Source organism: Gopherus evgoodei, chromosome 2, assembly GCF_007399415.2.
Source record: "Gopherus evgoodei ecotype Sinaloan lineage chromosome 2, rGopEvg1_v1.p, whole genome shotgun sequence".
NCBI lineage: Eukaryota > Metazoa > Chordata > Testudines > Testudinidae > Gopherus > Gopherus evgoodei.
In genome coordinates, this window is record NC_044323.1 from 201846902 (window position 1) to 201918990 (window position 72089).

The window sequence follows — 72089 nt, forward strand, 5'->3', positions numbered from 1 at the left end:
AAAAAGAGAATTGGGCCAGGTTCTCCAGTCTGCTAAGTTCACTTTGTACTGCAAACCACATGAAGAATTTCTCCTGTACAGGAGGAATTTCAAGTCAGTGTAAAACTGCCAGAAGCAGTTCTGTTGCTTCTTCTACTAATTCTGCCACTAACTGTCTCCTCTGCTAGAGCTGCCCAGTGTAAGTTATGGGGGTTAGGCAAGACACAGGTCAGGGGCAGTGAGAAGAGAAAGGAGATGAGGGGGGTGAAGGGAGAAAAGGGGCCGTGATGGAGCAAAATTCTACTAAGACTGATTCTCTGATGGTGGAAAGTCTTCTCCAGGAGTGAGACTTAAAGATGTTCCCCAGTAAAGTATAAGTTACACTAGGGCTGTACAGAGTAGAATTAAGGAGTCACAGTAAGGTCATTGTCAGCCTCCTTCCCTTCCACTGAACCCAAATTCTGCTCAATGCATAGTGAAGAACTGATCATAGAATGTCAGGGTTGGAAGAGACCTCAGGAGGTCATCTAGTCCAACCTCCTGCTCAAAGCAGGACCAACCCCAACTAAATCATCCCAGCCAGGATGTCTTAAACCGGGTCTTAAAACCCTCTCAGGATGGAAATACCATCCCCTCCCTAGGTAACCCATTCCAGTGCTTCACCACCCTCCAAGTGAAATAGTTTTCCTAATATCCAACCTATACCTCTGCCACTGCAAATTGAGACTATTGCTCCTTGTTCTGTCATCTGCCCCCATTGAGAACAACCGAGCTGTATCCTCTTTGGAATCCCCTTTCGGGTAGTTGAAGGCTGCTTTCAAATCCCCCCTCACTCCTCTCCTCTGCAGACTAATAATTTATCACGTGGAACTGTATCAAATGCCTTACTGACATCCGGGTAGATTAGATCTACTGCATTTCCTTTGTTGAAATAAATCAGTTATCTTCTAAAAAAAGATATTAGTAATGGTGTTACTACCTCTTGAATCCAACAATTGAAACAATTGTAGAAAAATCTGCAATTACTTTCTATCACTTAGGCTACTCACTTTTGCAATTCACCAAGGATGGAAGAGATCATTTAACTTTAGGAAACATCCTAACAGCCCTCTCTTACCTTAATCACCTGTTAATCACCTGTTTATAATCAAAATTCTGACTCCCTGCCTCAGGGGCCCAAGCTGGGAGAACTCTTCTGTCTTCTCTGAAGAACTCATTACATTGTACACTCAGGCTGCCTGCAATTTTGCAAGGCTTGCAATTCTGGGGGGTTTGGGGTGATGCAATACCCTTCCCAACCCCCGCCCCAAACTATGCCCATGTCCCTGCTGGTGGAGTAGCTTTCAAATCTGTGTGAATCTGTAAACATCAGTATTTATTTTACACAGACCTAAAAGGACAAAGTTAATATAAAAACAGGAGGAACACAGGCTCACTTCCCAAGAAATTGATGTTTTATTGAAACTTTTCCCTTGGAATGAACTCTTACCAAGGGGGATATTTTTGCTGGCAGGAAGGAGGAGATATAAATTGCATTTTACCCTTTTTGACAGCCAAGCTTTCTCTCTCTTTTTAATATCCTCCATAACAATCATCCCTTCAGATCTGGTAAAAAAGACTGATTCTTTGCCATTTAAGGCCCTTTTCCTTGATATGAGTCATAATTCTGACTGCCTAAAATGAATTTTAGGGAGAACTACTAGCTACAGACCATGCATGTGGATGTGAATGTTCCTAAGAATTACCTGGAGTGGAACAATGAGTTGCCTCCTGCTAATGACTGGACAGGAAAATAAGTGCTTTCTACAGTAAACTTCCTTCTAAAGCTCATGAAAAAGGGATACTGAATTCATATGGTTTTTTTCCCCCCTGTCAAGAGCAGTTTGTAAAGTAATTCCCATAGTAGTGGCTCTTATTATTTTGGCTTCAAATTTATACCATAATTGTAATTTTCCACATAACTGTGGGAAAAAAAATATTGTTCTATGGGTCTGATATGCTGAAATCCATTAAATGTTAATCTCTGCTTCTGATACAGTTTACAGATCTCCATAATGAAACTGTGTCTAAAAGTTGATCAAATTGTTTTCAAAGAGAAAAAAATGAAACTCCTAACTGTACTATTAAAGTTACAGAAAAAAATAGAAATGAATGAAACTGCAAGGAAATGGAATTTTGGTGGTTGTTAATGGGTATTTTGAGCATTGCCCTTCTCTAATAATTTCTACTTTAAATATTTTCCTTTGTGACTGACCCTTGGATTCCTTTCATTTTGTCAATTAGGCACCCATAATTCCAAGATTAGCACCAGCAACTGTCTGTGAAATATGCCAGCACCACAGAACACAACAGAAGAACAAACAGAAGAACAAACTAATTTTATTTATTCAGTTATAACCACAAGAGGATCCCTGAGCTCATGCCCCATGCCCAGCCAAACAAGGGCTGAGTTAAATCATTAAACACAGCTAAGCAAACAACAAAACATTCTTATTCTTGCTAAAAACACAGAAATAAGACCTTGAAAAATGTCTGACACCACCACCTACATGTTTCCTCCTCGTCAAGCTCAGTTATCCAGGAACAACACACAAATATCCACCACTACCCCCCACTGCACACTTCCATTAAAATTACAGGGTAAATGCCATTTCAAACCTGCCTCTCATTTTGCTCATACAGGACCAGGTTGTGCCACCCTTACACATACTGAACAGTACTTTACTCTTTGAGTGGCCACACTGAAATCATTCAATAGATGTCTATGGCCAAATCCAAATTTGGCAAACTGTTGGGCAGATTCCTTGCAAGCCACAGAAGATGAAGATGCTATTATCAGATTTAGCTAGTTAGTACCTGATAAAAGTGAGGAGTGTACTCAGGCTGCTCATCATCTTGACAATCAGAAGGTTAGAGTCCTCCATGAAGGAGGATGTTCTATCAGTGAGGAGTTCTTCATAGTGCTTCCCTCTACCCACCAGTAACACCTTCATGGTGCCTAGGTTTAGATTCAGCTATCCTTTGTCCAGGTGCGGATCTTTCCCAGGCATGGAGATAGCTGGGAGATGGCAGGATATCTTTTTAGAGAACAATAATATTTTCTGTTAAACATAACACAATACAGCTTTTTAAAGCATATTGCCTTCTCTTTGCTATATTTCCTCCAAAGTGCCTTACTGGACAAATTTTCTAGAAACCATAACTGAAGAAAGGACTTCTTAAAACCTTATTATCTTCAAAGAGACCTAAGGGTGAAGGAGGAACTTATCATTGCAATGGAAATGTTGTAACTTTTATTGCCTTTATTGTCCTTTAGCGTATTAAATTATCATGAGTATACTGAGATGTCATTTTTTGCTTATAGTACTCGGTCCTAAAGCAATTACACAGCTAGGAAGATATTGCTTCCATTATCATTAGGTGGAATTGCTAGATTTCAATGAGGCCAAATGAGGATGAGATATGGCTAGGGCACCTGGGTTGTCTGTGATGATTTGGTCAGCTAGCCTTCTTGTCCTCAAAGCAGGGCTTTTCGGACTGTAAAATGGATCTCCTGTAGTTGAAACTCCAAAGGAGTGCTGTAAAAGTAGCCTTCATCTGCCTTCACCCAAGGTAAATCTCCCATCTGGTGCAGATACTTCTCTGGAGGCAAGGAAGTGCAATTCATTTCCCTGGTACTTGCATGGGTAAATCTGGCCCAAGGCATGTTGTTTAATAAAAAGAACAAGAAGAAAAAAGTGTGCAAATATTTTGGTATACAAGAGGAAACTGACCTTTCCAATTAGCCATAGAAAGTCTAATTCTACCATATAAGAGACCAGTCCTGAAGTTAAAGATATAGCTGCACATACCTGAAACTCCAAAGACCTTCTGGGTCAGTAATTTTTCTCTCGTTGTTGCTGAAGTACTTTATCTAGCTATATATATATATATATATACACACACACATACACACAAACAAACAAACGTGTGGTGTGGCAACACCTTGATGGCTATTCTGGCATGTCTAATATGGCTTGCCAGCAGAAATGAGTCTATCGTTGCAATTTCTGCCTGAAGAAAGCCATCAGTCCTCCCACTTTTCCTTAGCCACTTGCCTGAAGTGTTCAGTGCTGTCATTTCAATATGAAAACCATTAAATTTGATCACTATACAATACGAAAAAGTCACTTTTGTCCCAGATACATTTGTATGAATATGCTCTTTTCACAGTATTTGAGTGATTGCTACATCAAATCTCTATTATTGTCCAAACGCACATCACCAGTAGGATGCTACTCTAATATAAGTCCAAGATGCAAGAGTCTGAAGTGTCGATACTTTTTTGAAAATGGGGAGAAGGGAATACATTAACCTGCCTCAAAATAAAGGGCTTGTCTACATAGGAAGTTATTGTACAGCAAGCAAAGATGTGAATTTACAGTGCACTAACAACTCCACATTAATATTAGTGTGTTACTGCACACTAAAAATGCCTTTGTGTGCTTTAGCTTAATACACTTTAAAATGTACTGTGCTACACCACTCAACGACACTTATAGTGCACAGTAAGAGTGGCCACATGCGGAGTTAATGTGGAGTAGTTAGTGCACTGTAAATTCATTCGCTTGCTTGCTGTTCACTAAATTCCCCATGCAGACAAGCCTAAAGTTCTAGCCTTTATCATAAAACATATGCAGACTGATATATGCCCCTCCACTATATGCAGCTGCTATGATGAAAATGAACACAAATATTTCAAATTGTGCTTATCAGTGGAGATCAGTCAAAGTCAGATCCATGAATTGGAACCCCTTTAGCTGGCAAAGATGACAAACATGAACACATAAATAAACAAATAGAGTGCGTGCTAGCTCCACAGTATCAGAGACTGTGGAGGAAAACAGAGAAAGAACAATCCAGAAGACGAACTGACATAAGCAATAACGTTTGTAATGTTGTAACCATGTTGGTCCTAGGATATTAGCAATGTCATACTGCCTGGTATAGGTCACCACTGATCATGCCAAATTCAGGACAGACTGTAAGAAACAGGGTAAACATCCCCCCAAAACAAACTAAACAAACAAACAAACTGATGGATTATTATGTAATTAGATTGCACCAGACCAGTAATAAAAGTGAGCTCCTGTATCACCATGCTGGTTAGCAAGAAGCCAAAACATAGCCCCCTTAGGTATTCCAGCCCCTAGCTTACCACTCAGACAACTGGACTTTTGTGATAAATTATTAAAACCAGAAATCACATATAATAGGTTCTTCCAACTCCAAGGAACTGGCCACTCACATTAGGTCAATATATGGTTTAGATCTTACCCCCCACTGCCCCCCTTCCCAAAAACCACACTATGCTGCAGCCAATTCCTTTAGTAACTAAAGATTTATTAATAAAAAAATAAAAGAAAGTTATTAAATCAATAAAGGAATCATATTAATTATAGCAGATTTCAGAATCTGTTGGTCAGGATAATAGCAATGATGGTGAGTCTGCTAGCTTGCAATAAGTTTCTTTGGATCAACCAAAAGATTGGGGGCCCTCAGTCCTTTGTTCAAAGCTTCCTTGTTTTTAGAAAACGGAGTCCAGAGAAGTGGAGCTACACTAATGACAAATCAGTGATGTCACAGTCTTGTCTTTTATACTTTAAGTCCATGTGCCTGGAAAGTTACTGAAAAAAAGATGGAGTCTTAGATCACATGTCCTCACATGCCTTGCTGAATCATGGGGCATCCATTGCCTCAGTGCTCTCTGAAACGTCTCCAGGAGGGCTCACTGAGTGAGCTGATTGTCCTTAAACGGCCATCAAACAGGCTGGCTATCAGGGATGCAAATCTTTCATGGGGTATTGTGGCGCTGTATGATTGGAACATGTCCATTTATAAAATGAATATTGCCACTGTTAGACAATTGCAACAAATCTCGTACAATGTATGTCATGTAAGGTATCAATGGAAAAGTTACAGTCTATCAAATAAGATTATCCTGTTTGTATGCATGCATCATCTTTGTCTCTAAAGTTATGAATATTGACTGTGTACCTGTATTTCAAATGTGTTTGCTCTTGGGCTAACATCTACAAGGTAATTTACATCCAGTCTGGCCAGCACATTGTAAATGAGCTATTCAAGTTGATGGCCCATTAAAGAACACTTAGCTCATATAATGGGTCATAGAAAAAACTTGTCCCCACCCTATGAGCCTTCCTGTGGATGCTTTAGCCAAAATAGAGGTAATGGCTACTCCCATGAGTCATCAAGCCCATGTTAAGGCATGTGACTTGCTCATGTGACCGTGGACTCCATCTTGTGCTTATAATTTTTCACAAACTAAGACTGAGAACATTCCCGCAACACAAAAGACTCTGGAAGCATCTCCACTTTGCCTCTTTCCTGCTCTGATCTCTGGACAATGGATTTGTACCAAGAGGAGCATTCCAAACTATGCACCCAGGACTTTCCAGTCTTTTGGAAGTTACCAGAGACTTTACAAGCCAGCAGTTTATTCCATCATTGCTTCAAACCTGAAATAAGAAATTTGCAATGATGATATGTCTATGATTTCTTTGATTATTTTAACTCTCTTTTCTCTTATTTATACACAATTCATACACAAGTTTCTTCTATAAACCTTTATATATTAGATACTAAAGAATTGGCAACAACATGATTATTGGGTAAGATTTGAGTTATATATTGACCTGGCTATGTTTATGATCTCTTGGGATTAGAAGAACCCTTTGTTTGATGGCATTGGTTTTAAATAACCACTCATCATAAAGTCTAGTGTTTGGGTGGTGAAATAAGTGCTCGAATGCCTAAGCAGACTGCACTTCTGACTTCTTGTTAATCAGTGTGGTGTGACAAAAGTTTACTTTTGTTATTGGCTTGGTATATCTTATGTAACAATAACCACTGGGGTGGGTCTGCCCATTTCTCAGGAGTTTGTCCTGAATCTGATATTCTCAGCTCTGATCCAGTCAGGCACAGTGACAGGTGTCACCCAAGAAAACATGTTTGAATTACAAACACAGAGAAAATATTCATAACTTCATCTACAAAGATGAGACATGGATTTAAACAGGGAAAAAACTAGCAGTCTTCCATTAATACCTCACAGGACATACTTTGCACAAGATTTCTTGCAATTTTGTAACAGTGGTGATTGTATTAGTGTAACTAGTTATCTATCTTTTTTTTATACAACATCACAAGCGAGACAAGGTGGGCAAGCAGATAGCTTTTATTGGAAAATTTCTGTTGATGAAAGAGAAGCTTTTGAGCTTGTGATGGGGTGTCTGCCCCACACTAGCCTATAAGGGATTAATGGAGCCCTAGGGAGGTTGTGCAAAAAGCAGCAATATGAGAGGAGCTGCAAGGAGCAGTCAATCAGGGCCTGGCAGACCCATATAAGAAGAGCTGCAGGGCAGAGTAGGATTAATTGCTCCCTGGAGTTCAATGAGGGAGGACTGGCTGCCTTGCAGGCAAAAGGAAGTTAGCACCCTGGACAGAGCGGTGCTGGGCAAGAACAGGGGAGTGAGGGAGAGCTCCTGGTTGGCTGCTAAGACTGGCATGATGAGGCTCTGAGGTAAAGCTGACGAAAGTGCTGGGGCCATGGGGAAGTGGCCCAGGAAAATTTACTGAGAGGTTGGAGGGGATGCAGTAGGTGGCTGCCTTCTACAGGATCCCTGGACTGAGATCCAGAGTAGTGGGCGGGTCCGGGTCACCCCTCCCCCCCACTTGCTCCTGAGGAAGTGGCTGAACAGTTGGACCATGGTACTGGCCTTTGGAAGGGGGGAGCACAGAATGTGACATGGCCAGAGTGCCATGTCAGGAAGAGGCCTCACAGTCCTTAGAATAATGTGCATCAAGGAGCAGAAGTGATGGCAGATTAGACAGCACAGGGAGTGGGTGTACCAACCTGCAGAGCTGATTTCTGAGATGGCCAGCAGGAGAGGCTAATGTGGTGAGTGGAGTCCCATCGCAGGGCTACACAGTGCCTTGAAGAAGAATTACCTCATCCACCCTGTCTTTTTACGCAATAATGAGAGAGAAAAAGTTCAGCATAAAATAACATCTGTATTTTTGGCATGCTCAACAGAGATAAAGGAATCAGAATTCTGCTCTGCTTTTGAATAGACAGTTCTGATATAGGTCAAATTGGATACTCAAGGAAATCCTATAAACCTGTACACTGATAGGGGTTACAGGACTACTGGCTAGGGCTTTGATAACTATCCAAGAAATGAAAATCACAAAGGTCAGATATTCTTGGAATAGCCAGTCTAAAAATGATGAGTCAGGTAGTATAAATTGGCACTGATGATAATCTGGTGATCTGGCCTCATTTTGTGGCAGCCACACAGAAAAAAGCATCATTATATATGATGGACCTAAAATCTCACTTTCTTCCAATCTGCAATCTACTACCAAACTAAGATACGAGTGCTGTTTCTTCTGACACAGTTTATACATGAGAAAGAAGAATTTTAAATAGTTTACTGCATTTCCAAAAAAAAAAACTGCAGGGGATTTATGATGCAAAAGTATACTTTTTGGGGAACATTAAGTCTGCTGAAGAACTATTTTGAGCTATAGACTGAAATAACTCAGGGGATAAGATTTAAATCAGCTCAATCTGTAAAGAGGAGTGTTCTTTGCTCCTCTTAATCACTAGAGTTGTAATTCTCAGGCTGCACATCACTTGGCGGCCTATAGACAACTGGAAGGTGACAAGATACTGACTCCTCCTTTTTCCTAGAACATGCAAGGGAAGAGGAGGACCAGGAAATCAGGTGGCAGAGGAACATTACAGGGGAGTGGGATGTGTCAAAAGAACAGAACAGATGGGAGTGGGAAATGAAATGAACAGCAAAAAATAACAGCACAATCACTGCATTATAGATAACTAAAATACTTAAATATTTTCCTTGTATGAATTTCCTTTGTTTAGCAGGGAGATGTTGCACAATCAGTCGTGGAAGGGTATATGGTGTATGCGATTATGGTCCTCCTGCCCACTCGTTCTCACTCTATCCATTGATGTATGCTACATGGTACTGTAAACCCCTGGGGCAAGGGCCAATGTTTTGTTCTGTGCCTGGTCAGCACTTAATACCATGAAGTCCTGGTCCATGTCTAGGGCTCTGAGGTGCCACGGCAATATCAACAAACAAACAAAGTTATGAAAAGAGTTGGAGAACATATGGATTTAGCTATTTCCACAGCTGATGATCTCTCAATTAGAACACCAGCTCCTTTATAATTAAACGCGTGAGGATGTTAGCTCAAGTGCCTGGGATAATTTCATCTGTTCTCGTAATGGACACAAGAAGAAAGATGGTCTCTGAGACATCCAAGATACAAGCCATACTATACTTTAGTACATCTCTGTTAACTCTAGCATCAAAGATTATTTGAACAATAACATGACTAGATTCACCCCTGATTGCGCAAAGTGGAATTATTACACTTGCTTGTCTTAGCTAGTTGCCTGGGCACCTCAGGAGGATTCACACAGAGGGGACCTGTAAGGGGCAGGTAGCATACCACTTTAGTTTATAGCTGGGGCTCCGTAGAGCTCCACAGCTGAAAACTGGTAAAGAGATGTGCTAAACTTCCCCAGCTGATGATAACCATTCTTTTTGCTGTGTTGCTGCTGTACAACCTGTCTGCAACTGAGGCTGTGGCTGCTTTGCCAATCAGGGCACCAGACCAATGTACCAGCCCCGAGACAAATATTTGGCCTCTCTCTCCCTTTCTTTATAAGGAGAAAGTTATTGGAATTAGTAGAAATGGTGATGGTCTCAATATAAATTTTACCCAATTGCATACACATTATTTGTGGTAAAAAACTGAATAAAATTAAGAAAATTTGATTTTAACAATGGAAATATCTCAATTCTATTTTCAAAAACAGAGCAGCTAATCTACAGGTTTTGGTGCACCAAGAGGAACAATTCATTATCTAGACGACAATGAGATGTGATGGTTGTTGCTTACACTATATTTACTTGAATTTTGATTTTACATTTCATTTCGTCAGTTCAAGCTTCTATTATTAACTCTGACACACTGAACCTGCTCTCAGCCATATTTCTGCAACACTATTGATTGACTTCCATGAAATCAGTGCATAATTTTATACTCTTGAACTGTACAGTAACATGGACCTTTACGTTTATGGTCTTCCTAATAAATAACTGAGTTTGTACTTCCTCATATAGGCACATGCTGGCCATATTTTCAGTGGATAGAGGCCCAAGTGTGTGCATCAAAATGCACATGCAGTTACTGCAATTACACTGCAAATGAACCTGGGGACATCTCAATACATATTAACAAATTTACACCAGAACCTCCAACCCACCCTGAATACAAAGAATGATCAAATAAATAAAAATAAATTAAATATTAAACTAGGAATTATCACATTTAGCTGTAACTCCATCTTTCCAGTAGTTCCACCATATAATTTGATACTAAATTAAAGGTAATGTTAAGTGTTGTAAACTTATAAGGGCTAAATTCAGCCTCAGTCAATGTAGTTGCTCAGAGATAACTGAAGGCAGAATTTGGCTAGCAGTAGTGTAAGTTTAACCTCTTCATTACCACCAAGTATATATCACAGCCAGACCCTTTCTGCACTGCTGCACGGATATATTTTGACATGATGATTATATGAATGTGTTTTTCAAATAATAGAATAGTCCAGAATGCTTGGGTTTAATGTTATTGAGGATTAGAGACAACAAACCACCTTCCAGTCATTAAAGACTTCCTCCCAAGTGACTCAAATGTTCTGATAGTACAAGTTAGAAATAGAAATAGCTAATTAGTCCATAGCCCTCCCTATGCAGGATTCGCTAGTGCTTTGTTCAGTCTACCTTTAAACATGTAGGAGCCTCCCACAGCTAACATCTTCTTTAGGACATCTCACAATTGAAGATTTTTCCTGGTGTGCAACCTAAATATAACTTTTTTTCTGATGTTTACATAGTCAGTTCCCTTTCTCACTCTTTAATACTGTCTTAGGGGGATATATACATTTTGCATACTTTATTTTTTTGTATTAAGATCATAAACACAATGTACTAGGCACAATCAAAATAGGACAGTCTCTGATCTTAAGAGACAGCAAGCAGCAAATGATGGATTAAAACATCAAATATTATTTTTGTGTTTCCCTAAAATTATCAGCTATCCCCAGCTCAGTTAATTTCTGGTAGGCACCATGACAGAAATGGGTCGTGTAAAGGACGAGAGGCTAGTAATTGCTTTGGATGTGCAATTTGGCATGGATAGAGTTTGAGTCTAACTCTAGACCCAAACTCTAAGATCAATAACGTTTTCAGTATTGTTTACCACAAAGGGATGTGTGTGAAATGTGGATGTGCATTAGTTGAAATAAATGACAAGCAACTAACATGGGATGATAAGAACTATAGTCTGAGCTCCAGCTACACATATAAAATGTTAGAACAACAAGTTGATTTTGTAAAATGTTGTGGTGTTTTACATGGGCAGTATCCCAAGGTACCCCTTGCTCTAATGATTCCAAAATATGCATCACTAACCCTATTCAGAATCTCAATGAGGCACAGAAAAAGTTAAGACAATTGAATCACCATTTTAAAGCAGTTATAACAGTCCACCTATCAAACAGAAAGTAATGCTCAACTCACTCACTCATGAGCTCTGCTGAAATAAGCTTTTTGAAGGGTTACTGGATCAAAAACTAAATAAGGTCTTCAGTGAGCCAAGAGCAATGGTAGCAGCCAAACATAAATGTCCCAAAGCCTTAAAGATGACAGCCTGATAGATGGATTGGTATACATGAAAGCAGAAAGGTCGTTCTGAAACTCTGAGCTGCTTGCATTTGAATTGCTGGGAAGGTTTTACAGAAGTTTAATAATTCAAGACAGTATTTATTTAGAAAGAAAGATAAGTTGTTTAGAGGGAATCAGATTTTCATGGACAAAAAAACAGGCACTTGTCCTGGGCAAGGAGGGATCTTTGAGTATGATTTTGGTTGGCTTCAGGAAGATGTGCCTGTCCTCTCCAAGTCTGGCTCAGTAGGCAACTGCATATGGTGATGGATGGTGCAGCCCTGCTGCCTGTAGGATCACCACTCACAGCAATGTTCACAGACTCCACAAGGGTTGGTTTATGTGTTGGGGAGGGATGGTTTGAGTAGGGTGCTCACAGAAGAGCTTCAAGCAGGGCAGAAGAACAGAAATATTGTATAACAGTTCTTAGGGAGGTCCCTGAGCTGAATATCTATGAATCAATATGTGCTCACCCAGCAGGCTCTCATTTTCATCAGGGACTACAAAAATCAGGACACGATACTGGTTTATGACAGACAAGGATGAAAGGAGAAGCCTCTAACCAATTTCTAATGTACAGGGACATATGGATATTCTCTTATCTGTTATGAAACCAAGACTGTAGAATTCATTCACATTAACACACAGACGGATGTGATCATGGTGAATAACTGTGTGTGTGTGTGTGTGTGTGTGTGTGTGTGTGTGTGTGTGTGTGTGTGTGTGTGTGTGTGTGTGTGTGTGAGAGAGAGAGAGAGAGAGAGAGAGAGAGAGAGAGATGGATGAAAATTTGGGACAGGATTCTGTAATGTTACTTTTGGCAGGAGAGGAGGTGCACATGATATTGATGGCACAATGTTTTACAGCCCCAGCAAAAAAGTGCTGTTAAATGTCAAGGAATTTTCATTACCAAAGCTTTTATTAGGAAATGTCAAAGCAAATATCTAAGCACAGAATGGCTCATAGCTACCTGACGTGCATCCATATTGATAGATTCTTGGCTGTGTCTTTTGTTAAGTAATGGAGAATAGTGTCTTGCACAAATTGGGGTTACATGTGCACATGCAAGAGCTGCCCACACAAAAACTGTTGAAACTTTCCAAGCTGACATGGTCAATAGAAGTGAGATGTTCTGTTTCAAAATAAGGAATCAGGACATCTGTTTCAGATTCCGTTTTTGCGGGAGGGGAAGCAGGGGGATATGGAGTAGCGGGGACACTATCACATTAGAAGAATGACATCAATCAGTGTTATTTCCATCTCCACATATATGGTCAAGGTATAAAATGACAGTATATATGCCTACAAAGGTGCAGATATTAAAATACTCGCCATTCTTATTGGTATGCAAAAATGCGTGTGTATTAAACTCCCTCCTGCCCCACAACTACTATCTACCAGCCTGATGTAGTAATACAAACTGGAACCCAGGGGACAAGCAAATGAATACTTTTTCTTAAAGGAGATCCCCAGGAGGCGCGCTAATTCTGATGATGCTCCCACAATTACAGTTTGAGTGGCCTTTCTGCAGTGATACAATTCAAAACAGTGATGTGTCCCAGTCTATAGCTTGATTAGATTGCTTAACCCTGTGTTTCTAAGCATCAGAGTATTTGTGAATCCCAGTTTCCATTTGACTCATCTTTGCCACCAAATGAAAGAACAGTGATATTCTCAGCAGCAATGTCACTGAAAGGTCATTCTCCCAGGAATAAGATTGCAGGGCCAATTAATCAACATTTCAGATACCGTGTTGCCATGTGTCTAATTACCATACTCCAGAGTATGTTTTAGGAAGGGCTTCAAAGGAGATAGCAGAATATTGAAAACAGAGATATCTTAGAGTCATAAACAGATAGCTAAGGGTTAATGTCTCTTTCACCTGAAGCACCTGACCAGAGGACCAATCAGGAAACCGGATTTTTTTCAACTCTGGGTGGAGGGAAGTTTGTGTCTGAGGTCTTTGTCTGTCTGCCTGCTTTCTCTGAGCTTTGGAGAAGTAGTTTCTGCTTTCTAATCTTCTGTTTCTAAGTGTAAGGACAAAGAGATCAGATAATAAGTTATATGGTTTCTTTTCTTTGGTATTTGCATGAATATAAGTGCTGGAGTGCTTTGATTTGTATTCTTTTTGAATAAGGCTGTTTATTCAATATTCTTTTAAGCAATTGACCCTGTATGTGTCACCTTAATACAGAGAGACCATTTGTATGTATTTTTTCTTTCTTTTTTATATAAAGCTTTCTTTTTGAGACCTGTTGGAGTTTTCTTTTCTGGGAAATTTCAGGGAAATTGAGTCTGTACTCACCAGGGAATTGGTGGGAGGAAGAAATCAGGGGGAGATCTGTGTGTGTTGGATTTGCTAGCCTGATTTTGCATTCCCTCTGGGTGAAGAGAAAAGTGCTTTTGTTTCCAGAACTGGGAACGGAGAGGGGGAGTCACTCTGTTTGGATTCACAGAGCTTGTGTCTGTGTATCTCTCCAGGAGCACCTGGAGGGGGGAAGGGAAAAAGGATTATTTCCCTTTGTTGTGAGACTCAAGGGATTTGGGTCTTGGGGTCCCCAGGGAAGGTTTTTCAGGGGGACCAGAGTGCCCCAAAACACTCTAATTTTTTGGGTGGTGGCAGCAAGTACCAGGTCCAAGCTGGTAACTAAGCTTGGAGGTTTTCATGCTAACCCCCATATTTTGGACGCTAAGGTCCAAATCTGGGACTAGAGTTATGACACTTAGAGGAGAGTTTTCAAAAGGTAAAGGCCACATGCAAAAATGGCTTTGCCCACTATGTTGGCCTCTTGTATTCACAAGGTAGAGGCACTTCTGCGTGAGAACTTTTTGCCCTATTTTAAGAATTTGGTGTTAAAGGCCTGATTCTGAGTTCAGTGAGAATTGGGGGACACTGAACAGCGCATAAGGAATGTTCAGCGTCTTACTGGATAGGGCTCTAAACATCAACTATATCCTGGGTGTCTTTCATTACCAGCTAAAGAGGAATTTACATTATATGGAGAAACATCTCTCTGTTTGATCTCACAGGCAGCATGAGTAGTGATGGCTATAGTTAAAGTTGCCTGACACTTGAAGACTAATTTTCTGTTACTTGTAACGGGCAAATTTTAACCATTTTGAAAAATTTCACTGCTGAGTGTCTGCTGCAGGCTGATTTTTTTTTTTTTAAATTTCAGCAAACGTGGTTCATCCATTCAGCAGGACAAGAGTAAGAAAAAATTGTTTTGCTCATGTTAAAAATGTCTTTAAACCATTTCACTGAGAAGCTCTAGTACCTTCATGCTCTGGAGCAAGGAGCTAGTGTCAGGGACATGTCTTTTGCCATGCTCATGAAAAATAGTCTTTGGGTGGCATACAGTAATATGGCATAAGATCACACAATGCGTATAAAAAGAAATATTTAATACCTCTCCCTTCAGTGGTCACTTTCTATCATGTGTGCTAAATGAGACAGGGGATACTTTAGAAAAAAATAACTTGTGATCATGTAATTAAAGACTATTATAATGCATATGCACAAAGGAGCTGAATTAAAATTGCACAGCCAACTATAAATGTCATTTCCTAACTTTAGAGTACTTGATTCTGCAACCTTAACTTACAGTGTATTTTTTTTTTGTATGTAATATATATAAAATGGGATTTTTCAAAAGTACCTAGGTGCCTTAGGAGCAGAAGTCTCATTGAAAAAAATCACACCTTTTAAATCTTTATGTAGAAACATCTGTTTATGGTATAATACACCTAACAACATCAGGGAAGCTTAATTTTCAAAGAAAATATGTTTTGAAAGACAAATTATGCAATCGATGAACCTATGATTCTAATTAAAGCCACCTAGAAAGTTATTTATAACTATGTTCTGTCAGTACATTCCAAAACATGGCCTCTTCCTCCTTTCCCCCCCACCCCAGCTTGAGTTTAAGTTCTAGATGGTTTTAGAAAGATTGTTTATTATGGCTGCACAAGCTGGAGAAACCCATATGCTGAGCAACCTCACTTTTATTTTCTGAAATGTCTCCAATAATACTGGGCTCATACATCATCCAGGTGAGTTTAATTAAAGTCAAACAACAATAGCCAGAAAACAATAAGCTTTATGAAATACTTTGGGGTATAATATACTGTTTGTGGACTCTGTTAATGCTCTTTCACTATAATAACTTTTGGTGAGGGTTCCTTTGTTTTTACACCTAGGAGCTCCCCACCCCTCCCAATTTCAGCATTTGTTTAGGCCTTTACAAGAATGGCGGTAATACCTGTTAGCTCTTTAAATGAAAGTTGGCAGATTGAATACCCTAGAGTCTGAAGTTCTTCAGTTATCCTCAAAAAAGTTTAGCCTGCACAACAATAGCGTAAGCTTTTTACCACATCCTGTTAATGTGTCTCTGTTCCTCAGAGTGCGTGAGGGGTGAGAGAGCCATTCTGTCTTCACGTCCATTCATCTTTGTCCTGTCTACTGGCACCCAACAGAGGTGTCAACTAGTGTTAGTTCTGATGGTGATTCTTATGGTGTGTACACTAACTTGACTCAGACCTACTCATTTCACAAGTCACTAAACATTTCACTAGTGACCTAGGCTGAATATGCAGTTATAGAAGCCTTCTATCCTGTTACTAAATTGTCTGAGTCTCTTAATCTGAAAAAATGTTGAGTTGAAGGTGGGGCATGTTTTTCCTGCAGAACTGTTCTCCTTGGCAATGTTATGCTACTTATCTTGTGGTGTCTTGGAAGTTAATTCCTGAAGGGAGGTAAATTTAGGGTGCTTGTCTAATTTCCTTCTTCCTTGGAGCCTATTCAGAAAGAATTAAAAAGAAAAGAAGCAAGCTTTAATATCAACTGAGAATGGACCATTTCCCTTGTCATTTTGTCTCTCACTGAAGGAGCTTTACTTGGGAAAAGTCATTAGGAGGTCAGGAGTACTTGTGGCACCTTAGAGCAGTGGTCCTCAACTTTTTTGGCTGGCAGGCGCCAGCTGAAGGACCACTGCGGCGGTTAAGCACCCGCCGAAATGCCACTGAATTTCAGTGGCGACGCCTCTCGATGACGCTGCTTGCCGTCGACAAGCGACGTCATCAAAAGGCATCCACGCTGAAATGCCGGTGGGTGCTCTTCCGGGGGCCAGGACGCAGGCGTGTTAAGATGCCCCTGTGGGCGCCATGGCACCTGCGGGCACCGCGTTGGGGACCACTGCCTTAAAGACTAACAAATTTATTTGAGCATAAGGTTTTGTGGGCTAGAGCCCACTTCATCAGATACATAGAATGGAACATATAGTAAGAAGATATATATACATACAGAGAATATTATCAAGAGGAGACAAACCCTTTTGTAGTGATAATTAAGATGGCCCATTTTAGACAGTTGACAAGAAGGTGTGAAGATACTTATTTTTTTTCTCCTGCTGATGATAGCTCATCTTAATTAAATACTCTCTTGCAATTGGTATGGCTACTTCCACTTTTTCACGTTCTCTATATGTATCTATATCTTCTCATTATATGTTCCATTCTATGCATCTGATGAAGTGGGCTGTAGCCCACGAAAGCATATGCTCAAATAAATTTGTTAGTCTCTATAGGTATGTCTACACTACGAAATTAGGTCAATTTAATAGAAGTCGATTTTTTAGAAATTGATTTGATACAGTCGATTGTGTGTCCCCACTAAGTGCATTAAGTTGGTGGTGTGCATCCATAGTACCAAGGCTAGCATCAACTTTCGGAGTGTTGCACTATGGGTAGCTATCCCACAGTTCCCGCAGTCTCTGCCGACATTGGAATTCTGGGTGGAGCTCCCAATGCCTGATGGGGCAAAAACATTGTTGCAGGTGGTTCTGGGTATATGTCATCACATGTGGGAATGGTTTCAAACAGCAGCACCCGTATTTCCCATACCAAGCAGCTGTTGGGGTGGCCATTTAAAATGGGTTGGCAATTTAAAAGGAGGGACTGAGGTTTTCAGGAGAACGTGCAGCACAAACCCAACTAACTCCCACCCCACCCCCAATTCTCTGGGATGATTGCTTTACCTCTCCCCCCACCATGTGGCTAAGAGCGGGGAACATTTCTGTTCGGCCACAGGCAAACAGCCCAGCAGGACTGGCCACCTCTGAATGTCCCCTTAATAAAATTCCCCTATTTCTGCCTGGTGATTATGAATGATATCACTTCCCTGAGGATAACACAGAGAGATAAAGAACAGATATTCTTTGAATGCCAGCAAATACCAGGACCATACACTGCCATGCTTTGTTATGCAATGATTCCAGACTACATGCTACTGGCCTGACGTGGTAAAGTGGACACCATGGAGAATGGAATAAGGTTGCCCTCCCCAGAAATCTTTAGCAAAGGCTTTGGGAATACATCCAGGAGAGCTTCACTGATAAATCCCTGGAGGATTTACACTCTATCCCCATACACATTAACAGACTTTTCCAGTAGCTGTACTGGCCACGAGTGCATCCCAATTCTTCAGGGCAAATTAATCATTAAACAAGCTTAGTTTTAAACCGTGTAAAATATTTACAAAAGGTACACTCATCAGAGATCCCTTTTCTTTCTACATGGTCCATGAGCCCTCCTTGGGTGGGTTGGGAAAGTACTGGCTCCAGGGTGATAAACAGTTCCTGGCTGTAGGGGAAAACATTTTCTCCACTTGCATGCTGTGCGCTATCTTCCTTGTCCCCCAAATCCGCATTCCTGTTGCATGAGAATCCATTGACAGAGACCATGCACAGGGCTGGGGTAGTTGTAGAGGCATCCCCTAGCATGGCACGCAGCTCATCATAGAAGCGGCATATCTGGGGCTCTGATGCAGAGCGTCCATTTGCTTCTCTGGTTCTTTTGTAAGCTTGCCTTAGCTCCTAAAGTTTCACACGGCACTGCTGCGGGTCCCCATTATAGCCTCTGTCCTTCATACCCTGGGAGATTTTTTCAAATGTTTGGGCATTTTGTTTTTTGGAATGGAGTTCTGATAGCATAGATTCATCTCCCCATACAGCGATCAGATCCTGTACCTCCTGTTCAGTCCATGCTGGAGCTCTTTTGCGATTCTGGGACTGCATGGTCACCTGTGTTGATGATCTTCATGGTTACCTCTGAGCTTGCCTTGCTGGCCGAACAGGAAATGAAATTCAAAACTTTGCAGGGCTTTTCCTGTCTACCTGGCCAGTGCATCTGAGTTGAAAGTGCTGTCCAGAGCGGCCACAGTGGAGTACTCTGGGATAGCTCCTGGAGGCCAATACCATGGACTTGCATGCACACTACCCCAAATTCGACACCGCAAGGTCAATTTCGTGCTAATCCCCTCATTGGGGAGGAGTATCAAAATCAATTTAAAGAGCCCTTTAAGTTGACAAAAGTGGCTTCATCGTGTGGATGGGTGCAGGGTTAAATCGATCTAGCACTGCTAACTTTGACCTAAACGCATAGTGTAGACCAGGGCTAAGGTGCCACAAGTACTTCTGTTCTTTTTGTGGATACAGACTAACACGGCTGATACTCTGAAACCTGTTAAGAAGTCAAGAGATTTTAAATTACCCCCTCACTCTGTATTATATCTTCAGAAGAGTTTCCAGTAACTTAGGATTACTGCGGTGAAAGTCCTCCAGCAGGTGTCTTTCCATCATGAAAAACTTTGTTGTAAAGTTTTACGGTTGTATTTTATAAATGTACAGTAGGTGAGAAATTCAAATATGCTTTTAATAGAATCCTTTCAACAACTAGTGTCAAAATTCCATTTCCAATATTCATAGCTTATGGAGAGAGTTTTGCATTTTAATATTACATTTATTTAGTTTTGACCTGTCACATGACTAACTCTCACACATATGCAAATCTTAGTCACAGGATGCAAAATATAGCTGTCATGCATATATTACCCATTGTTCCTGAACTACTTCTGTCTGAAATGCATTAGCTAAGCAATAGGGCAAGCTTTAGTACAATGATGTTGATCAAGTTGCAATTTCTACTTAAAAATGAAAATTTGACACTATACACTATTTGATTTGAAATGACTCTGGATATTTTAAAAATAGTTAAATCAGTACAATGCAATACAAATAAAAGCAAAATATGTTTGAAGAAGGCTTTTATTAATCCATTATCATTTGCTAGGATGTTTTCATCCATGGGAGAGATAAATACTGCTATGGTGTGCAAAGTTTTGCCCACAAAGTGAAATTCACTGCTATGTAGAGTGGTAGTACAAGGGCAGTACAGCATTTTAGTTCAATTTAGGCTCTAAAAATAGGGCTTACGTGGGCCTTAAGTAGTGCATAGGCCTTCTACATGGAGTTGAATTTATCCATGGAGTAAAGGCTGTCATATGTTCCCTTTCTGCCACATCATAAAAAAAGAGCTGAAGTTAAAAAGTTTTTTTCTTTCTTTGATACAGTTTCTAAGGGCTTGTCTGCACTTAAAATGCTATAGAGGCACAGCTGCACTACTGCAGGAGCATCTCTGTAGAAGTTCAGTGTAGATACTACCTACATAGGTGGAGGGGTTGTCCCATTGGTGTAAGTAATCCACCTCCCTGAGAGCAACAGCTAGGTTGATGGAAGATTAGACTGGTTTAACTGTACCATTCAAGGGGTATGGATTTTTCACACTTGTGAATGACAAAGTTAAGCCGACTTAATTTTCTATGATAGATCAGTCCTAACTCTTTCTTTGTGCACCACACTGAGCTGTTACATCACCTCAAAGCTTTCTTTTACATAATGGCTATCATAGGTTTTATTTTTAGATTTTAAAATATGTTTTTGTTTTTTGAGAGTTTGAATGGAAGAGAAATAGCAAGTGATGAAATGGAAAGTGTTAACACATAGTACTGTCTTTTAAATCACGTGTTTCAGTGGGTAAAGACTTGAACCATAGAAAAATGGAAGAGGGCAAAGGGCAACTTTGAGGAAAAGACTGAGGGGGATTTCCCAACTTCATTTAATCTCTGGTCACTCACTCCCTTTCTCCCCTCTCATGCCCAATTTCATCATTGGTCAGTTACTCTCTTTCAAGAGGGTGAGCACACAGTTTGCCTCTCTATGTGCTATGGCTCATCCTTCTAAAAGCTGTTTCTGCTTTGTATGACAGTTCTCCCTGTTTCCCCTTCAAGATCATATTCTGCACTCAGCCTTCAGGGAAAACATACAGGGAAGTTAGTGGAACAAAGGTAGAATATGCTGTGGAGATTTAACAGGTTAAACCTTCTGAACACCAGCGACTTTATGGATAAAATTCCAAGAATGAGGCTTTCCTTTTTGCTCTCAAAAGGGAGACAGTACATTTTGAAATCCTTCACCTGGTCACTAAACTAAAAACAGGAAAATGTTATCTCTTATCTAGTTTACCACAGGTGTAAAGGATGAACGAATCTTGGGAGTGGCATACAGCATTGTCTGGATGATGTGGGATAGTATTTTATAAAAGATAAAAGCAGCAAAGAATCCTGTGGCACCTTATAGACTAACAGACGTTTTGGAGCATGAGCTTTCGTGGGTGAATACCCACTTCGTCAGATGCATGTAGTGGAAATTTCCAGGGGCAGGTGTGTGTGTGTATGTATATATATATCTAGGCAAGCTAGAGATAATGAGGTAGTTCAATCAGGGAGGATGAGGCCCTGTTCTAGCAGTTGAGGTGTGAAAACCAAGGGAGGACAAACTGGTTTTGTAATTGGCAAGCCATTCACAGTCTTTGTTTAATCCTGAGCTGATGGTGTCAAATTTGCAGATGAACTGAAGCTCAGCAGTTTCTCTTTGAAGTCTGGTCCTGCAGTTTTTTTGCTGCAGGATGGCCACCTTAAGGTCTGCTATAGTGTGGCCAGGGAGGCTGAAGTGTTCTCCTACAGGTTTTTGTATATTGCCATTCCTAATATCTAATTTGTATCCCCTCAGACAGAGACCAACATCTACAAAATCTCCACCAAGCATTCTCAAAACTACAATACCCGCATGAGGAAATAAGGAAACAGATCAACAGAGCCAGATGTGTACCCAGAAGCCTCCTACTGCAAGACAAACCCAAGAAAGAAACCAACAGGACTCCACTGGCCATCACATACAGTCCCTAGCTAAAACCTCTCCAACGCATCATCAGGGATCTACAACCCGTCCTGGACAATGATCTCACTCTTTCACAGGCCTTGAGTGGCAGGCCAGTCCTCGCCCACAGGCAACCTGCCAACCTGAAACATTCTCACCAGTAACTGCACGCCGCACCATAGTAACTCTAGCTCAGAAACCAATCCATGCAACAAACCTCGATGCCAGCTCTGCCCACATATCTACACCAGCGACACCATCACAGGACTTAACCAGATCAGCCACACCATCACCGGTTCATTCACCTGCATGTCCACCAATGTAATATACGCCATCATATGCCAGCAATGCCCCTCTGCTATGTACATCGGTCAAACTGGACAGTCGCTAAGGAAAGGGATAAATGGACACAAATCAAATATTAGGAATGGCAATTATCTCTACCTTGCCTGCATATATATACCTGCCCCTGGAAATTTCCACTACATGCATCTGACAAAGTGGGTATTCACCCACGAAAGCTCATGCTCCAAAACGTCTGTTAGTCTATAAGGTGCCACAGGATTCTCTGCTGCTTTTACAGATCCAGACTAACACGGCTTCCCCTCTGATACTTTATAAAAGATAAGATATTTAGTGTTCTCACAGTATTTCTGGAAGGAAGAAGCTTTAGAATCGAATAGTTGAAGGCACTGGAAACCAAGTTGAATTGTAACACAACATAACTAGTGTTTAGGAAGACAAATCAATTCTTTTCAAATGAGTATAAGATCAGGCATGACTCTATCCCATCTGTAGAGACAGGGAAGATTTATTTTTCTGTTAATGTTCATCTACAGGTGTCAAGTTATCTTTCCCACTTTGAACTTTAGCGTCCAGAAAGTGGGGACCTGCATGTACCCTTCTAAGCTTAATTCCTATCTTAGATCTGATAGCACTGCCACAACCAGAAATTCCAGTGTCTGGTGCACTCCCTGTCCCCCAAAACCTTTCCTGTGGGACCCAAGACCCAAACCCCTTGGGTCTTAAAAGAAGGGGAAATAAACCATTCTCCCTCCCAGACTTTCCCCTCCCTGGGTTATCCTGAAAGTTACACTGATCCAAACTCCTTAGATCTTAAAACAGAGAAATTAACCTTTCCCCCCACCAATCGCCTGATGCGTTCAGACCCAATCCCCTTGGGTCTTAAATAAGGGAAAAAAATCAATCAGGTTCTTAAAAAAGAAAGCTTTTAATTAAAGAAAGAAAAAGTAAAAATTATCTCTGTAAAATTAGGATGGAAAATGTTTACAGGGTCTTCAGCTTATATAGACTAGAGGGACTCCCTCCCCCCTAGCCTAGGATACAAGTTACAGCAAATAGAGGTAAAATATCCATCCAGCAAAATACACATTTGCAAGGTAAGAAAAACAAACATAAAACTAATCCACCTTTTCTAGCTAGTACTTACTATTTTGAACATGAGAGACTGTTTCAGAAAGATTGGAGAAAGACCTGGTTGCATGTCCGGCCCCTCTTAGCCCCAAGAGAGAACAACGAACAAAAAAAAAAAACAGCACAAACAAAGACTTCCCTCCACCAAGATTTGAAAGTATCTTGTCTCCCGATTGGTTCTCTGGTCAGGTGTCCGCCAGGTTCACTGAGCTTCTTAACCCTTTACAGGTAAAAGAGACATTAACTCTTAACTATCTGTTTATGACAACAGGTCAGCCATTTCAGCTAGTTATGTCCCACTGGGAGGATAAACATTCTTTGATTTGCAGAATTACACAGAATATCAATTGGTTTGGCTGCTAAGTTTTCGTTTTCTAGGAATGTGGATAGTTTACTCTATCCCTTACTCAAAGCCTATGATAAGAACTATTGTTTCAAGATCAATATTCGTCTACTTGAAAAATTAGCACTTCTTCTACATGCAGTATTAATCCAATCCCTATCAAGCCTGTGTCACCATGGGTCAGATTTGTCAAAGATTTCTCTTAAATGAATCTTTGTGGCTTCTACCACAAGAGATAGGTATGGTAAATGGACTTGATGACTCAAGTGCTGATGAATTGGCCTGAGACCTTTAGATGGAAGTGCTGTAAAAATGATATGTACCCTTATTAATGAAGCAAGGGGCTACTTCTCTTGTGTTTCTGCGACCAATATACTTTACATCATGCAACTCAGTAAAACCATGACGTTCAGCTGCAAATGGGAGGGGCGTGGTGCAAGAATCAGTATTGCAAACAGCAGATCAATATGAAGTGGAACTTTTCCCAAGATGGAATTTCCACTTGTCTTATAACACTCCTGCCTGTGAGCAGAATTTGGTCTCTTAAGTCTTTGTTATGTTTGACTTTCAAAATAGTTTAGAGGTATAAATGAAATATTTCCTTGAAAAGAATGTCCTCTGCTCATCCATACTCCTCAGGCAAAATTTGAGCTTAGTTACACTTGCAGAACACTTCTGGTGGGATGACATAGGTGTAACAGAGACCAGTTTAGCCGCTCTTTTTTTAAATTTCCAAAGTCCAAGTAAGCTGTCCTGCATAAAGAATTTAAAAACTGAAAAGCTTCGTCTCTGTTCTCTTTTCATAGATAAACATTGCAGTCTTTGCTGAAGGAAAAAGGTGGTTTTGGTTAGATAAAAAGTAATTGTTTTTTAATGAAAGTAATATGAGGATGCAATTTTAGTCTACTTACACAAGCAAGCTTGCGCATGCAGTTTGAGTGATTATTGAACAAACACAGAAAATGGGAAGAGGAAAGGAGTATCATGAAACTAAAAGAGCTCTGTGTAGCTCAAAAGTTTCTCTTTCACCAAGAGAAGTTGGTCCAATAAAAGAGTTACTGCCTCACCCAGCTTGTCTCTACAATGAAAGAAATAGTCAAGCAAACCACAGGCCATATTTGAATCTTGGTTATGTCCCATGCAACTGCATGAACTTCAGGCAGGAGGATAGGTGTGAAATAGTAAAATTTGGCCAGTTTTGTGCTGATGGTGCTAGGGCTGCCACACTGAGCTCTGAGGGCTCCTCTGCTTTGACCTTTGGACATACAGGGGGGTAGCTCAGTAGTGTAAAGAGACAGCTTGGTACAATGAACTCAGCACAGAACTCAGAGCAAGAGACTCCTGTGTGCTTACCCTGGTTTTGATAAAGACTTCTTCAGCAGCCTTAGGTCAAATCACTTTAGAAAGCAATGGGAGTTTAAATGGCTAACTATGGGTATAGGTATCCAATTTCAGCCTATTGAGTGAGAAAAGTTAAGGCCTACATTTTCAATCTTTGTTTTCCTATTCTGCAAAATGAGCATAAAGGGATGTCTCTGCTTCACAGGACTCTCCTGATGAATGCTTGTAAACCATTAGAAGTAATAACATTCACAAGAAAGGACAAAATCTTCTCAGAACCAGGGGCCTGGCATCACCAAGTCCCTGCTTATTTGTAGAACCATCCCTTGAAATTTTTTTTAAAATTGGAAACTATGCACGATGCCACACAAATAGCTGGTGTCTGCTTCTCCTCTGGCAGGAGGTTATTGGTTATCCAAAGATTCCCTTCATTTAGTTCCTCCAACCCCCAGTGCTTTACTCAGGATGGACAGGAGTCAGTTAAGTTTCCAGGGGTGGGAATGAATTGGTGTCATTAACCAATCCAAAATGCTAAGGGTAGCTCTGGAAAACGGTATCAATTTTCCAATCTGATGCATTCACAGGCAGTAGATCAGCTCTATTTAAGGGCTCAAGTCAATCATAACATATTCCAGGACTTCTGCAGAGCTGGCATCTCTACCTGTATGGGTAGTCCATCAGAAAATCAAACGACCACAGAAAGCTGCTTATATAAAAAAAAAAAATAAGATTTCTCCTTTAGATTCAGGTTTGTCCTTTAATTTCCATGCTATAGAAGAGAAAATACTTTTAACCTTAAGAGTTATCCCAAGTAAGCTGCAAAAGGACAAGTAGATATGGTGCCACTACATAAAAATTAAAATCATACCCAGCTTCTTTCACAGAAAATGTCTCCTTTTATTTTTAAGGGCTCAATGCTCTCATTATCCTAGCTAATAATCAATTAATCAATAGCTATTGAGCAGAAGGAAGATTTTCCTAAAGTGCTTAAGGGATTTAGGAACACAATTCCAAGAAAAGTTAACTGGATTTATGCTACCAAAGGTGCTTGAAAATCTTTCCCCCAAATCTGTGATGCCAGTCTTCTCCACAGATGGATCCAGAGGGCTAGGCTGAAGTTTAAATTTTGCGGACAAGGATTTAGAACAAATATGACAAAAGTTCTAGCAGAGACTGTGAAGTCCTAATTCATTTCCCTGTGGCAGCTCAATTTTTAAATTTGGGCTTCATTTCTCAGCAGCTTTAATTTTAATCAATATTTGAAGTTTAATTCCACGAAACAGCTCCCATTTCATGCATACTGGAGTGCTGCCACAGTTGAAAGAGAGGTCTGCCTTATTCTCTCTCTCATCTAGTTTCTGTGTCACACAGAGGAGTGCCAGGTGGAATTTGAAAGATTAAAGACTTTGAAGTTTAAAGACAAACTTACAAAGACAATCATGTGGAAGCAGACTAGCAGTAGACCACTGAAGTTAAAAGAACAATGAGACCATCTGTTTATAGTTGATATTTCTCATTTAAGATACGACATCTGGCAAACCTACACAGAAATATAGTTCCCAGGCTTCCAAAGTTTGTACCCTGCAATACAAACAATATACTAATTTTTCTTTCCCCTCCTTTCTTCTATAGAGAACAATTTTGCATTTCATGATCTGAAAGGAATTGCACACAGAAGTACTGTGAGAAGAAAAAGAACGCATATTGGAGGCTTGAGGTGCTTTGGTTAAAATGAAACATATCAAAGTTGGAAAAACATATGGGAGCTCCATCTTCTTTAGTTCATATGCTGAAACTTGCTATAGTGTCTTGAAAACAAAGTTAGTATAACTGTACTCCCATAGCTATCAATACAGGACAAAACTTTATGTGGAACCTGAGACATTGACCTGACAGTACCAGTATTCTTTCTGGTACTTTCTAAATAATCTAAACATTTTACAGCACATTCATTTCTCTATATCAGCCAAGATCTGCATGTAGAAAAGAAACATTTTATTAAAAGGGGGAAAGTAACCAGGCATTAACTTGGGAAAATGCCGCAAGCAGAATTCATAAGCATAAACTCATGAGCAAAACACCCAACTCAGAGTTCGTTTGCCATTGTCCTTTTATCTCAGGTTCTTAAGTCCAGCAATCAAAAATTCCTTTAACATGTCTCTCCCTTCTCTGTCCACGCACCCCACTCACAGTTGTCGTCTTTGGTCAGTGAAGACCTAGAGTTCAGGGGTGCATCTGCATGAGTTCACCTCTCAACCTATCGGGGGGTGGGGGAGGCACATTGTTCACTCTTGCTGTCTGGGCGTCACTCAGGCATCAGCGCCTTGCAGGCCACTTGCCACTTTGCTCTGTCAGCCGTTCCGCTCTGCTGGCTGGCCGGCCGCTTAGCTCTGCATTGTGCCTTCTGGGATGTCTTGAGATCCTATCATTTGGCATAGCTCTCAGTAATTTCAGCTGTTAGTGGGGAAGCCTCAGTGCTAATGCAGACTGGAAAGTCTCTTGCATCAGAGACAGTGTCCCAAACCAGGTGGAGCGGATTTCAGCCTTAAGCTAGGACTACACTGCATACTTCTTAGCACAGATGCCAACTTTCGTTGATGCCGGTGGGTGCTCACGCCACCCAGTCCCCAGCCCCACCCTGACTCTGCCCCTCCCTGCCCCTATTGGGCCCTTCCCCAAATCCCCCCCAGCCCTGCCTCTTCCCCGAGCGCGTCACGTTCCTCCTCCTCTCCCCTCCCTCCCAGCTCTTGCCATGAGAAACAGCTGTTTCACAGAGCAAGCGCTGGGAAGGAGAGGGGAGAAGCAGGACACAGCAGCATACTTAGGGGAGGAGGTGGAGGTGAGCTGGGGCAGGGAGCTGCCAGTGGGTGCAGAGTACCCACCAATTTTTCCCTCTGGGTGCTCCAGCCCTGGGGCACCCACGGAGTTAGCGCCTATGGTCCTTGTGGAGGCATGTAGAGTACATACATTGTATTCCCACTTAGAACAGGTACAAATAGCAGTGTAAAGGGTGAGTCCTGCTTAGGTGCATAAAGATACAGATATCTACATACAATTTTTAGCAGTGTAGTGTCTCACTGCCTTCCAGCTGCTGGAGTCTCTCCTGGCTGCATTTTCCTCCATTTGAAAATTTTTAAGCGTCTGCAAATGAAAAAAAGGTTGAAAACCACTGCACTAGAACAATGAAACTATTGACCAAGAAACAGAAGCTTATGAGTGCAGGAGACCAATCTATCACAGGACCTGGACCTAGGCTATGGAATTCAATTCCATAAGAATTAAGAACAAACACGGAGCTAAACATTAATCACTTTCAGAACTAAGGGTAATCCAGAGTTCTTTGATGCTCTGGATCAAATTCCCACTGACTTCATTAGGCTTTGGCTCTGGTCTTAGATGAAAAGCTCATTTAACTTAGCTTTCTCCTCAATTTCTTCATAAGCATGTCAAGTATATCCACTCAGACAAATAATTAAAAGAAACTAAGAAGACTGCATAAACTAAAACTATTTCTCCTACATGCTCAGAAAAAAAGAGAATAAGAGTGTCATTATTAATTATTATTATTATTATATCTATTTTAAAGTACTGGAAAATGGCCAGGTTCTTCTGTAACAGTGACCATATACATCTCTAGATAGAAAGCTAGGAAGAAATGTTTGCTTCCAGATGATACTAAGCTGAACGCAGATAAGGGTTTCATGGAGGGTTTTGGTTAGTTGTTTGTTTGTTTGCTTTAACTAAGCTTGGGTCTTAACATGTTTTCTAAATCACCCAATTCTAATTTTCTTGTGGCAATTATTTCACTTTTTAAAGTCAGGCTGCTGTATTTTTTAAAAAATATATTATAAACAATAACAATCTATTTTGCTTTTAATATAAGCAACTATGTGTATGTTTCCGTAATAGTATAAAAATTGCAATATTCATGAGTTTATAAAGTGTCAGTAATATTTTAGTGGGGAGCTGAAAGCCTCAGTAGTCCTTTAATTCAAACCGGAGTGTGAAAGAATTCTGCAGTGGATCTGAGCATCTAGATACCCTAATCTGTTTATGAGAAAGAGACAGCAAGTGGGAATCACCAGAAACCAACATCATCAGAGCATCACTAAGGAAACAGAGTACCGTCAATCAAATATGACGGGATCAGAACATTAAATGTATTTTGCATGAAAAGAGCAATTTTGTAATCAATATGCTGTTTAACAGAAAGTGCAAATCCTTCAACAATGAGGAAATGTGTTCTGATTAGTTCAAGCGATAAACCTTACTATTACATTATGAGACTCCTAGAGCTGGTGCAACTGCCTTATCAGGAAAGGCTACAAGCATAACACTGTATTATTCTGATCTACTATGCACAAGTAAGGACGGGGAAACCTTTGCCTAACTGAACAAGGAAATGGAACAATGGCTTAAACGGTGTGTAAAATCTGAGCCATTAAAAGGAACACAGTTCCTTAAAAAAAAGGACTATGTGTACTTCCACTGAAGTCTCTTAATTTTAGCTAGCTGAGTCAGTGCCCATTGTCTCCCTCTGCTTTTCACATATATTTATCCCTTCTGACATCTGGATTCCAACATCTTGATTCTCTTTAAGAAAGAGGAGACAGGGAAAAACAAAGGTGAGCGGCGGAGATAGAAAAGAGTCTCCTGTCTCAGTCTTCCAGTCTCCTGACCCTATTTTGATCACTCCACAAAGCATAGTGTAGTGGGGACAGCATTTATCAGATTACACGATTCCCTAAGTTATGGAAGGAAAATGCTGTGGGTGAGTGAGAAAAGTAGAGGAAATAATTATCTAATAAGCGCTCTTTCAAGTTATGTCATTATGTAAGCAAAGCTCAATAAAGACCATTCATTACAACTGTGCAAAGATTATCAGATAGATGATTACCACACCTGGTGCCATGACTGTAGTTGTTACTCTGCCTGGCTATTTTCCTGATGGTGACATCTGTTCTTTATAAACTATATTTGTTGCAAATAAGTAGTCAGCTGCATAAAAGCATGATTGTTGGGCCTGATCCCTGCTGAATGCATTTCACGCAGCAGCCACACAAAGACCACCCATGGCACAGCTGCAATAGTGTCAAATGAGCATCTTTGCGGGTGCATCCGACGAAATGGGTATTCACCCACGAAAGCTCATGCTCCAATACGTCTGTTATTCTATAAGGTGCCACAGGACTCTTTGTTGCTTTGTTATTATTGTAGCTTCTAGAGGCCCCCTTTCCACTTATAATGGTGCATACATATAGTATGAGACACTTTTGGCTTCTAAGACCTCACAATCTATATAGGTAAGGCAGACAAAGAGTGAGAGAAAGGAAATACACCTCTACCTCAATATAACGCTGTCCTCAGGATTTTACCACATTATAGGTGAAACCGCGTTATATCAAACTTGCTTTGATCCACCTGAGTGTGTAGCCTCGCTCCCCTGGAGCGCTGCTTTACCGCATTATATCTGAATTTGCGTTATATTGGGGTACAGGTGTATTATCCTCATGTTACAGATGGGGAATTGAGGCAGACAGAGATTAGGTGATTTGCAGCCAAGTTAGCAATGGAACCCAGATTACCCAAGACCCAGACCTTAACTACAAATCTATTCTTCCTCCCTGAAGAAATATCTTCTGATCACATGGGCTGAAGATTTATGACTGGCACAATGTAATCCCAAACAGTGGAAGTGTACACACCAGGACTGGTAGGAAAAGGACTGTGTGCTTGGTGGATTCATAGATATCCACCTCCTTGGTTCATGAGGTTGCTATCATTGTACACACACCAGGGTCCAAATATAGCCATAGAGGTTGAGACTACTCTTATAATATGCAACATGTTTCAGAACTTGATTGAAAAACTTGCACAGAAAGGTGAACTCCTATACTGTACTTCACTATAAGCCATCCTACCCACCAGCAGATTTCCTCTCCACTTGCAAAATGAGCAAATGTGGATCTAGTGAAAGACACTTACATTGTTAGTCCAAGGGCAGCTTTATCTGGGTTGGTATGGAATTAGGGTTGCCAATTTTCTAATTTCAGAAAACCAAACACCCCTGCCCAGCCCCTTCCTTGTCCCTTCCCTGAGGCCCCTCCCCCGCTCACTCCATCAGGACCACACAATATCACAGCTTCAGTGGGTCCATTGAAGGCCCACTCCTGAAGCCCAAGTACAAATCCATAGAGCACAACCACAGACATGCACACCTGTCCAGATACCCATATAAACTGACTCCTACACCTACATGCAAATACACATGAATTCATGTGTACACATCTAGCATGCACTAACACATACTTCCACATTATTTATTACAATAGTTGTTTAGTGCCTAGAGACCCTAACTAAGATTGGAGCTCCAGGATGGTAGGTGCTGGACATACTCATAGGCCTTGGCTACACTGGTGCTTTACAGCGCTGCAACTTTCTCACTCAGGGGTGTGAAAAAAACACCTCCCCTGAGCGCTGCAAGATACAGCGCTGTAAAGCATCAGTGTAAACAGTGCCGCAGTGCTGGGAGCACGGCTCCCAGTGCTGCAAGCTAATCCCTATGAGGGGAGCGCTCTCCCCCAGCGCTGGTGCTGCGACCACACCCACACTTCAAACCGCTGCTGTGGCAGCGCTCCCGCAACAGTGCTTTGAAGTTTCGAGTGTAGTCAAGTCCATAAAAAGAGAGTCTGCAACAAAGAATTTATAATGTAGCTAGACAAAGGTGAGGAGAAATGTATGATACATTGACTTTTCTGCAATTACTAGTCAACAAAATTCACTTTAGGAAATACTTTTTTTAGAGTTACCTTCTCTTTTAAAAACTTGTTATGAAATGAATACACATTTTATGTCATCAATTCTTTTGTGTGCAAGCTGGCAAATGGAATAAAAGTAAAGAGTTAGGTGGCAAATTTTATTCACACAGGTATACACACATGCGGAAATATATACACCTCCCTACACAAAGGCACACCGTCTCTTACACACATAAGAGTATTTCATACATCACTGCTACATTTCAGTGAAGCCTAGAAACTTCATGTCAAGAACAGAAAAAGCCATCATCATCAGTTCAGTGAGAGCCATTGATACATCAATTTGTTAGACTTTTGGGAATGGGGAAGAGTTTAATGAAGACAGCATACACCAAAACTATAGACTGAAAGGAAGTGTGGTGGGAGAAACAGGAAGTTAGGGAAAAGCTATGTGCTGTTTTGGGAGAGTCTGTCTGGACAACTTAAACTCTGGTTGATATTGTGGAACTGTTGATATGAAAATTGCTTTATCATAAAAGTATTTGTCTACAAGCATGTGGGTTCGGTTATTGGTGGTAAGGTTATGTCATATCTCTGCCAGACCAGGGACAATGATGGGTTGTTAGAACTCAGTGACTGATTATTCAAAGTGAAGCACCCTGGGATAATGGCTCTGTTCAAGCTATGAGAAGTCACTTTCCCTTCCTGTCTGAAGGAAGGGAGGAAGTGGAGACAGTGGAAAATTACAAGTATAGAACAAGGAAGCACAGGTGGTGGTGGTGGTGGGATATATGAACTAGGAAGACTCAGATACACATAGGAACAGGAAGCACTGGGCAGGAGAGAGCAAGGGCATAGACCAGTCAAGGACAGAGAAAGAAAGCTGGGCTGAAAGACTCCATGAGAGAGAAGGAACCCAGCACATACCAGCCTAAAGAAGCAGGAGACCCTGCCTACCTACCCAAATGCCCTAAGAATCCCAAAGGACGGGTTAGCTTGTGAGCAGAATTGTGGTTAGGATGTTACTAGTTTTCTAAAAGATTTGTACATTTTTTGTGTGATTATATCAAAGAGAAATGGTGTTAGAATCCTGTGCAAAGTGTCTCTGTTATATACGTTACATTTACCTCATGCCTCCTGAGAAAGCAAAAATATAACCCACAGGCTCATAGCGTCTGTGTGATTATGGGAGAGGGTGTGTTTAAGGTTCTGAGGTATATTGGGTGTCAGCATTGGTTCTGGATGCCTTAGGCAGGTGGGTTTAGGGACTCTTTTTGTGAAGGGGCAAAGAACTGAGGCTTGGTGCATAGGAAATGTCCCAGAGAGACCAAAGGAGGAAACAGTGCTGCAATCTGCTGAGACCCAAGGAAGCTTAAAATCCATGGGGATGCAGATGTTTGGATTCCTCTCACAACAATCTGGTGCACAGCAGGCAAAGAGAGCCCAACCAGAGCTATGACAAGCTAGTAAAAGGAAAAAGATAACTGGTTAAGGTGACTGTACGTTGTGTGTTTGCTAGACACAGTGAGAACAATGGGGTAAATTCCTCCCTTGTTTACACCCATGTTGCATGACGGTAAGGTCAAAATTTCAGTGTGGTCATCATCAGACAGAGGAGAGTTACAGACATTCTGTTTTTGCAGTGGCAACAGTATACAATTAATCCAGAATGTTAGCAAGGGGGATAAGATGGCAATTTAGATCAGGTTTGAAACAGTTAAAAGGAGAACAAGAAAATATGCCAAAACAATATTAGTTCAACATTAATTTTCAAATATGTTATGAACTTCTACTCCTGGTGAGCAGGAAGTGCATGGCTCATCACCCCCATCCACTAGTTGGATGCTGACATACACCAAAATTGCTTTTTATTTTGTTTTCCACAGCTCAGAACTCAGTGAATAAATTTGCTGCTTGAGGAAATCTAAGCAAGTGAGTATCTTTTCTGAAGATGGAACAGTGAGCCATCAGGCTCCCAAGCAGAGGTGCTCACAAAGAAACTTGAGAGTGAAGCTGCTGAACTAAGATCAGAGATGTATCCTTAAGCAGAATTTATCCCCCAGTGAGCACCAGCTTTTTTAGCTCATTACCTTTTCTGAATAGTAAGTGTATGATAAAGACTTCAGTTACAATAATTGTTCCAATATAGTACAGTACAGTTGATCCAAATGAAGCTATTTTTAACCAGTTTAGAATAAAGTGCTCTACCAGGCCGTTATTAACACGAAGAAGTGGGGTAAATCTTACTAAACCCATTGGTAGGATTGGCACTCAGAGTTGGAAAAATAAATTCCTGGATCCAGTTCCCATTATACCTTATCCAGACTGCTCACAGTAAAGGGAACCATTAGATATTGTAGAGCTGGTAGAGGGGCTCTATGCCATCCTTCTTCATACCCCCTAGCATAGAGGGTATGATCAGGGGAGACTGTGTGGCTGCACGGAGGTTGCACCTCTGCAGTCCAACTATTTCTAGTTGCCAGATCATGGGATCATGTGTAACTACGCATAATTTAAAGCATCCTCAAGGCTGCTCTAAATTATGGTGGAAGCTGGCAAATATTTGCCCCCTCTCTCCTATCAGTTGAATTGAATATGTCCTCGCTACAGCACAGGATCTAGTGGATTGGTAGAGTTTAGATGCACTGAGATTGGCTGAATATCCTTTTTATCCACTCAGGATCAAGCAAGTATTCTGAGAGGGAAATGAGAAAAGGAACGTTTTAAAAGAAAGTATTGCTCTCTTTTCCCTATAGTTGACAGGCTAAAGTCAGTGTGAGGATGTCAGATGAAAGCTGTTGTAGGTTTCCCAATAGAATAATACTTGAAACGTTATAATCTTGATGTCAATGAAAGACTCCACATATTCTTAAAGCTTAAAAGACTTTGGACCATTTTCTCAGCTGGTGTAAACTGATATAGCTCCAGTGAAGTCACTGGAATTATGGTCAGTAAAATCATCATAATTAATAAATGTTATTTAAAGAAAAGTTTAGAATTCTAGCTAAATTTAAGTTAAAAAAATATTGGTTTTGGGCAACCACTGTGACACACTACAGTTTGGAGGAAGATTTACAATTTAAAGACAAACACGGAGAAAAGATTTAGGGATGGAGTGGTAAGGAGATGTACCATAGTTTTCAGAGGCAGCATAAGCATACACTGTGCTAGTCCCAACTAGTATTTTTTGAAGATATTTGATTATATATTTAGTATGACAAAAACTTAATGTTAGAGTGGTTATGGGAGGAAGGAAACTTGGGTTGAAGGTGGATAAGGAAAGAACTGTTGGAATAAGAATGGGGAGTGGGTAAAGGAAGAAGGAAACTATGGAGAGAGGGGATTATGCCTCCACTATCCATCACCTTTCCATGGAAAAAAATAACAGTTTTACAGTGAGTTATTTAATTAAATCATTTAAAAAGAACATTAATTCAAATCAAACTTTCTTAAAGGAAAAAAAATCTCAGTTGAAGAACTAAAAGGAGCATGGAGTTTGTTTCAGACATCAATGGCCAACGTGCTCATGAGAAGACTTGGACTTATTTACATTTTAAAACTGAAAGTTCCAGCTGACTGAGCGACCAAATTGAAACACACAGATCAAATACTGGACCAAGAAAGGATCAGTGGGCTCATTCTACTTCTATGAGTTGAACTGCAGTTTTCGTACCTGACAACAATGGCAATGGTTATAAACAAGCACAGTTCCTAGGAAGGAAAAGGAAGATTTAGCTAAAGAATTGATATGTACCTCAAAAAGTAACATAAAATTGAAAGTCACTCTCAGATTCTGAATCATCTCTGAAAAAATCACATGTAATTAGAATCCAAGAGGACTAGCACTGAAACATCAGAATACCAGATAGAAAATCTCTCACTTTGAATCTGTTCTTAAAAGTACCTGAAACATCCAGTCTGTAATATATAGTCTGAGATGGTAGTGAAACAATTCTGGATGAAAGGTGCTATATCACTTAAGTGTAAAGTAGTATTCTCAACTAGAGCAGGGCATATCCATTCTGATTTATTTATCAATACATTTTGCTATTTTTCCTCTTTGAGAGTTGTCCATGAACAGAGCTACATTTTCTTGAATTGGTTTGTTATTCAGAATTATTTACTGGCTAACTCCTGCAAATACCTGTTGATCTCTAGATTGTTCATAATTTCAAATCATTTTTTGCAGGTAAGCAATATTCAAAATCTCTAGCTGCTGTAGGACAGGAGGGTTCCCCAATTACAGAACTAAATTATGCCATTCAGTAAAGCCCTTTGTTGGGATTGTCTGCAAGAATAATTGCCTGGGTGAAATACAACTCGTGTGTAGAGGGCCAGCATAAATCTCATGAAGTGCTTAAATCTCAATCAAGCATTCCTCAGTAAACCCATCTATTGAAACGGCTCCTACTTCCCCATTGCCAAACCAATTCCCTCCCCCTAATCACCTTCTTCACCCCGTCTTGCCTTCTCCCATCCTCCACCCCATACTTCCTACAGTGCCTGTTCCCAACACTCAAGTCTGTCAGATCCAGATCCCATCCAGATCAGCCCAACTGCCCCCAGCTCCTGGCTGCACCAACTCCCTTTTCCCCTGCCTGGTAAGCCAAATCCTGTAGCAAGCTGTGGCCAGCAAGGATCTCCAGCACCAGACTCCTTCAGCAGCAGTGGCAGCTGTTCCCCACCTGGGAAAGCTGCACCCTATCCTCCCCTCCAGGACCAGTGAGCCACTCACTGCAGCAGGCTGCCCTCCCAAACTCTGGTCCCTGGCCAAACTTGCGATCTCCTTGGACAAATTGAACAAACATAGCAACAGCAGCAGCAGCTAGATGTCTCTAGATGCAGGGCTGACCCAGGGCCCCCCCTTGGTCGGGAGCAGCTGCTCGAAGTCCCCATTCCGGTTGTCCTCCTCACAGTGCCCTTAACACCACCATCCTCTTCTGACCTCTTTACTACATGTCCTCTTTTTATCCACGCTGCAAGAACTATAGCAATTTTGGACACAGCAACCAACCTGTTTTAAATGGCACTCCACAGGGTGCTGCAATGGTACAGTGGCAACAGTATCATCTGAATCTTCTCCAAGTTCAAATTTCCTTCACTTCCTTCACTACATGGTTCTCTAAGCTCAGTACTGCTCCAGTTACCTATTGCATCCAACAACCCAACTCTTCTTATTGCTCTATCAGAATTCTTCAATTATCCCTTTCATAAATGTTCAGTACTGGGGAAGTAATCAATAACAACAACAATCCCTCACCAGGCCCTGGCACTTCCTGTATCCTGACTTTCCCCGACTTCCCTCACTTGAGCAATCACAACATCCGTACAGTGCAGCAGTGATCTCCATTAGGAACCTCTCCCCTTTTTTCCATCATTCCATTGGTTACTTCACTGTTAGTGACCATTCAACTTGAATTTATATCTTGACAGACTTATCCATTCCAAAGTCGCTGTCTTCTATCAACCCTTTAAAATGTGACTTAGCAACTACATACTTTCTCAGATCAGTAAGCAGAGCTAAAAAGACTAGACAAAAAGCAAAATGAAACACCATAAGATAGATATAATGCTTAAAGTTATCAGTCTACTTAAAATATTAGCGGTTTTAAAACCCTGAGGCTCCTAAAGCCTGGGCCAGACAGACTGCATACATATATTTCCACTTGAACACAAGCTGCTGCATCTTTGATATATCTTTGAAACAGACGTGTTTTGAGATGAAGTTGGACTTCAAAAAGAAAATAAATGTTCAATAGAAAATATTTTTCCTATTCAGAGCAGAGTCTAAAGAGAGAAAAACAAATTCTAAAGAGACAATGTTAAAGATATGGGAGAAACACAAGCGGTTCAGAGGTTCAAGTCAGTAAGTATCCAAAAGTTCAGTTGCTTATCTGAAGCTTAGCAAGACTTGTCGAACCTCCCAAGCCTGCAGAACTGGATTGGAAATTATGCTGCCCAACCCCTTTGTGACACATCCATAACCTCGTGCTTCTGTTCAGGTCTGATATACTCTGAACAGCCTCTCCTGCAATATTGCAGCAGTGCAATTTCAAGGAAGTGGGCTACAGCATCTCTGAAACTTAGGGCTTGGCTACACTTGCAGGTGTGCAGCGCTGGGAGTTACAGCTGTCTTCGTACAGCTGTGTAAGGAAAGCGCTGCAGTGTGGCCACTTTGACAGCTACCAGCGCTGCAGTGTGGCCACATTTGCAGCATTTGCAGCGCTGTTGGGAGTGGTGCATTGTGGGCAGCTATCCCAGCGTTCAAGTGGCTGCAACGTGCTTTTCAAAAGAGCTGGTGGGGTGGAGTGTGACAGGAAGCGTGGGGGAGACAGAGAGAGTGGATTTTTGGAGGTGACACTGTGTCAGCTCCCTGCCTTGCAAGTTCTAAGAACTAGAAGATACACAGCACCAACCTTCAATCATTTTAAAAGTTTTGACCCCTTCCACCACCCCTCTCTTATTCACTAAATGCAAATAGCCTTCAGATTAGCAGCTGCTCCAAAACAGACTCTCCCCTCCCCCCCCCCGCTGTGTTGCTTCTCTCCTCAAGCAAACACTATCAAGCTGTGAACATTCCAAAGAAATTCCCCCGCCTGCCTCTGCTCCAGCAAATGAGCTGTGTTTGGTTTTTAGATAAGCAGCTCCGAGAGCCCAGAGTTGACAACAAAACACAGAGCGGCTGAACATGCATTCTGGGATACCTCATACCTTGAGGGCCAATTACAGCGCTTTTGGTGGCCACACTTGCGGAGCAGCGCTGCACCACCAGCGCTGCAATCCTTATACCCGAGGCAGAGCAGGAGTACAACCAGCGCTGCAGCCAGGGAGATGCAGTGCTGTATGTCCCTCGCAAGTGTGGACGGTGAGTAAGTTGCAGCGCTGGTGGTGGGTTTACAGCGCTGCAACTCTCCAGTGTAGCCAAGCCCTTATTCTTTCCTTTCTGTTCCAACCACTAAAATCCGTGTCCACGCTTTTGTTACTTCTTGCAGTTCTCTCTTCCCTAACCATCTGACTTCTCATCTCATCCATCTCTAATATAGATCTTAAATACTGCTGCTAAAATCTCCTCTCTTCAGCCATTTTGATCATGGTCACATCCCTCTCTTAGTGGTTTCCTCTCTCCTCCCAAAGCAAGTTTAAGACGCATCTTCTCATCTTCAAGGTCTGCACAATTCTACTCCACCTGCATCTCGGCTCTTAGCATAAAGAGGGGAAGCAGGAGGAACTAATACTTTTCACAGATTTTCCTTCTGAACTAGGGTAACCAGATCACACAGGTGAAATATGGGGATGCGTGTGGGGGGGGGGGGAAGGGAGGGGTCAGAGCAAAAAAAAAAAAATAACGGCTGCCGGAGCTCCACCCGCACCCCCCCTGCACCAGCATGCTGCCGCTCTATCTCCATTTCCCCACTCCCTCCAGTGGAAAAAAAAAAAAAAAGAAAAAAAAAGGAAAAAAACCGTCCACCGCAGCTCCACGGCCCAACCCCCGCACCAGCTTGGCTCCGCTCTGTCTCCACCTCCCCCCTCCCTCCAGCACTTGCACTGCCATACAGAGGATCAGCGCAAGCTTGGGAGGGAAGGGGGAGGTGGAGGAACACAGCGTGTTTGGGGAAGAGGCGGGGCCAGGGCAGGGATTTGGGGAGGAATCCAGTGGGACAGCGAGGGGGCGGGGACAAGGGAACGGGCTCAGGGTGGGGATTTGTAGAGGGATCCAATGGGGGAAGGAGGGGGTAGAGTTGGGGTAGGGTGGGCACAAGCCCCCTCCAGACTCCACTCTGCCTGTGAGAAGAGGCAAAATATCAGGATAATTCACATCCCGACCGAAGGTAGGTTGGGACACGGCACAAATAAGCAAATATCTGGACAGTCCTGATAAAATCAGGACGTCTGGTCACCCTATTCTGAACATCCCTTTCATTATCCTTTCTCCCCTCTCCTTACTCTGTCTTCTATGCTACACTCTGTACTTAGAATTCTTCCCTTCTCCTTTTGTGCCAGAGGGCCTCAAAATCTTCAACAAAAAGTTGCAGACAACAATTTTCTTCTTCAAGCCTTTCATCACTAATTCACTATCAAAAATCCACATTGTTTTGCAAACAAACCTGAACCCCTATCAGATTGCAACTTCAACCTGTGCATTGTATGTCTGAATCATATTGTCCAGATCTAATTTACATTTATTAAGCAGGGCTGGGGCTGTGTTTGTCAATTTTCACTAACGAAAGTACTTTGCATTCTACACCTTCCACTCAAAGGTCTCCAGGTTCACCATAAACATTATGACCAGTTGTGCAGCCCTTACTTATGTCCGTGGGCATACAGAACAATGAAACACCCTGAATGATGTTTACTAGTGAGAGTAAGCTTTGCATAATTGTGCCTAAATGAATTAAGTCTCACAACAACTTTGAAGGGTAGGGAAGTATTATTCCTTGTGGCAGGGAGGTGACTCACCAGCATGGCACTTCCTGCTGGTTGTCCAGGGAATTAGCTCTTTTCCAGCTCTGGAGCACTCTCTGCCATCTGATGCCTTGCCTGCCGCTGGCCCCATGTCCTTCCCAGACCCTGGTGCCTTTTCCCAAGAGTTCTGCCCACTGCAGTACTCACTCACTTTGGGTCTTCCCTCCCAGGGGAACCCCAACCCTCTAACCCCACCTCACCTCAGTGGCTACTGTCAGGTATCTTCTAGCCCCCGCTCCCTGGGGAAGACCAGCCACAGTCTGTAAACCATTCATCATCAGCAAAGGTGGAGGGGTTGGACCAGCTGCCTCTTCCTATCTCTAGGCTGCCCCTCTGCAGCCCTAGTACCCTTTTGTGGGCCCTTAACTCAGCCTTAGACTTTGCTAGGCTGGAGCTCCCCAGCTCCCTCCCCAAGCACTGCTTCATCCTAGGTACCCTCCTCAGCTTCCCAGGCAGCCAAGTCCTTCTCTCTCAAAGGCTAGCAAGAGAGTCCTTCTTCTGGCCCACAGCCCTCTTATAAGGGCCAAGTGGGCCCTCATTAAGCTCACCACAGCTGTGGCTGATTCTCCAATCAGCCTAGCTTTCTCCACTGCAGCCTTCTCCAGGGGCGGGCTACTTTATCCCCTTCAGGCAGGAGCGGGGTGACAACCCCGCCCCGCTACATTCCTGTTTTACAGATGAAGATACTGAGGCACATTTATGCTAAATTACTCAAAGAGTCTGTGTCAGAGGCTGGAACATAGCATACATTTCTCAGCTTCTGCCTTTCTTCTTTCTCTTTTAATCCATACCCTGAGGTGTCTTGAAGCTGAGGACCCAGGCAGTAGTGGAATAAAAGATAAAGTACTCGTGGCTATCTGTGGCTTAGCCACCTTGCTGTTCCAATCAGCTCTGAGTAGATTTCGATAGCATGCAGCTCTGTGTGGACAGAAAGCTAGTGCTGACACTGCCTGAGAGCCACTTTAATCATCCCACTCCTATTCAGTGCCCACAAAGGTTGGGGTTTGAATCTGGGGAAGAGGGAGTGGGGACAATATAGCCTTAATTGTACCTTGTTTAGATACACTTGAAATGACTATCCCTGTTTTTAATGTGGCTGTAATGCTGAACCTTCTGGCTTTGCTTTTTGTACATAGGAAATGTATTTGATGAAGATTTTCTATTAATTATTATTATTACAAGTGACGTTTGGGGAAAAAAATCAGCTTACCATGTTATATAACCCCTACACTTTTTGTATTAATTTGTGCAAAGTGGTTTGGCTAAAACTTTGCTTCAAATTAAACTTGGAGGACTGCACCATTCATAGCTGCAGTTGGTCAAGCCCTTGCATACCTCCATCCCCTCCCACCCAACAAGCTCCCTGTGGGCCACCTCACATTAGCCTGTAACTCCCCACAACCTCACACACAAGTCAGGGCCTGTGTTCCCCCTCTCCCCCGTATTAGAGTTCTGCACTGTCTCCCCCATGTAAGGGTTTCCACATGCCGTCCATTCTCTCTTCCCTGCATGACAGCATCTCTGTGTGCCCCCGTTTCCCCCTCCCCATCTCCCCTGCTTTCCAGGATCCTCCTTCTTCATTCACACCCCACTGGGGCCCCACTTTCCCCTCCCCATCTCCACTCTGAGTCCCTGCTTCCACACTCACTCACGCAGTTCCCCCCAATCTAGGTCTCTGCTTCCTTCATCACCAGCATTCCCCACATGCTGTGTTCCAAAGTTATTGGGTAACAGACAAAGAAATACCACTGAGTTGAATGTCAGACCTTGCTCTGCCAAATATTTCTGCCCTACCTCCAAATCTTTGTGAAGTTTCATAAAAGTTTGGTTCACATTTTTTCCTCCTCATTGCTTTCCATCGGTGTGTGCATCCTCACTCCTGGGATGTAAATGGGCCATTAAGTGGAACTGTCAGAATATAGTGACAAAGCCTCTATTTGCAATATTTCTCATCCAGTTTGAGGATCCAAGACACTCAGAGAATATGCTTCTAAACATTTTCTTGCTTGTTCAAACAGAACCTACAATTTGCTTGCTGCTAGGTATTACTAATGTAGGTATAACCACCATCACTCAGTATAGCAAAGCTGAAGACCAAAGTCATATTACAAGTTAGCTGTCTTCAAGTCACCAGGGCCTGATGAAATACATCCTAGAATACTCAAGGAGCTGACTGATGAGGTATTTGAGCTATTAGTGATTATCTTTGTAAAGTCATAGAAGATGGAAGAGATTACAGAGGACTGGAAAACAGCAAATATAGTGCCTATCTATAAAAAAGGAAATAAGGACAACCCAGGGAATTACAGACCAGTCAGCTTAACTTCAGTATCCAGAAATATAATGGAGCAAAAAATTAAGCAATCAATTTGCAAACACCTGGAAGACAATAGGATGATAAGTAACAGTCAGCATGGATTTGTCAAGAACAAATTGTGTCAAACCAACCAAATAGCTTTCTTTGACAAGGTAACAAACCTTGTTGATAGGGGGTGTAGTGAGGTGTCATGGTCTCCTGCCCTGACGGAGGGGTGAGACCCACGACCACTCCCTGGTGGGCAGAGCTGGGATACCTGCAGCTGGCCTGTCAGAAGCAGAGGGGTGGGACAGGAGCTGGAAGTATAAAAAGCAGGCCCTCCAAATCAGTTGGAGGAAATCTGGCAGAGGAGCAGGACGTCTCCCTCCTGCTGTTGGACACTGAACTGGATGGAGACCGCCACTGTGCCAGAGACCCAGAGGGACTGCTGGAGCTGCCAGATGCTGGGAACATTGAGGAGCTGTTGGGGCTGCCACTTGCCGTTTACCCCAGAAATATGAATGACAACCCCAGAACCCAGGCACTCCGGGTGGGAGTTTAGGAAGGAGCCCAGGGAAGCCAAATAGGGTTCTGCTGTTACTGACTGCAAGCCGGACAGATTTCCGTGCTGACCCAGGGAACCATTCTGCCTCTGTTAGGGCCCTGGGCTGGGATGCAGTGGAGCAGGTGGGCTTGTGTCCCTCTACCCCTGCCACCCCACCCCCTGGGGTGGCAGCTTCCCCACCTTCAGGCCAAGAAACCTGCATTGGTTTCTCACTCATCTGAACTAGGAACCAGATGGTTTTGCTCACCGTCCTACCAGAGAGCTGATCCCCTTAGACTGATGTATTGCTTTGCCTGACTGCTGGGTAGAGCCATTAACTGTTGGCTAATTTCCCCCTGAACTGAGTCACTCCAGAAGCATTGTAGCGAGGAGGCATGGTCTCCAGCCCTGATGGATGGGGAGAAGTGGTACATATGGTGTATCTCGACTTTAGTAAGGTTTTTGATACTGTCTTATATGATGCTATCATAAACAAACTAGGGAAATAGAAACTAGAAGGAGTTGCTATAAGGGTGTGTGTGTGCATAACTGGTTGGAAAACCGTTTCCACAGAGTAGTTATCAGCAATTCACAGTCAAGCTGGAAGGGCATATCAAGTAGGGTCCAGGATCATTCCTGGGTCCAGTCCTGTTCAATATCTTCATCAATGATTTAGATATGGCATAAAAAATACACTTATAACACTTAAGGACAATACCAAACTGGAGGATTTGCAAGTGCTTTGAAGGATAGTATTAAAATTCAAAATGATCTACAAAATCTAGAGAAATGGTCTGAAGTAAATAGGATGAAATTCAATTAAGGATAAATGCAAAGTACTCTACTTAGGAAGGAACAATCAGCTGCACACATACAAAATGGGAAATGAATGCCTAGGAAGGAGTACCGCAGAACTGGGTCTGGGAGGTCATAGTAGATCACAAGTTAAATGAATCAACAGTATAACACTGTGGCAGAAAAGGAAACAAAAAAACATCATTCTGGGCTGTATTAGCATGAGTGTTGTAAGCCAGATACAACAAGTAATTCTTCCATTCTACTCAGTGCTATCAGGCCCCAATAGGAGTATTGTGTCCAGTTCTGGGCAACACATTTCAGGAAAGATGTGGACAAACTGAAGAAAGTCCAGAGAAGAGCAACAAAAATGATTAAAAGTCTAGAAAAACATGACCTGTGGGGTAAGATTGAAGATTGGATTTGTTTAGTCTGACGAACAGAGAGTGAGAGGGGACATAATAATAGTTTTCAAGTACATAAAAGGTTGTTACAAGGAGGAGGGAGAAATATTGTTCTCTTTAACCTCTGAAGATAGGTCAAGAAGCAATGGACTTAAATTGCACCAAGGGCAGTTTAGGTTGGACATTAGGAAAAACTTCCTGTCAGGGTGGTTAAACTCTGGAATAAATTGCCTAGGGAGATTGTGGAATCTTCATAATTGTCAAGGATGGTCTACTCTAGATCAGTGATTCTCAAACTAGGGCCGCCACTTGTTCATGGAAAGCCCCTGGCGGGCAAGGTCGGTTTGTTTACCTGCTGTATCTGCAGGTTTGGCCGATCGCAGCTCCCACTGGCTGCGGTTCCCCGCTCCAGGCCAATGGGGGCTGCAGGAAGGGTGGCCGGCACATCCCTCAGCCCGCGCCACTTCCCTGAACAAGTGGTGGCCCTAGTTTGAGAACCACTGCTTTAGATAATACTCAGTCCTACCGTGAATTCAGGGGACTGGACTAGATGATCTCTTGAGCTCCCTATCAGTCCTAAGATTCTATGATTATTAATTAATTGGTAAGTGCCAGATTCTTATTCACCCTTACCCTTATTCACACTGGCCTACTGAATGCAATGGGAGTCTTTCCACTGTCTTCCACTGGCTCTGGATCAGACCACTTCAGTTGTGCCTTGCTCTCGAAGCATTTCAATTGAAAATGGACTATTTGAAGACTGATGTGCTACTCAATGTGAACAAGGGTATCAGGATCACACCTTAAGTGCCTAATAGGTACGCTATGTTGTACAAAATACACAGGAAAGGTGATGTCCCTGCCCTGTTTCATCATACACAGAACTGGAATTGGAGGATCCATATTCCCTGCAGTGACTGCTATTAACAAGACACCAGTGGAAACAGGGAATGCTGGGGAGTTAGGCTGGAAGCAACTCACCTATATGGACAGAGCAATCTACAGGTTTTAATAAAGTTCCCTTGTTTGTCTTAACCTGCATTCAGCTTCACTCTTTGCAGATAAAACATGGGGCAGCGTCTGGGCTGATTCCTATTCATACTGACTGTTATGCACAATTTTGTGGGCTTGACAAACTCCCTAATTGTGGACAGGATAGTTTGCAGCTTTTGGGATCACCACCTGCAGGAGTGGCTAATCTGGGAGGACAATCTCACATTAGACAGATGGTTAGACGGGGTATATAATGGAATGCTCAAGAGAATGGAGGGAAGAGCTAGGAGACACAACACTCACAGAAGTACATGCAGTGAGAGAACAGGAAAGGAGAGCAAGGCCAGTTTCTGTACCCTCATAGACTCATAGACTCTAGGACTGGAAGGGACCTCGAGAGGTCATCGAGTCCAGTCCCCTGCCCTCATGGCAGGACCAAATACTGTCTAGACCATCCCTAATAGACATTTATCTAACCTACTCTTAAATATCTCCAGAGATGGAGATTCCACAACTTCCCTAGGCAATCTATTCCAGTGTTTAACTACCCTGACAGTTAGGAACTTTTTCCTAATGTCCAACCTAAATCTCCCTTGCTGCAGTTTAAGACCATTGCTTCTTGTTCTATCATTGGAGGCTAAGGAGAACAAGTTTTCTCCCTCCTCCTGATGACACCCTTTTAGATACCTGAAAACTGCTATCGTGTCCCCTCTCAGTCTTCTCTTTTCCAAACTAAACAAACCCAATTCCTTCAGCCTTCCTTCATAGGTCATGTTCTCAAGACCTTTAATCATTCTTGTTGCTCTTCTCTGGACCCTCTCCAACTTCTCCACATCTTTCTTGAAATGCGGTGCCCAGAAGTGGACACAATACTCCAGTTGGACACAATACTCCAGTGAGATGCATTACAGTAGGAAACGACATGAGTGGGTAAAGGAGAAGTGCCCTGCACTAGCAATGCGGCAAGTTAAACCACATTAGCAGTGTGTGCAAGGGCAGAAGAATCTGTCAGAAAGATTCAGTTAGACGTAGAATGATTTAGTTGGGGATTGGTCCTGCTTTGAGCAGGGGGTTGGACTAGATGACCTCCTGAGGTCTCTTCCAACCCTGATATTCTCTGATTCTATGAGAGGGGGAGGGTGCATCAGACAGCTGTGATCATATCACTACTCTCTTCTTGATTCCAAGAGCACATCAGGTTCAGGGTGTGGGGACAGGAAAGTAGTAAGGGACAATATCAATCTCTGTGCATACCACAATTTTAACAGAGAAACACTCTGTGCAATTTCAGCTGGATAGTGGGGCCTCCTGCAATGCTATTCATTGGGTTGAACTGGACTACAACACACCCATAACAAAGAGCAGGTGCAATCTAATTATGTACAATGACAGCATAATGAAGCCCACAGGAAAATATGATGTCAAGGTAACTGACCTGAAAAACAACAGATGGTACTAACAGAAGTTTGTGGTGATACACACCAGCCCGTCCCTGGAGGTTCTCCATCTGCTTGGATCAAGGTAAGATCCTGGAGAAGCCCCTACATATAACAGGGTACCCCTCTGCTCTTGTCTTCCTCTGCACACACAGACGGCTTGGAGACTCTTTGCTTGTAAACATCACATATGGTATATTGCCAGTGTTCCCCTGTCACCTTCACAGCACTGTGCAACACCTTAGCTACAACAACATATAAACTCCCCAGCTCCCTCATTTAGACAGATGATAGAAAGGGGGGGGGGAGAGATCTCTCCCTCTAAGACCTCTCTTGGCTCTGGCTCTCAAGCCAGTGACCCAGCCAGTCTCTCTTTTCCTCCTTAGACTTCCTTGGTATTCTTCTATTCTCTAAGCACTTTAACTCTCCCCAGGCCATTCCACTCTGCCAATCAGGCACAGTTTTTCCCATTAGGTTTCCTCCAGGTGATTAACTTGATGATACAGTGATCAGAGTGCTGGTACAGCTGCTATTGCCCAGTACTCTAGCACAGAAGGTGAAGGGAGTTATGGTAAAGAAGCTGAATGAAACCATGACAGAAAACTACAAGCTTTTCTACAACTTGGTAGGGACAAGAACATGAAACTCAACCCAGGAAAAAATGTGATTCAAACAGTGTGAGGTGATGTATACTGGACATCTGCTCACAGCAGAGGGACAGAAGCAGAGCCCAACAAGATCAAGGCAGCCAGTGATGGGTGTAAAAGGGATATAGCACTTCATAGGAATGATAATTTTTCTGTCCAAGTTCTGTCCAAATGTGGCTTTAATAGCAGAACCCATCTGTCAGCTCACAATGCACAGGGCCATCCTTAGGCATAGGCAGAATAGGCAGCCGCGTAGGGCCTCACTCTGCCTGGGGGCACCACTCTGCAGGCAGCCCAGACAGTGTAGAAGCAGGGCTGCTGGGTCCTAGAGAGAGCCGAATGCAGCACAGTCTGAGGAATGGGATTGGCTGCTGGGGTCTCTGGGAAGGGGAGGCGGTAGGGGTTGGGGAAGGAGCTCACCTGTGAGTGTGACTCTTTCCCCCCGACTGAGGTGAGGTGAGGCAGGCTCTGAGGCTCTGGAACCAGTATCCTTTGTTGTCCCCCATAACATCCATTCTTCTCCCCCCGCCCCATGGAGCACCCCCTCCTTTCTCCCTCCTCCCTAGGAGCACCCCTCCCTCTCTCCTCCCTCCCCTCCATCAGGGCTGGGTTGGGTGAGTGTGACGAACTGGGAATGTTCCTAATGTTTTCTCTGAATACTGTGTTGGTGCCTCAGTGTATCCTAGGCAGTTCTTAAGTATCTGGCAGAGCAAAGAGCCAGTGCACCTAAATACCTGGCACTCTGTCTTCTAGCAACTGATGGCCTGGGCCCCTCCTCTGCAAAGATGCCAGCTGAAGGTGTTGGAGACAAAGAGGTCAGGTGACCTCCTGGCCCGGGAAAGGAGCTGAGCAGAGAGGAGGGGCTGGGAGGGGTTGTTAGGCTGGAGCTGGCTGAGGTGAGACATGGGGGTCTGGCTCACTGCCCCCAGAATGGACCCGGCTGAGGGGTCCGGTTCGCTGTATCTACAAGCTCTGTTTTAGACCCTGTTCCTGTCATCGAATAAACCTCTGTTTTACTGGCTGGCTGAGTCACATCTGACTGTGAAGTGGGGGTGCAGGACCCTGTGGCTTCCCCAGGACCCCGCCTGGGTGGGCTCGCTGTGGGAAGCGCACGGAGGGGCAGAGGATGCTGAATGCTCCAAGGAGAGACCCAGGAGGTGAAGACGTGTGAGCTTCTTGCCCTGAACAAGTCTGCTCCAAGGGAGAGGAGGCTCCCCAAAGTCCTGACTGGCTTGATGGGGAGCAGTTCCAGAGCATCGCCCGGGGACTCCGTGACAGTGAGGTGCTGCAGGGGAGGGGAGGCTGGCTACCTGCTGAGGAATGAAAGTGAAAGTAACTCACTTCCTGGGCAGCGAGCCAGGATTGGAATGTCACACAGGGCTGGGTTGGGGTTAGCCAGATGTGTGAAAAATCAGGACAAGGGGTTGGGATAGATATCCCTATTTTATAGGGCCATTCCTGATATTTGGGGTCTTTTTCTTATATAGGCTCCTTTTACCCCTCCCCCCACCCCCACCCCGCTTGTCCTGATTTTTCACACTTGCTGTCTGGTCACTCTAAGTGGGGGTAGTTGGTTCCTATATAAGACAAAGCACCAAATATCAGGACTGGCCCTATAAAGTCAGGACATCTGGATCTGGCCACCCTAGCTGGGGAGCGCCTCTCCCCGGACTGGCAGCTGCCAGCGATTCGTCTCATCCGGGGGGAGCTGCACAGGGCAAGATGAGCTGCTGTGGCTCCATGGGTGACCTGTCTGAGATCAGGTGCTGTGCTAACTTCACCATGGTCCGTAAGACTGGTGGTGGTGCCCATTGGCGTGTGATTGCACCTGAGGGTTTGCTGCTGCTGTTGCCACTCTGCACCCCAAGAGGTGGATTTTGGGGTCTATTGCAGCTGTTGAACCAGCAGGCTGGGGGGTGAGCCAAGCATTAAAGCAGTACTGTGTTGCCATTTAGATTGTCATTTAACAACTTTGTTTGCCAAAAATTCTTGCTAACAATCCTGAATCCAATTTCAATATTTTTTTTAAAAAAAATCAATATCTTAAACAAAAACAGAAAATTAAGTTGTTGACAATTATTAGTGACAGGTTTGGTTTGAGGCAGGGGGTGGGCCAGTTTTCATTAGAGAAACAAAAAATGTTGACTGACTTTCCTATAGCCTGTTACTCCTGATAAGAACCTTCCAACAACTGTAATATGCTCATCTCCTTACTAGTGTATAAAGCAGGGGTCGGCAACCTACGGCACACGTGTCAAAGGTGGCAGGTGAGCTGATTTTTGATGGTATGCAGCAGCAGGCTGAGTGGCTCAGCCCATCACTGCTCTGGTGTTCCAGCTGCTGCCCTATTGCCAGCTGGGATACCAGCCATCAGCCCCACTCAGCACCTGCTGCTGGCCTGGGGACCCCCAAGGAACCCCAGTCTGGCAGTGGACTGAGCAGGCCAGCTGAACCACTCAACCTGCTGTCAGCCTGGGGTTCCATTCACTCAGCTGGCAGCGGGCTGAGTGGGCTGGTGGCGGGCTGAGCAGGGCCGGTGGGGGGTTGAGTGGCTCAGTCTGCTGCCAGTCTGGGGTGCCAGCAGCACTCAGCCTACTGCTACTCCGGGGTTCCGGCTGCCGGCCCCTTGCCAGTCAGGAGCTCAGCCGCCAGCCCCACTCTGCCTCCTGCCAGCCTGGGTGAGCAGAATCCGAGGCTGGTAGCGGGCTGAGGGGGGGTTGGCGGCCGGGATCCTGGCTGGCAGGAGTTGGTGGTCAGAACCCCAGACCAGCAGCGGGCTGAGCAGGGCCTGGGATCCTTGTCTAGGGTTCCAGCCACCAGCCCGCGGCCAGTTTGGGGTTTCATTTACTCAGCTGGCAGTGGCCTGAGCAGGACTGGTGGCCAAGACCTCAGATAATAACAGTAGTTTATTTATATAATATAGACATAGAGAGAAACCTTCTACAAACATTAAAATGTATTACTGACACGAGAAACCTTAAATTACAGTGAACTTGGCACACCACTTCTGAAAGGTTGCCGACCCCTGGTATAGAGTGATCATATGTTGTACTAAGATTCTCCTGCTTTTTTTTTTTCCCTGTGAGTCAGTATAACTTTTGCCAGCCCAGAATTTGGGCAGCCAATGTTTTACGTTTTCACAATGTTTTCTTCAACTTTCATGAAGTAAATACATAGTTAATATGAGTTAAAAAGGCCAGGGACACTTCTTTGTGAAGAATCTGTACAGCAGATCATGCCCATAGACGATCCAGAAAAGAAATTTGAGGTTGAATTTTTTAATGTTGTGATGGATAAAGCAGTATCTGCTGTTGATGAAAGGTTTAATACTTTGCAAGTACATCATGAACAGTTTGGATTTTTGTATGACAACTAAATTCAATGAAATAGGAAAACAAGAGCAACTAATGACAAAGTGCAAGAACCTAGAGAGCCTCCTTAAGCACGGTGATAGTTTTGATTTAAATGGACTTGAAATGTACGAAGACTTGAATACACTGTCATCAATGTTGCCACATGCAAAATCGGTGATGGACATTGTACAGTTTATTCATACCCGCAAACTTGTTGACATATATCCTAATGTGTATATTGCCACTCGTATTCTACTGACAATTCCTGTAACAGTAGCATCAGGAGAACGGAGTTTCTCAAAACTAAAGCTCATTAAAAACTATCTCCGCTTTACCATGAGTCAGGAACGCTTAACTGGTCTTGCTATTCTTGCAATCGAACAAGACACGACTTTGTCTTTGTCATACGATGACATTATTACTGATTTTGCAGCCAAAAAAGCCAGAAAGATTGCTTTTAATTAAAAACAAATCTTTGTTTCAATACCTCTTCATATAAATTTCCAATAAATTTTTGATAAATTAAAAAAAATATATTATTTGCATCATTCTGTCATATCAGAATTTTTTCTATAGTGCTGCTTCTTTAGTGCTAGTCCATCAGCATTACAGTGTGCTTAATTAAGTTAAACTGGTTTTAATAACGTGAATGTGGCAAGTTTTCCAATACTGTAAGCTTATGTTTGTGTTGCTAAGAGCAGATCAGGCACAGGGGCACCAGTTTAATAATCTCGCCTAGGGCACCATAAATCCTAAGGCCGGCCCTGACAATGCAAGATCTTGTTTAGCGCTGGGTAGGTCCCAGCAACAAGCATTTCACACACTGAAACAAATGCTAATAGATGCTCCTGTCATGAAATACTACAATACAGGACAGCCATGGACATGCCAGTGTGATGCATCAGAGAAAGGATTGGGTATAGCACTTTTGCAGGAGCAGCCAACCCCTTATGCCAGCAGAGCCCTGTCAGAGATGGATGAGTGGTACGCTTAAATAGAAAGAGATCTTCTGGCTGTGATATTTGGAGTGGAGCTATTGCTTCAGTGACTACTCAGGAACAGTGCAATCTGACCACAAATCCCTAGACACAATCATGGCAAAGCCCCTTTTTAGTGTTCCAAAGAGATTGCAGCACATGTTCATGTGCCACCAGCATCACCAGGTAGAGATTAGATACCATCCAGGATGATTACTAGTTTTAGCTGACATCCTGAGCAGTGCATATTTACCTGTCATCAGTGAGCTGGGGGAAGAGGATCAGAGCATTGAATATATAAAAATGCTGCACTGTCTCCCAATTTTAACAGCAAAGCTGATGGGAAATGAAAGAAGCTACAGAAAATTACATCAAGCTACAGACGGCCAAGAGAGAGATTCTAGCAAGGTGGCCAGGAGACAAAAGCAAAGTATCAGTATGAACGGAACCATGTTTTCAAATTAATGATGAGCTGAGTGTTCAGGATGGAATCATATTTCTCTGACAGAGCTGTTGTTCCCACCTCATTATGTAAGGATGTCATAAAAAAAATACATGGCTCATACTTGGGCATTGATTACTATCTTAGATGGACTTGAGTGTGTGTTTACTGGTTAGGAATGAATATACAACTCTGCTCCTTGTACGATAACCACCAACAGAAAGAGACTCCATTACGCCATGAGCTGCCCACCTGACTATAGTAAAAGGTGGGAGTGGACTTATTTACTTTCAAGGAAAAGCAGTACTTGATTACAGTGGGTTACGATTCAAATTTTTAGGAGGTTGATGCCCTGCCTGATACATGAAACAAAGAAGTGACTGGCAAACTGAAGGCTCACTTTGTCAGATATGGCATTCTGGACACTGTATTCATCAACCACAGACCCCAATTTGCCTTGGAAGAATTAATGGAATTTATACACAAATAGGAATTTGACCACCACACCTCCTCCACAGTATACACATAGAGTAATGGCAAGGTGAAATCAGCTGTGAAAATAGCTAAGAGATGTTACACAAGGCTGTTACTTCTAGTTCAGACCTCTTATTAGCATTTTTGGCACACAGGAATATCTCATCACAAGAAGGGGATGAAAAAGAGGGGGTGGGGTGGGGGGCAAGAGAGTCCAGTGCAGGAACTGATGGAGCAAAGACCAAAACCCTGCTATCAATAAGGGGAGACCAGTTCCAGCAAGAAGGATGGAGTTACCACTGAGAGGAGGTGGTCAACAATCAGAGAAAGTAGGTACTAGAGTACTGCAGGTCAGCCAAGGACCTACCAGCCCTATATACAGGCACTCCTGTGAGGGTCCAGCCATTAGAGAGACATCAGAAGGAGCGGACTGAAGCAGTTGTGAGGACTGCAGTGGAACACACCCCAGGTGATCTGGGGAAGCAGAAGGCACTTATGAGAAAGCAGACAACACCCAGAGAGAGCCCACAGAGGTCATCTCAGAACAGAGACAGAGAACCATCCATACTCCACAGAGAGACAGTTTGCTATACTCAGAGATAGGTGACAGGGACACAGAGATAGGTCATCTGTTGAGGAAACCAAACTATTCCAAAGGCTAAGGCCGTGTCTACACTGCCACTTTCAGAGCTAAAACTTTAGTCATTCAGGGATGTGGAATCCCCCCAGGATGACAAAAGTTTCAGTGCTGAAAAGCTCCAATATAGACAGTGCTTTATTGCCAGGAGCACCACTGCTCGTTCAGGGTGGTTATTTTTTAATCGTTCGGAGAGCTCTCCCCGGCGATAAAGCATGACTACACTGCCCACGTCACAACGCTGCCGCGGCTGCGCTGTAACGTGGGCAGTGTAGACATACCCTTAGTAACCAGCTGGGACTGTGGTAAAGATGAGACTCCAACTCGGTTATGTGCTAGCAACCTCTGGCCTAAGGGACAACAGGTGGGGATCTGGGCATCAATTATTTGCTTTTAATGTTTATATTAAAATGTTTGCAAAATAGGGAAGATGTATTGTGGTCAGTGGACCTGAAGTCAGAGGGTCCATAGAAGGACTTCACTGGCAGGACAGAGTGGAACAGGTAGAGCAGACACTCAGGCAGGGCTGGCTTTAGGCCTATTCCACCAATTCCCCCTAAGAGGGCCCCGCGCCCAGTGAGAATCCCTTCCCTGGCTAGAGGTGCCTTTTTAATTTTTACTCACCTGGCAGTGCTCCGGGTCTTCAGCAGCACTTCGGCAGCGGGTACTTCACTCGCCCCGGGTCTTCTGCAGACTTGGAGTGAGTGAAGGACCTGGCGCCGAAATGCCGCTGAAGACTCGGAGCACCGCCCGTGAGTACAAGCCCCATGTGTTCTTTTACAGGTGTTTTTTTTTTTTTTTGGTCATCCCTGCCGGGGCCTCATGGAAACTGTTCGAATTGGGCCCCGCACTTCCTAAAGCTGGCCCTGGGCATCCCCAGAATACCAGACAGTCTGCTACTTCCAGGAATGGCATGAATACACCCCCTCCTGCGTGAAAGGTTCTGACTTCGGGTGTTATCTATTTTTATTCCAAGTTAGTATGCCTTTAAAAGCATGACTCAAATGAGTATGTTAATTTAAACTGCTTTGTGCTCACGCCTTCTTGACCTGAAAGATAAAGAAATGTAAATGATATTCAAGAGCACCTTGGTGTTGCATTGGTTACATTAGCAATTCTTTTGTTATTCAGCAAGGGAAACAGCAGCGGATCATCTAGAGTACAAAGCTGCAAGTAAAAAGGAATAGCAGTAAGTACCTCATTAGTAATACTATGCTACAAGTGTGCCTGAGACCCCACAGTCTTCAAGCCAAGTGCTCACACAGGTTATGCTGAAGGGATGGCTAAATAGTTCCGATAAAAATCTCTCTTTGATGAAATGTGCCTAGAGCTACAGGTTCCTAATTTTGCCTACAGTACCTATCTCTGTCTTTTACCATCCAATACAGTGCACTTCTCTCTCATTTCAGTATCTTCAAGGTACATGAAAGTTGTGAAACAGCGAAATTATAAAATAATGGCCCCTGCAGTAGCTGCTCACAGTTTGTAGATTCTTAAAGTGATTGGATATATCCATTTTAATGACAGGGGAAGATCAGTAAAACAAATGAAAGAAAAAGCTACAGAAGAACATATTTTGTACTGTTGATGGTGAATCAAACCCAGGAAATTTAAAATATTATTTGTATACATTAGTCTGTAGATGTACCTTAGGCCAGACTGCAGGCATTTCTCTTTCATCTTCTCTCTACTTATTAACTTTGTGAAGTGCCTTAAATGGTCTGACAGAGATGCCATAAAGTAGAAGAGCCTGATCAGTTCCCACTTGCCTTACCCACAGAATTAGGTGTTGCTTGCATCAGTAAATCACAGTATTTTAAATATTACTTACAATATTACCAGTACTCCTCATAAAAGCACAGTTCACTAGGAAGTCCAAGTCCTTGTTTTAAAATATGAAATTAATTTGTTTTCCCCGCAAAGAGATACTGGGGGAACTGGTCTCTCAATTCCCCCCTATAAGTACATCTCTTTAATCTGAAAAGCACTGAGAAATAAATGGTTCAAAGCAGGGGCGGCTCCAGGCCCCAGCACACCAAGCACGTGCTTGGGGTGGCATGCTGCGGGGGACGTTCTGCCGGTTGCCTGGAGGGCGGCAGGCAGGCAGGCCACCTTTGGTGGCGTGCCTGCAGAGGGGAAGCTGCAGAACCAGTGGACCCTCTGCAGGCACGCCTGTGGGAGGTCCACCAGAGCCGCGGGACCGGCGATCGGCAGAGTGCCCCCCGTGGCATGCTGCCATGCTTGGGGCGGCAAAATGTCTAGAGCCACCCCTGGTTCAAAGATGCCACTTTACCCTTATTAGAAGTAAGAAAATGGGGCAGAGGTGTGATTGAGACCAGACAGATGGTTTACCCTATAGAAAAGTCTCTGAGATGCTATGCAGCGTCATTATTCTGGCAGTGAACCCCAGATTAATTCAATAAGACCCCTTATTTAAAGGTGTGAGGATACAAAGGTGTGCATAATACCAACAAGATTTGCTAAATGTATTTACTAAAATTTTACTTAAAAATAAAGTAAGATAATTAAAAGTCATTTCCCAATTTTCTTTCTAGGAAAAGAGAGAAAGAAAGCATGATAGATGCTAGCCATAGCATGTGGCACTCAGATACCACAGTGGTGAAAGCAGTATAAAGACCTACATAGAACAGAATTCATTAATAAGAAAAAATATCTTTTTACTTATTTTACAAATTTCTTGCTTTACCGTCTATCCTATAGTCTTAAACTGGGTAGAAGTTTCAACAAAGTCACTTAAAAGATGCTACTGAAAGAAGTAGAGGAACATAAAATATTCAAACACTCACCGTTCATATCATCTCTTAAATAAATGCGTATATGTAAAAGATTTCATTGCATATTCCCAAAACAGCCTTAATGCTGCTCTCCGTCTGAGCCTCTATCTGTAGACCAGAACCACTATGTCATTGTAGAGTTACCAGACATCCAGGTTTTCCTGGATAAAGCCTCTCTTTTGAATCTCTTTTCCTTGTTCACGGGGATTTTAGAAATAATAGCTCCGATTTGTCCACTTTCTGACTGGTCTCTTCCCTGCATCTGCAGCTGACTAGTCCATTCCCCTCCACTCCACAGCTGCTGGATCCTGCCCATCCAGGCCCCAGCTCTCAGCTCTGGGGAAAGGGTCCTGCACCAGTCACACTACCACTGTGATGGGGAGCAACACTGCCTCCCACCTCCAGGTAGAGGTGAACGTAAGCCGGTCCGCCCCGGCACAGAGTATTGGCAAGAGTCGGTGTGCCATACCAGAGCGGATCGGCTTCCCCTGGTGGCAATTTAAAGATACTAGGGCTCCCAGCAGCAACGGGAGCCCTGGGCCCCTTAAATTGCTGCCAGATCCCCACTGCTGGAGCCCTGGGGAAGTGGCAGCATGGCTTAGGTGGCGATTTAGAGGGCTCAGGGCGCCTGCCACAGCTACTGCCCCGGGCCCTTTAAATCATCCCTGGAGCCCTGGGGTAGTGGTGGTGCGGCTCCAGCGGCTATATAGAGGATCTGGGGCTGTGGCAGCTACTACCAGCCTGGGCCCTTTAACTTGCCACCAGAGCACTGCCGCCGATACCCCAGGGCTGTGGCAGCAGGGCTCCGGGGACAATTTAAATGGCTCGGGATGGTAGCAGCAGCTGGAGCCCCGGGCCCTTTAAATCACCAGCCGAGCCCCCAGCTACCACTGCTACCCTGGGGCTCCAGCAGCACCTCTCGGGGCTCCCACTGCTGCTATCCTCTGGGGCCCTTTATATTGCCACCTAAGCCCCACTGCTGGAGCCCTGGGGTAGCAGTGGTGGGGCTCTGGTGGTGATTTAAAAGGCCCGGGGCTCCCCGCTGGCGCTACTGTAGCGGAGCCCTGGGCTCTTTAAAGCACCGCCAGAGGCCAGGGCCCCCTCCGATGGTGATTTAAAGGGCCTGGGGCTCCACTGTGGTAGCAGCAGGTGGAGCCCGGAGCCCTTTAAATCACCCTCAAGACTCCCAGCCGCCTCTGCAGCTGGAAGCTTGGGGGGTGATTTAAAGGGCCCGGGGCTCCCAGCTGCTGCTACCACAGCCACAGCCCTGGGCCCTTTAATTCCTCATTTAAAGTTCCTGTGGATTTCACTATTCACTTTGCTCAATTTCAACTTGTCTTCAAAGATAGCCCATTCATCAGTTTTCAAGGACATTTAACTAATCTATGTGAAAAGGCAAAGTAACAAGTTTTGGAGCCAGAGAGACTCAAATAATGTTGGACAGGTTGAAAATTTGTATCAGTTTTCTTTTTTAAAATTACCTATAACTTAAAAACTGTTTGGACAATTTCTTCCACACTGCAGGGGAAAAAAAATCTTTAGCCATCTCAAAGAGCTGCATGATTTGTGAGCTAAAACAATTTCACTAGCCCAAATTTTAGGAGAATAAAAATAGGACTTTTAATGAGACCTGGTTGCAACCATAACTACAGATAAACTACTTTCTCTCTGTTTCATCTAAGGCTATTGACATTTTGCTCCTTCCCACTTCCCCATGTTAGAAAAAGTTTGTTGAATCTTTCTCCTCTCTTCCATTATTTTATATCACTTTGGACAATAAGATCCCAGATAGAGAATTATTTAAATGGTCTAGCCATACCTCCCTCCACCCCAACAACAAAAAACAGTTAGCTGTTTTATGTTAACAGAATTGGTCAATAAATATTTTCCCATTGAGGCTTTCCTTTTTTAAAAGCACACAAACATATCTTAACAAGACATGTTGAACTGACAATCATAACTATATCAAATTGTAATAAAATACAGAAAAGGAGGAATTAAAACAGGCTTATGTATTACTGCAACAGTGCCTTTTGATTTTGTTTTTACTTTGCTATTTTGCATAATATGGCTAGATGTTTAATACAATGGAATTTGTATGCATATAGCTTTTTATTTGATAATGTCAGCTTATCTGTTCAGTGTCTGGCCAGGAAATATACTAACTGGTAAATAAACGTTTACAATATTTTTATCCTGTGCATGGTAAATTGGTCCTAATTAGACAGGATTAGAGTGGTATTGATGCATGCATGTGAAATAGAAAAAACACCACCAAAGGCCAATTTACATTCTCATTACTCACTACATGTGAAAATAAAATAGGTTTGGCATGAAAAATGAGGATTCTTTGTCAGTGATCCAATGACAATACATTTGGAACCAGTTCCTGCTTCTCAAATTGATGGCAAATATCTGATCTGAAGGAAATGTGCTCTTTCAGTTTTGAAGTATGATGCCAGCACACATTGAATTATGTTGCATTAGTTCATGAGCCAGGAAGAATGATGGGAGACATAATGTAAAGGATGCTACAAAAAAGCTGGAAGTTCAAAAGAAAAAAGCAATACAAACAGGAGTTCCTGATACCTGTTAGAAAACCTGGTAGAAAAAGCTCATACAGCATGAACTGTGCCATGGTCATTCCTTACTTACAATTATCATATAACATTTGAATATGTAGTCTCTACCAGCCAAACATCTATTGTTGTTACTATAAGCATGTGTTGTATTGTCATAGAATGGACTTGAACCTCATTGTACCAGCACAGTTCAAACACAGACCGAAAACACAGTCCCTGTCTCCAAAAAAAAAATTAAGCCTAAACTCATCAGTTAGTACTTAACAAAGATAAAAAGGTCATATCCAGAACTTAATAATTTTGCCATGGTTTATTATGATATGACACATGATATTACATGATATGACACATTTATTTTTCTTCAAAGCTGCCTAATGAAACATTACATTGTATATCTAATTTGTTTTCTGCTCCTAGAGTGGAAGCAGGAGGGGGGAAACCTGAACTGACTAAAAGTTCTCTGTGTGTCATTTAATGCTGCTGAACAAACTTTGAACAAATAATTATAATAATAGAAATGTAGCTAGTGTCCTTCACCACACAGGATCCCAAAGTTCATTACAAATTATCACCTCTCACTTACAGAATAAGTTTCTGCAAATAGTAAAAGTGGAAAATTACTCTATAGACTCCTGACCTATAGTTTGGGAAACACTGATTTACATTGGTAACTTTTCTGCAAATCAAAAGAATGCTCTTTGGCCTGAAAGACAAAAGATATTTTAAATTTACTCATTGTGATGGTGCTCCCACCAAGGCTTTATGGAAATATGCTTATGAATGTATATATGAGATAACTAGAATATGTTTGATGCTACATATGCCATGTAACAGATCTCTGTAAAGGTTATGATCTACTGAATCTACTAATCCTATTTGTATGCATGTATCATTTTTGTATTTGAAGTCATTAATATTGGCTGTGTACTGGCTTGATTTTCAAGTAGCCTTTGTAAAGCATTTGGTCAGCTTCTTGAGAAAGGACTGTGCAAATTAAATGCCCAATAAAGAAGCACTTAAGGGCCAATGGATCTTGGGATGCTCCAATCCACATAAGAAGTCTACATGAGGATGTTCAAGGTAGCAGGTGAGCAATGGCTGCTGTCTGTAAAAACTGAGTCATGCATGGACATGTGACTTGCCCACGTAACTCCAAAACTCCATCTTGGAGCTGGACTTTGCATAGGAGAGAGGAGGGGGTCTCCACTCACAAGAGAAAGTCTATATAAGCCTGTGGGAGACCCCTTCATTTTGTCTTCAGCTGGCTAAAGAGGAAGCCTCTCCACCCCCCAAGGATATCTGAAAGAAACTGGAACAAAGGTCAGTAACTATAGGGGTATGACTGATTGCTGGACCCAGACTAGAAGGAGACTAGCCTGTAAAAGGAAGCTTACTGGAACTTCTGTAAGGGTGAGGTTTTTATCTGTACTCTGTTTTCTTACTGTATTATACTCAGACTTGAATATTTTATTTTATTTTACTTGGTAATTCACTTTGTTCTGTCTGTCACTACATGGAACCACTTAAATCCTACTTTCTGTATTTAATAAAATCACTTTTTACTTATTAATTAACCCAGAGTATGTATTTAATACCTGGGAACGGGGGCAAACAGCTATCCATATCTCTCTATCAGTGTTATAGAGGGCGAACAATTTATGAGTTTATGGATTTATTTGGGGTTTGGACCCCACTGGAGTTGGACATCTGAGCGTTTAAGACAGGAACACTTCTCAAGTTGCTTTCAGCTAAGTCTGCAGCTTTGGGGCACATGGTTCAGACCCTGGGTCTGTGTTGGAGCAGACTGGCATGTCCAACTCAACAACACAGGGTGCTGGAGTCCCAAACTGTCAGGGAAAGCAGGGGCAGAAGTAGCCTTGGAACCTCAGTTGGCAGTTCCCAAAGGGGTTTCTGTGATCCAACCCGTCACGCCCATCACATCAGATTTTCCTCCTTGTCCAATTTCTGATAAAGCAATTCTTGTAGATGAAAAGGACTTTGGTTTACCAGGACTTTGGTTATGGCAGAATGTTATAGCTTTTTTTGGAGAAAGAAGACTGATCAATCAATTGAATTAGGGTAACATTTTCAAAATTTTAGGCACCTAAGTCCCATTTTTAAAAAGGTCTTGGGCTAGATTTTAAAGATGTCTAGGTGCCTAAAGATGCAGAGAGATGCCAGATGGGTGGCCCAGAGCTGGGGCAGGGGTGCTGGCGGCTGCAAGGGGGGTGCTCTGGGCTTCCACAGGAGAAGGGGTTGGGGCTTCAGGTCGAAAGGTGGGCTAGGCCTGGCTGGGAGATAACCTCCTCAAGCCAGTGGTTCACCCACCACCCATGATAGGGCCATTACCCTGCACCCAAAGCTGCCATATACCGTCCACCCAGGCCCCAGCTCCCAGCCCTGGAGAAGGGGGTGTGACAGGTTCCTCTCCGGGTGCCACCTGGAATTGGGGTACTACTGAGCCTTCTGGGCTCCCTCTCAGCACCGTGCTGCTGTGACAAGTTATAGACTGCTCCCAGTCCTACACTTCCACCAGCATTCACATAGGCAGGGACACACTCAGAAGCAGTCACTTCATGAACCAACAATAGAGAGGCTACAGCCAAAATAAACCCTAGCCTAGTACCCTAGAGCTGTACTGTCCTGCTCTGATCAAAATCACGACCAGTATGAATTTATTTCCCAGTTCGCCTCTCCCTCAATGTGAAGAGGAATATGTACAATACACTTGTGTTAAACCAAGCTGAGATTTTCCCCAGACACTTCAGTCAAAAGCACACTGGTTTAGATTAAAATATAAAATATGTTTATTAAATACAAAAAGAAAGGTTTAAAGCTATTATAAGTGAGAGCAAAAAGATGAGAGCAGATTACCTAGTAAATAAATAAAACCGCAAACTAAGCCTAAAATACTAGATAGATTCGATATTAATTAGCAATCTCTCACCTGGCTGATAATATAAGCAGTTCACCAGGTTTCCATACACAGGCTGGAAATCCTTTTAGCCTGGGACCAACAGTTTCCCCAACCCAATCTTTGTTCCTCAGGTGTTTCCAGGAATTCTGTTGTGTGGGGAGGGAGGCCCCTTGATAATGTCACATCCCACCTTATATAAATTTAACATATGGCAGGAACCCTTTGTTCCAAAATCAGTTCCCAGCCCAGTTTGTGGGCTGGTCACATGTCCTTGCAGAGTCATAGCAGCTATTATCCATAGTGTGTCTGAAGCATTCTCAGGGAGGTTCACCAGGTGGGGGACAATGTTTTCCTAAGGCCTATTGTTTTTTCCTAATGGTCCATTACCCTGAATGGGCCCTTCACAACCGGCTGTTTAGACTGGTAGCATCTTTTCTAGTGGGTGTCACCCAGGTGTGACTACATGTAAAATTCAGATACATGGTCCATAGTCATAACTTCAGATACAAAAAATTATATATGCATACTAATAGAATAATCATATTCAGCAAATCATAACTTTTCCAATGACATCTTACATGACCCATTTTGTACAAAATGCATCATAATTATGCCATAATCATATAATAATATTACTATGATGAATATGCGGTGTAATGTCACAGGTAGATCTGCAGGGAGGCACTGACTGATGGCCAATGCTGCATCCTGGGCTTGTACCAGCCACCTGCCACTGTGACAGGGAGCAACACTGTCTCCCACCTCCAGCGGAGTACCCTGGCCACAGGTATCCCCCACTCCCAACTGTATCTCCCCTCCCACTTCTGTCCCCTCCCCCACTCCCAGCAGTGTCCCCATTTTAGGAACCTGAAATATGGTAACCCTATGGAGAAAGTGGACAACATAGGTTCACATAGACTAGGGAAAATAGCTGAGTTTAGGGCAGGCTTAGCTAGCTTATGTTATCCAAGCCCAACCTAAACTTAACTTGTGCTTAGTCAAGGCCACAGATAGTCAAAAAGCCCCTGCTCTGTGGGTCATGGGGAATGAGGATTGAAGATAACTCTTTGTTTCAGCCTTTGGGCTAACATTCACTGAGGCCTAGTCTACACTAAAAAGTTAGGTCGACCCAGCTACCTTGCTCAGGGGAATGAAAAATCCACACCTCTGAGCGAGGTAGTTAAGCTGACTTACCCCACCATGTAGACAGCACTAGGTAAATGGAAGAATTCTTCTGTCAACCTAGCTACCACCTTTTGGGGAGGTGTATTACATATGATGAAGGGAGAGCCCCTCCTTTGTCGGCATAAGTAATGTCTACGCTGAAGAACTAAGTCAGTGCGGCTGTAGTGTTTCAAGTGTAGAGAAGCCCTGAGTCTAGCTTGCTCAATTCTTGCTCAAATCATTTGAAAAGACAAGTCTTTTTTCCATTAGAGAGCACATGCTAATAGAGAAAGATCTAACCCCCACTATGACTGAGTTAGTAAAAGAATTGAACTAGCCATTAAGGTGGCATTATACATTTTCTTTCATACAGCCAGACCATTAATGACATTGCAGTAATTTAAAATGATGTTCAGGGAAAAAGCCCACATTTGCAAAAAATCCACATTAAAAAACAACTTTCTCCCATGTGTAAAAGATCTGGTGATGTCAATCATTAGGTTTGTCAGAATTCAAATTTTATTGTTTTTTATAATTTCAACAAATAATATTGATGTTTATTTTTAAAGATTTTTAATCAATTTAAATTTTCACAGTTGCAGGGAATTATGGGTAGGTCAGACAATTTAATAACAATAGATATTGAGATTCGAAAAGTTAACAGCATTATAATCATTAAACACAAACTGTCAACATCATGTATACAAAGTATATTTAAATCAACCAATCACACTTGTTTTTGCTATTCATTCATTAGTCCTTTTATAACAACCCTAACTGAGAAGCCTAAATAACTGGATTTTGACTTTCATAAGTTCTCAGGAAGCGGTTTTTTAAAAAAATTTTCTACCTGTAAAATTTGATTACTACCAATGAAAATATTATTTTCCTTTGGTTTGTGTGTGTGTACAGTGAAATTGACATTTACTGATAAAAATCTAATTCTTCAAAGCCTATTTATCATATGGGAGACTTTCTAGAAAATTGCAAACATTGTAATAAAAAAGACCAGTTTGCTAGAGAATTCAAGTCTTACATAAATCAAATAAATATAAGCCAGAAACATTGTAAGCAAAACTGTAAGCAAAGAAAAGACCTGATCCAGCTCATGCTGGCTTTAATGATGCAAGATGAGGGTCCAAATTAGTCCAATTAAGATTAATTGGATTCTTTATTCTAACTCACAAAATATCACAGCTATGTCCACCATTATGCTCTCTGCTCTCCTTTCCTCATCCTGGCTTTTTTGCTAGCTCTCTCTGGTGGTCTGAGACCACGTCTACACTACAGCATAAAATCGAAATTATTAAAACCGGTTTTATAAAACTGGTTTTATAAAATCGATTTTACGCGTCCACACTAGGGCACATTAATTTGGTGGTGTGCGTACATGGTCCTAGGCTACCATCGATTTCCAGAGCGGTGCACTCTGGGTAGCTCAGTAAAAGAATGAGACCAATAACTTCAATTTCCGTCCACACTAACCCTAAATCGATATAGTAATATCGATTTTAGGGTTACTCCTCTTGTTGGGGAGGAGTACAGAAATCGATTTTAAGAGCCCATAAAATCGATTTAAAGTGCCTTGTAGTGTGGACGGGTACAGCATTAAATCGATTTAACGCTGTTTAAATCGATTTAACGCTGTAGTGTGGACCAGGCCTGAGTTTCCTTTGCCATTATGCCCCATTCAGCTAGCCTAGCCAGGTCCCTCTGAGGTTCCTCCATCTTCTCTACTCTTGACTAATTTAAGTTATTTTGTGTCACTTGCAGGTGTTCCCACCTCAATGTTCTCTGCATTTTCCACATCATTAATATTCAATTTGTTCTGCTCCTGTTTTTCAAGCTGGTAAGTAGTAAACAAAGAAAATCAACACCATTGCAACAAGGAATACAGTCCACTCCAATGACAAAAGAGTCTGAAAGTATATGCATTTGCATCCAGTGTCTGGTATCTTAATATTGTAATTAATCTGTGTGAACACCATTATCTTATTGTTTCCCTGCTCCCGCTCTGTTCCTGTGTATCCACTTGTCTCGTGTTTAAGATTGTAAGATCTCTGGGGCAGGGATCATCCTTTTGTTATGTGTTTGTATCTAGCAAAATTGGGTCCTGGTCCATGCGTAGGGCTTCTAGGTATTACTACAATACAACAAACAAAATAAAATGTATAATACATATATCTGAAGCTCGGGGGCCTGAAAATTATAGAAAGTAGCAAGCTAGGTACTATCATCTGTTGATGAACAGGGAGAAGTACAGCAACAGAGTGAGTTTCATTTGCATAAGCTTTCTACCTTGAAATAAATCTTCCATGTTGCACTTTGGAAGTCAGGAGAATTGCACTCAAACTCTGAATTGGCTGGGTAGTGGGACTGAACTGAGAGGAGGGGGGATCCCCTACTGTGTGGCAAGGAATGCATCACTGGCTGCAAAGACTCTGCTAAAAGAAATGATATATCATTGATCCTCTTCCTCCACTAAAGACTTTGCAAAGAGATGACAGGAAGAGCTTCATGATGAGAGATGGCACAGAGGGTTGAAGCTGTGGAGGGAGGCAATATAACTGAGTGAACTCCAGCGATGACCCCCATCACCAGCACAAATAAAGTTGAAATCACTATAATTGGGTTAGGTAGTGGAGCCTCAGAAACAGACCAAGCAATGCTTCACAAAGAACTAGAGATAGACCGGCTAAGCTGCAATCATGGACTCTACAGATATGCTAGCCACGTGCCCCGAACCATATGTGAGGTGCAATAGAGGATGAAGGGGAGAAGTGACGTGGTAAAGGGAACATTAGCTTATTGGACCTATATACCGATGGGTGAATTGAGTTAAAGCAGTACTGCCAAAGATACTATGGGGACATGACATTTACTTATCGTTCATTTATATACGTTGTTGAAGGGTTTTCCCAAGTTGATGCTGTGTCCCCTTGTCCCCAATGAGGGTTGCCCTTGTTTTATATACACAGACTCAGTGTTTGCAGGTGGGGAAGTGATGCCTGTTAGGGTTGCCCAAAGAAAATATTTAGTTTTCTCATAAACTCTGGGTAGGGGTGTGAGCCAGTGAGGTTTGTGTTAATTTTAAGAAGAACTCTAGACATTTGAGCTGGATCTTTGTTGCTACAAACAGCACCTAGTAGAAAGATTTAGATTACAATAATATATATTATTGTCATATAGGTGGAAATGTTAAACTTGCAAAATGAAGTAGTCAAAAATCAGAACATGCTAAACTTAATGTATGTGCAACCTTAATTCTGTACTCTTTTGCATACAGGTTTTATTTACAGTACTACAGGTATGTCTATCCTGAAGCTGGAAGGAGTAATTTCCATCTTGAATAGACATAACCTTTTATTTTTAGTCCTTTTGTAAAGGGGAACATGAAAAGGTAGGAGTTGCCCTACAACTCTAAGAAGCTAATTAATTAAGATGAGCAATTATCAGCAGGAGAAAAAAAACTTCTGTAGTGATAATTAAGATGGCCCATTTCAGACAGTTTGACAAGAAGGTATGAGGACACTTAACATGGGGAAATAGATTCAATGTGTGTAAATCCATTACACTTTATTTTTAGTGTTATCAGAGCTAATGCAGGTATCTGTGATATTATGTGGGGTGCCAGACTGCAGCAAATAGCCACCCAAGTATAATCCAGATTCATACTGGGGCAGCTAGCCTCTTCCACTGTTCACACCTGAGTGGCTACCCTTCTATTTTTAAGCTTGCTATCTCCGTTAGAGCTAGCATGAGTATGTCTACTCCTGCTGGAAATTTCACCTTGACGCTTCAGTGCGGATTTATATTATGATTTCCACAGAATTGCAGCTCATTCCTTATGCAAAAAAAACCTTCTGTTTCTCCTTCATCCAGTTATGCATATATAATATTATATTGCAGAAGTCTCCAAAGGGAAAATTATATCGCACAACAAAGTGCTAAAATGTCTATGTCGAATATAATGCTATGGGAAAAAGCTGGGGAGAAGGAAGTTTGTAATTTTACGCTTTGCTGCTGTAAATCAGGGGCTCTCAACCTTTCCAGACTACTGTACCCCTTTCAGGAGTCTGATTTGTGTTGCGTACTCCCAAGTTTCAAACTATTTGCTTACAAAATCAGATATAAAAATACAAAAGTATCACAGCACGCTATTACTGCCTATTTTCTCATTTTTACCATGTAATTATAAATATTGTACTTACATTTCAGTGTATAGTACAGTGGTTCTAAAACTTTTGTATTGGTGACCCATTTCATATAGCAAGCTTCTGAGTGTAACACCTTTTAATATATTTAATACCATTATAAATGCTGGAGGCAAAGCGGGGTTTGAGGTGGAGGCTGACAGCTCGTGACTCCCCGCCATGTAATAACCTCATGACCCTCTGAGGGGTCCCAACTCCCAGTCTGAGAACCCTGGTACAGTATATAGAGCAGTATAAACAAGTCATTGTCTGTATGAAATTTTAGTTCACTAGTGCTTTTTATTTAGCCTGTAGTAAAACTAGGTAAATACATAAATGAGTTGATGTACCCCCTGGAAGACCTCTGTGTACCCCCAGGGGAACACATACCCCTGGTTGAGAACCATTGCTGTAAATGATGAAGTAGATTGAAATTAAACTCAATATTGTTTGATCATAGCTTTTGTGGTTACATCTACTTTATTTATGACTTGCTGAATGTTAATCTAAACTGGAATTAATAGCATTGCTATTCATTGTGTTTGATGGTATTTCCTATTTCCATTGTTTCCTGTGAATAATTCATACAATCTAATGTACCTCCTTTTAATTCTGTAACATCAGGATATGTAATTTACAGAAAAAATATGAAGGAAGGTTCTTGCTATCAGATGAATGAAGAGCTCTGAATGGAAAATGATCTTGCTGGTTAGTTTTATGCATTCTGTCCCCATCACCATCTCCCCACAGATGAAGAAAGACAAAAGGTTTTTTGTTGTTGCTGATATTTGGGGGTAGGGTGTTTTGCTTTTTTTTTTTTTTTAAATAATTGGGGCTACAGTGTAGTAAATTCTAATGAATAATTCAAATGTAATGGGAAACCAAAGCTTCCAGAGCCTCATTTACTCATTATTAATTGTAAGTTTTCTCCTAATTCTGTAAGTAATACCGCATTGGAAGTCGGAACCCAAGAAAATCTAATGAATATGATGTGAAGCATTTTTAAAGGCTTTAACTTCCACCAAAGGTGCTATGAAACTGCCTAGGGTTATTTGCACAGATCATCCCAGGACTCATAAAATGAATAAAATCTTTTCTGTTTCTCAGAGAGATTTGGTTTACTTCCAATCTGAATAGCAACCCCAGGGATGTCACTTTTCCTCTATAAAAAGATAGCTTAACTTTCTCCATATAATTGGATAATTGTGAAGATGATTAACTTCAGCACCAGAAGGGCATTAATCCCAGAACATGAATAGCACACTTTGATGTTGCTTGTGGCCAAAATGCACAACCCATTCATTTAAATATCATAGAAAAATCATCTACTTTGGGAAATATTGGAGGTATTTTTTCCTTTGCCTAATTATTACAGGTATGATATTTTAATGAGCTTTAAACATAATTTAATTTATTTTACTTTATGTAAATAGCTCCAAATCTTTTGTTCTGGCAGATCAAAGTTGCTTGTATAGCCTCTTCTTCTGTCAATCTCACAAACAAACATTTTCTTTGCAAGTTCAGAAACATTAGGTTTTTGGAACACATATTATTATGCATCATCTAAAAGAAGTTCTGAAACAATGTCCTCAGTCATTACAGGTAGAAACAAATTTGAAGGGTATGATGACGAGGAACTGAATCTCATTTGCAAATAGTCTCTGAGGATATCATTTAGATAAGTTGTACAAAAGTAAGGCAGTGTAAAATTTCTTTAATGGCCTAATGCAAGGAACCAGAACAGTGCTCCAGTGACATCTCGCATCACGAGAGACATATGAACAAGTGAGGACAACAAGAAAGTTAAGATATCAGATAATAATACATAACTAGAAGAGTGCTGAAATACTGTACCTTTGGGAGTTTGGGATATCTCAACACACCGTAGCACAAATGGCTTTTCGTGGGTAGTGAGTGTATTAAAAACAATCCTCTATTCTAAATTTATAGCTCACAAGGTCTTTGAAACTGTGTACAGTGAATTTATTACCTATGATTTAAGTAAAAAATAATAATTTGCTTTTATATCACCTTTAGCTAGATCTAATATTAATTATGGCTTACTAGACCCCTATGAGGAAAGTAAATATAGCCTACATACTTTATATTTCATCTTTTGACTTTTGCCCAAAGAAAGGAATATAAGCAGTGGGGAGGAGACATGGACTTTAGTTGGAATACTCTGTGCCTTTCAAAAACTTCTGAATAGACAAAACTGGGGCCTGTGCTTCATTAAAGAGTTAAAGTTAGGTGCACAAAGAAGGTGAGTGCAATAATGTTATACATAATATTGCCTCAGCATTCCCCTGCCCTGGTACATAGACAATATTATTGGGACTCCTTTCTTATATGATTCAATTGATACATGGTGAGGTTAAGTAACATGCACAATGTCAACCAGTGCATAAATGGTAAAGCCAAAAAGACAACCCAGGAGACGTAGTTCCAAATGTGTGGATGTAACTGTTTGATCAGAATTTATTTTCATTAATTACAAGGATAAAACCCCATGTTATACTTATATCCACATGTACTTTCATCATGAGTACCATAAAATGATGATTTACTTGAGCATGAACAATAATCAGTATTATGTGTCAAGGCAAGGAAATTCAAAAGAGATGGCTTAGCTAATGTAGGAGAGACTGAAGTGTTTAGTGAAACCACTTTCTTTCTACACACTTATTAATGTGAAACACAGAAAGCCAGGGATCTCAATCATCTAGTTGAACCCCCTGCTCAAAGCAGGACCAATCCCCAGACAGATTTTTGCCTCAGATTTGTAAATGACCCCCTCAAGGATTGAACTCAGAATCTTAGATTTAGCAGACCAATGCTCAAACCACTGAGCTATCCCTCCCCTAAGGAGAGACCCTAAAATTTAAAAACATGCATGAACCTTTTAGAAATTTGCATAGTGAATAAAAACTATCGCCACGCATGAAACCCTGGCACCACTGAAGTCAATGGCAAAACTCCCAAGATTTCACTCCAGAAGCTCCCAGTGCCACAGTTTAAAACTAGCACAGTATTTTTTGGTTTGTACTCTTTAAAATTCTGTTTTCTTCAGTTACCTGTCGTTATGCATACTCACTACTTGGGAACTACAATATACTTGCCTTTCATCAAAATGTCCTTTACAAATGAGTGCCTTCTATTGCATCTTTACTGCAATGCAACAGGATGTAGAAGCTTCAAGGTCAATTACCTTACCACAAACATTACTATTTAAAACATGCTTTTTTAAAAACAAAGATTTAATAATGTTTAATATTTTAATATTTTAAAATACCAAATCTTTTGGACACAAAATGTTAGTACTGTACTTAATATTAAATTGGCTGACTTTGAAAGTAATGTGATCTTAAAAAAAAACCAACAGCATTTGTAGAAGACTTCAAAAATGTATCAGGATATTCACATTGATTGGAGGCATTCAAGACTGCTTGTTATAAGGTTAAACATGTCTGAAGCCATAAAGATTCACCATGGTGACAAACAGCCAGTCTGGCAGCTTGCTGGATCTTGGCTCTCTTGTTCCCAGGGCTGGGTGATGCTGATTACAGCTGACAGACTTGAGCTTCATGGGAAAATAATGGTGAGCTTGCACCTCTCAATGTTCACTCAAACAAAGCTGAGAGCCTCCCAAGAGGTGAGATGGCCACAACTTATATCGACTAGGTAAGGAGGTCCACAGTACTTTAAAGATCCAAGCCCCCAAAGAACAGATTTGATTAAGAAAAATTCAAGGTAATGCAGTGAGGGAAGTTGGAGATAGAAAAGTAATTTAATTGGAACAACCAGAACTCATTAATAATAGTAATGCAGAGGGAAATCCATGGGGTTAAAATAGGAACATGTTCTAATTGTAACAATGGGGTAATTTGCCTAGGAATGTCTCTGAGAGCTTAATCTAATGCCTACTGAAATCAATGGAAAGACACCCACTGACGTGGAGGGGAATTGGATTGGGCCCTAAATCATCGTTGCAAGAGTATTCAGAAACAGACTAGTTAAACCCTTAAGAAATTAATGTTGAAGACAATCCTGAAGAAAACAGCAGATTAGTTTAGATCATCCAAAAGTTGTTATCCAGTTCCCTGATCTGTGATTGCATGATTCAAAATTGGTGTCAGCTAAGAGCAGAACAAACATAAGCATTATGACTGCAGATCCTTTAGTTGAAAAGTATGAGTTCACTTTAGTAAGTAATAGTCCTCAGGCAAAGCAGTTCATATGTCCTCCTACATCCAGGTAAGACAAAAGGGTAGACATATGTAGGAGATTGAAAATATCACCCTTAAAATTTAGGGTTTCAGAGAAGCAGCTGTGTTAGTCTGTATAAGAACAGGAGTACTTGTGGTACTTAGAGACTAACAAATGTATTTGAGCATAAGCTTTTGTGGGCTACAGCCCACTTCATCGGATGCATAGAATGGAACATATAGTGAGGAGATATATATATATATATACACACACACACAGAGAATATGAAAAGGTGGGAGTTACCCTACCAACTTTAAGAGTGGTTTATATGAAATCTTTTGATAATTTGCATGAGAAACACAAGACATTTTTTGGGTGATATAAGCAGATGAAGTCCTCCTCACCCTACTCTGAACAGAATCCACAAATACTATGTTTAGTCCCCCCTAAAATCTTTTCTGGGGTCTAGCTTTTTTAGTAACTCAATAAAAAGTAACCCCAAAGTGATCCTAAAACTTCCTTGAAGGTCCTTTTCATCCTAGCCCTCAGTGTTCTGTATCAAAAGTGCAACTCTCAGTTCTCTCATACCCTGGTGGAATTAAGAAGGTGCATGTGCCACAATGAGCCAGCAGAAATTTGTCAGTATCATTCTGCAAGCTGTTCTGTTCACTCCCTTGTTAGCAGGTATTGACTCACAGGGAGGGTTAAAAGAATTGCTGCACCGCCTTTGTACATGAAGTAGGGTGGGGAGGAGAATCGATTACTTGCAAAAGTGTGTTTAACATTCAGGAACAAAAGTCAGCCCTGCCAGTTTTTGTTTTGTTTGTGTGTGTGTTTTCTGCTGAGAAAGAATGGAACTACATAGAGGGAAATAAATCTCCTTCCATCAACTGTGTATTTGCAGCTCACTGTGTTTAAACCAATATTATTTATACATTCTTAGTATACTAGTTGTAATATTTTATAATTTAAATAAAAATCTAAGAAAATTAGGGAATTCTCATAGGAACCCCCCCAAACCAGTAGCCATTTAAGCTTATAT

General features: G+C 42.1%; 1 long non-coding RNA gene across 1 annotated transcript; it reads right to left on the minus strand.

The window, feature by feature from the left end:
• Positions 1-29264: 29264 nt before the first annotated feature.
• On the minus strand, positions 29265-44143 carry LOC115645165. Its single transcript, XR_003998669.1, has 3 exons — positions 44020-44143; positions 34949-34953; positions 29265-29275 (listed from the first exon to the last, which is right to left on the minus strand). It is a non-coding gene; the product is annotated as an uncharacterized LOC115645165 (long non-coding RNA).
• Positions 44144-72089: the final 27946 nt, after the last annotated feature.